Genomic DNA, 72089 nt, shown 5'->3' with positions numbered 1-72089 from the left:
ACAGAAATTTGAAGTAGAATTTAAGATGAATTTATGTACTCGTGATAATCTCTTCGTTTGATCCAGTCCGGAACTGTCCCGTTGAGCAAGTTGCTTGTCAGAAACCTGTTCAAATAGCAAGATAATCTTACGTACTCTGGTTAATTAAAGACAACCAATCGATTGGCATTGAAACCTAACACTAAACTTTCAGGCCAGTTACCAATAGTTCAATTTACCTTTGAAAATTTCATTATGATCAATTCAGGCTCAGACCAACAAACATTATCGAGATTAACAATGGAAGATAATTCAGAGGGAAAATACATTTTGAAATAAGCACAAAATGGGATACACAAACAGGGTGGAATACTTATAATATGGGTACAACAACCAAAATAATTCCCTAATATGTATATTCCTACATACGTACGGTTTCTACAGAATCACAACTACAGGAATTAAAGGCCTCTATGCCTCATGCTCCCATGAATTAATATACATGATTTTATATTTCTTTCAACTGCATCCTAGAACAGATAGATGGAAGCTAGGCTATAGTTATAGATAGATAAGGATCTGTTTGGTTATAGTGAAATCTCAGCTTGCATCTTCTCTGACAAGGCATGGAACGAAAAAGCCAAATCATGTCACCTATCTTTGTCCCTTTGTATGTTTAATTTGACCTAGTAGTACTTGTTCATTATTTATTAAAACTTCTCCGAAATATAGCTAGATTTTGAATCAACACATACAGGTGCTGCAACTTTGCTCTATCATCAAACTCTGGAACATTTCCTTCCAATCTATTGAAGCTCAGATCTCTGCAGGGATATAATGATAAAGTTGTCAGTGTACAAAAGAACAGTAAAATTGCGTAGAGATTAATGTGGTTTAAAGATAGAATCACGAAGACAATATATATACAGGAAAATGTTTTTCTCTCGATCAGAACATGTTCTATAAGTAAGCTAATGGACATTTCTTTCCAATGAAAACATTATAATTTATTGCTGAGACGACAGCTTAACAAAAACTACACGTTGTTCATAGAAATTGACAACTGCAGATAGGAGCCTAGCAAAAAACAAATACAACCCTAAATAACTGCTTTCTAAAAGGAACAGAATATTAAAAAAATAGGATAAATATTAATGATCCGGAAGAAAGAAATAAGGACACTATCCTGGTAGGGAGAGAATATAACTTAAAGTACAGCTAAAGAATGAGGGAAGGAAAAGAGATCGAGAAGTTCCTGGAATTAATACAAAGTAAAGCCTCAAATTCGTCTACTGTCGTGCTGCTATTTTCAGAAGTACATGACCTCATTATAACGTGAGATCTCAAATCCAGTAAAGAATGAGAAAAATCTTTATTCAAGAGTATGGAACATCCTTAATAAGAAGGAAATTTTTAAAAAAAAATGTAGAACCATAAAAAATCTAATTAGTACGAACATATATTAGTACTTATGCTACCCAAAACAGAAAAAAAAAAAAAAAAAAAACAACGTTCTCAATGAAGATAATTAATTAGCAGTGTCTCCTAGTATCTGGAGTTTCGAGTTATGTGTTGGATTGTTGGCTGTCAATCCAGCAGAACGAAATTGGTACTCGTGAAAAAAAAATTGATATTAGGGAAGACAAATTCAGAATTTGATAGAACTCAACTTCGCACCACGCAATTACAGACAGCAGTTGTAGACACACCCCAAAACTAATCTATGAAATTATAATGATTGAACCATACTGAGTTTGTCTGTCAACCCAAAACTAACTGGCGGAAGGGTAGAGACACTAAAGTCTTTTATGACATTGATCATTGCATGTTGCTGGCTTGTTTTTAGGGCGATCGCAGAGAGTGGTATAATGCACACAACCCACTTTGGTTTTTCTTTCATTAGAAATAGAAATGAGACAAACAAAAAGGTACAGAAGAACTACAAAGTTTGGAGATTTGGCATTTCTTTTGATATGTATCCCGGAATTTGTCCCGAGAGATTGCAGCTCCTTAACATCCTGCAACGTTGAAGAACATCATCTAAGCAAAAATGCTATGACTTTGTATTGCTGCAGTTCTTAAAATTTTGTGGTAGAAGATGACTTACAATCTATTCATGTTTTTCATGCTAGTTAAGTTCGGAAATATTGAACCCTCACCAATTAAGTCACTAATTCTTCTGCACAAAATTGCATCATCCATGACTGTTATTGTCTTAAGCAATAAATCTTATTAATTTGAGTACAAAAGGAAGAAATCATATAGATTTTACAGCTAAAGAACCCTTAGACAATAGAACTTACAGCTCAGTTAAATTACTCAAGACAGAAATGCTTTGAGGAATGGGCCCCGTGAGACCGCTAGCTTGGATCTCTCTATTAAGAGCATAATTCTCTTATGTTAGATTTCATTAGAATATTCTACAAGAAGACATTTAAATGATATATTTAGAAAAAGAAAATACATACAATTTCTGAAGCTTTTTCCAACTATTGAAAAAATCAGGTATTCTTCCAGTGAAGTTGTTACTGCTAATCCTACTGCATTTGGTCAAGGCAGAAACAAGATTGGGTAACATCCAAACATGTGTTTTCCCAAGAAAACATGTAAAATTAGTATCAGAATACAAATGGCTTACAATCACTCACAGTTCAGTTAAGTTTGTGAGATAAGTGAGATCGACTGGCAACTCTCCAGTGAGGAAGTTAGCGTTGAGGATACTGCAGCCACCAAATGGGAAATTCAGACTATTGAAGATAATGCCACAGATCAGAAAGACTCAACGGCTACACTCTATGGAAACTCAGACTCAAATAACCCCAACGGCTACAATTTCGTCTATGGAAACTAAGACCCATTTCACCCTAACGGCTCCAGCTCCCCCCTATGGAAACCGAGACCCACATCCACAACATAATTGCTGCTAATCCCTCTATGGAAACCGAGACTCAAGCCAACCAGATTCACGTCAATAACACAAAAGCTACACATGCTTTATATGGAAAAATTCAACACAAATCTTTTGTAAAAGGCTAGTTAATTAGTTTCCTTTTATTTTCTTTCACTTCATTGTACATACGATATATATATATTGGAAGGCTCTCATGCATGGACTCACGGTTTGTGATACTTTTTTACAAACAGCTTGAATTCATTTGTCTTTACAGACCAGTTGAAGTTAGTGTTATTTGAATACATAAATCATTGAACAAGAGGATAGGTGAAAATACTAACAGTTTCTCCAAGTTCACCAACTTCCCAATCTCAGGGGGAACAGTTCCAGAAAACCAATTGTTCTCTATGCTCCTGTAAATACAAATAATAGTCTTCGTCAAATTGAAAACCGGGAAAACAAAAATCAATCTATTGTGCGGTTTTTCCAAATAAAAGAGCATACAAATGTTTAAGAGTGGTAATTTTTCCCAGGTAGCTTGGAATTCTTCCCGATAACTTGTTTACAGAAGTGGACCTGTAGCCAATTATTTTAATTCAACAAGAATGAGCATTAATTGAAAAGTTATGAGTGATTAATGTATTATAATGTGTTATATTAAAGGATCCCAATAAAATACTTACAGAATTTCCAACTTTAGAGAAGTCCATTCGGATGGAATTGTACCAGTCAGATAGTTTCGAGTCAAATCACTGAAACCAAGAGGAAAGCGTGCAATTAGATTTGAACTATAAATATTTTTATTCTTTCAGATATTAATTAATTAGTTGGTTACTTTACTTACATCATCGTTGTGTGAGGCAGCTTCACAAGGGATGTTGGAAGCACACCAGAAAGATCCTGCCCTTCTAGATGTCTGCATGACAAGGATATATAGTTCAAGGCATATTAAAGGATTAATGACAAGATGTCAGATCCATGGTGCAGGTTCTATTTCCGACTTTGAAATTCATTTAGCTTAGAAAAAATTCAAACAGCACAGATCCCGAATAGATATAATATGAACTTCCGACGTCATAATACTATCAAAATCATCGCAATCTATCTCATTTTATCTCATCTCATTATTACAATTTTTATAAATTATTATATAATATATAATAAAAAATTTAATTTTTTTCAAATTTTAAAATAATAATAATATTAAAAAAATATTATAACAATATTTTATTCAATTTTTAATTTTTATTTAAAATCATCTGATCTATCTCACTATCCAAATTCCACCTAATTTGTTTCCAAGAACATTAGCAATTTTGTGAGTCCAAAAGACTATTAGAGACGTTTTAAGTATAATATATGCAATTTTACTAATTTTGTATTAAGACAAATTAATTTATCCAAAAAAAATTCACCAACAAGATACAAGGGAATTAAAGATAGGCTTCGTACAGGCCAACCACGTGACATACTGATACACCACCAGGGTATGCACAATTGCATTTTATATAATTGTGGTAAGTTGTTGGCCGCCCCAACGTCAGTGTAATTGTGCCGTTGCTGCTGCAATATGGGCCTTCATGGAAAGTCCAGTCCTTCATCCTCAGCTCTGTGGCTATTTCTTTAAGGGCTTCAACTGCAAAACGCACCAAATTCATTATGGACGAGTGACAGAGACTCTTATTATTGTATCCCGTACTGGTAAAGACTGGTGGTTCGGTTGAGCTCTAAACTTCTAAGTTCACCTTTGGATGTTAAGATGGGATGTAATGAGAAATATATGAATAGTTATGAAATAGTTTGTAAAAATTAATAAAATGAGTTAAGATATCTTATTGAGATTTAGAAAAAAATAAAGAAAAAAATTGAATAAAAGTACTATAAAGTTAAAAAATGGTTAGAATTTAATTTTTTAATATTTTTTATTTTATTTTGAGATTTGAAAAGTTGATTTGTTTTTTAGTTTTATATGAAATTTTAAAAAAATTATAATGATTAGATAAAAAAATTGAATATTTGATATAGTGCATTGCGGCCACAACGGAGGTGATTGTAAGAGACAGGAAACATTCATCCTTTTAGGACTCAAACATCACTTAAATACAAAATATTATTAATTTTAAATTTTTAACACTTTCACCTAATCATTACTTAATAATTATCAAAACATAAAAATCAATAAAAAATTTACAAATTTTAAAACATACAAAAAAACTAATATAAAATTTTCAATCTTCAAAATAAAAATAATATTCAAAATTTTTTTATTTAAATAATACTTTTTTTTACTTTTTTTTAAAGAAATCAATAAAACATCTTTATTAAAATTATTTTAGAGAAATACTATTGACAAAATTATAATCCATTATCCAAACATGTGTGAAATCTTTTTCTTTCCAAACACGTTCTAATTATTTCGTTTGGTTATACAGATGAAATTATAATGAGATAAAAGTTAAAAATTGAATAAAAATTATTAGGATATAATTTTTTAATATTATTTTTATTTTAAAATTTCAAAAATTGAATTGTTACTTATATTTTATGTGTGAGTTTAGAAAAATTACAATGATTACATGAAATGAAATCATTAACCAAACCAAACCAGACAAATCTACAGAAGATTTGTCCCAATAATAGGTCTCTATAGTTTTTTTTTTTTTTGTTACTTATATTAGGAAAGTGCTTTTTAATGATTCTGTAAATTTTTTAAATATTTAAAAATATAACAATATATATCAAAAAGAGAGTCAAAGGAAAATTTATCGGCTTACACCCGCAGGACTCTTCTAATTAAGGGTGGTGATGTTATATATAGTTATAAAGTGAATAAATATCATATAGTCGTTTTGAAAAATAATAAAATTTTTTATTAATTTTTTTTTTTTTTTTCACATAAATCCGTATATATTCACATCCACGGAGAAAAAGTAGGAATAAAATAAATTTGTGGGCCACTCATCATGTGCACTTGTGCAGTACCGTTGAAGTTTAAATAGTGGGAAATTTGTAATTTTTCGATGTGAACACCTTTTCCTTTTCTATCATCCTAAATATATATATATAAATATATATAATTATTCTCTTTTTTATTTCTTTTGTTGTTAGGGCCCTGGGGGCCATGGGGGAATTAATTGTTATAAAATCTATCTCAGAGAAAGATTTTAAAAACTTGAGTTTTAGGGATTTTAGCCGAACACGGTAGTTCTGCCACACTGATGATAATGGGATATATAGGTCGAAAAACTTGAGTTAGCCCTACTGATAAATGGAAGGCCGGTCTCAAAATATAGCTAGGGATGACTTTTAGAATATAGAAAAGCCCTAAAGTGGTGGTGAAGCAAGCAAGGATCGTCTTGAGGAGTATCAGCTGACTCATAGTAGTTCAATGGTAGAAAAAATTGAGGGAGGCGCAACAAATAGGGTTGTAAGGTGGCAGCCACCAGTGGGTAGTGGAGTTAAGATAAACTGTGATGCTGCTTTCAACTCAAAGACAGAGAGAATGAGAGCTGAGATTATAATGAGGGATGCTAAAAGAGAGGTCCTGATGTCTTTGTGCATGAGAAGAGAGGTGCATGTTGCTCACCCAGTGATAGCAGAAATCTTGGCTCTGTCTAGTGCTATGGAGCTATGTGTGCTAAATTGAATGTCCCTTTGGTTGTTTTTGAAGGAGATGCTTTAAAAGTTATTAAGATAGTTAATAAGGTGGAGGACTACCGGAGCCGGTATGGTCAACTGGTTGAGGATGTAAAGAAGGCTATGCAGTGCAGACAAGGCTGGTTGATTCAATTTATAAATAGAAAGGGGAATAATGTAGCTCATTCTTTGGCAAAACTAGGTCTGTCTAGTGAGGAAGAACAAGTGTGGATGGAAGAAGGGCCAATGGAAGTGTATAACACAGTTATACATGATATATTTTGTATAGATAAATTTTGATATTGAATGAAATTACAGATACTTTAAAAAAAAAAAAATCTTAAATTAAGCTGTTAATAACTTCATCAAACAGCTCAGAAATTAATCGATAATTTTCAAAACAAAATAATCAGTTATATAGTATTATTATCCAAGAAGTGTTTACCTTCATCATCAGGAAGACGTCTTTGTGCCTTGACATTCATGGTTACGGTTACTCCCATGCAAAGAAGCAATATCATGAGAGGTTTAAGATTGAAGCTGATCTTTGGTCTGTGAGCTTGTATAACCATTTTTGCCTCTACCTTATGCCTCCAGGGCTATGTTCAGGTCTGCGTCCAAACGTACCATCACCTTAGACTGACTGAATATATATATATGTCTTCTGGATTTGTTCTATTAATTATGAGGTTGGCCCCTCCCAAAAGTAATATTAAATTTCAAAGATATAGAGACATACATGGTCTAATTCCATCCTACCATAGCCTCCATACTCACTATAAGAAAAATAAGTTTTTGTGGCTATTTAATTGCGGCGAAAAGATTATTTGTGTTCAAAACAGACTCATTTTAACTGTAAATAGTCATTTCGCTAGAATTAAATGGTCACAAATAAACAGTTTTCTTTTAATGACTTATGGATACATAACTCGAGTCTCACGTTATGATTTGTGTGAATTCGTTAGATCATCAAAACATGAAGATAATGATAAGAAAAACAAAAATAAAAAAAGTCTTCGGACTTCCGATTCCTTGTCTTTTTTTACAGTCATTTATGCAATGATTTTAAACAATTTTTTTTTTTTTTTTTTAGAAAATTCATAATTTTCAGTTATTCATACTACACTATAATTTATACAAAATTTTAACTAAAAATTTTATTTAATACGTATTAATATATTTATATATATTAAAAATAATAAATATTTATATAAAAAAAAAAAAAACTTTGGGTGCGGTGTGGGGGACGGGACTGGCCCCGCTGGGCCATACCGCCCCCGCCAGTATCTTTTCCTGCACGGCGGGCCGAACGTGCTCACCCCTACAGTACCAACTTTCACATGACCAATGGGCCATGTTTTCTTCATTGACTTTGCTTTTCATACAGTACTTGGTCTTTTTCACACCGTGATTTATGCAATGATTTTAAACATTTTTCCTTCGTTCTCTAGAAAATCCATACCCGGTTTTTCTTTTTTCTTTCTTTGTCTCTTTCTTCAACTTACTGCCAGCTTTCACATGGCCCATGGGCTATGTATTCATTCTTGACTCTTTTTTTTTCTAACTTTATTTCTCTTTTTCTTTCAATTCCTCTTATTTATAATTTATTTTTTGATTTTAAAAATTAATATTAAGACATTTTATTTTACTGTGCAGGTTAACAGTTTTATATACAAGCTGTGAAGGTCATAATTAACTCAGGTTCTATTCTTCTATGTTAATATTTATTTTATTCTAAAATATTAATAGGCATAGCAAGATTTTAGATAATAGATATTAAATACTGTTATTTTCTACTAAAAAATATGCATGATCTGGATATGAGATACTTAAAAAAGAGACACTATAAGAAAACTGCTTATTTGCGACTAGTTAATTCCAACGAAATGGCTATTTATAACTAAACTTGGTTGTAAAAAATCTTTTGATCATAATAAATTGATCACAAAAATTCATTTTTCTTGTAGTCAGAAGAATAGAAAAACTGATTGAATCCAAAAAGAATATTTAAATAAATTTGTTACTAATAGTAAATAAAATATAACAGAAAATTTAGGTGAAATATTTATAGATGATCAAGAAATACATCGAAAATGATCAAAAGATAACCAAACAAATCAAAAAGAGTAATGTTAAATACAATAATCTGTTGTGTAAGTATCGCGTATTCATTTTTTTTTTAAAATAAAGTTTATTATTAAAATATTAATTTTTTTATATAAATTTTATATTTATTTTTTTAAAAAAATTTATACAATATTTACACACTTTATAACTAAAATATCACTCCTCATTTTCTTTTCCGAATTGATGAATTGGTATTTGGTAATAGTCATAATTGCATCGGACAATATTTATTGCCGACAGCTAGTCTTGGGAAAATTATGGCCATAAAGATGCTACCGTCTTCATCAATGCGTTGGGACACTGGCCAGGAGGCAGGAATCTTCCTTGCTATAATGCATGCATGTTTACTGATCCATGGAAGACCTTGACTTTACAATGGTTCTTGAAGACCAGTTTCATTTTGTAAAAATTCATTTATATTTCATGCCATTGTGTCGACTACTCTAGCAAAAGCGCACCAATTTAGAGCCTGGACGAATAGGAGAGCGTAGACATCAATTTCAATCCTCTCTCTTAACAAATAGGTGAAAGATGCAATTTGCTCAGCTGGGTAGTCTGATATCGGTGACCAAGTCCACGGCTAGGAAACCGGCCCAAAACCTTAGTCTAGGATTGAGAAGGCAATGAACGAAATGTAAGAGAATTTGGGAGAATATCTAATAATAAAATAATAATAAGAATACTAATCTCTGATCTTCGTTGATCTAGTATTTGCTAGAATCAATTATTTCTAGATTGTGAACTCTCACAATTTCTATATGGAGAGTATTAGGTAGGGGTTTTCAGCCTATCTTTCTTTATGATCACAAATTGTTATGACTGATGGAAAATCACATGCCTTTATCCAGTGTTTTCTAAGTGTTGCTTCCTTCTACCAAGGAATGTAATTCTTGGTTTTAAATGAGTATTATCTTTATTTTTAATTACCCAAAATTTTTAATATAAATATAAAACTAATAAAATAAATAAATATATATAATATATTTAAAAGGGTGTGGTACGTAAGCCACCTTTAAGTCTCTCACAAGGAGACGTGTGCTTTCACGAAAAGCTCATAACCATGACCACGTGGCAGATAATTTCCAAGAAATTGGAGAGCTAATCCACAGTTAGATGCAATCATCCTAGAGAAGATAACTCCTACAAAATCGGAGATATCCTCCCCATTTAATGTGTGATTATGAAAGATATGCACACAGGATGATGATTAGACATACATTTATTCTCATACTGTGTTATTAAATTAAATATCAGAATCTCCCCAGAGCAACTAGTGTCGTCTCTTTGTTATCGCAAGTCATCAGTAAGGTAGGTAGTGTGAAACACGCCCTTTATACTACTGTTAGTAACATAATCCCTGGGTCTTCAAAACCCATTAATCATCATATATAATTCATATAAATCTCATTGAAGCGAGTAGGTCGGGGGCCATTGAGATTCCCGAGAGAGCTTGTTTGGGAGGAGAGAATGTAATCATTTGAAAAAAGGAGAGTTCTTTGGTATATTCACTTCATTATCTTGTTCTGTAGTTTTAAGTATTCGCTTGCTCCAAAGTTTATATAAGAGAAAATGGAATGGGTAGATGGGAATATCTATTCTCTCCCTTTCGGATACAATCTCATTTTTTTTTTAATGAAGAAGTACGGAAAGGGTTTTGAATGAAAATAATCAAACTTGATCCATAGTAGCTTTAATTGTTTGTGTTAATGTAAAAAATAATACAACAGGTTGGAAGGGAATAAAAAATCATTCCTGGGTCATTGTGATGATTTAGGCCTTGATAGGTGTGGTTTAGAGCCCTCGGTGGTGGTTTGGAGTGGCTATTCAACGTCCGTACGTACATTCATAGCAGTGAATAGAAATTAAATGCAGAGAAAGTAAAAGGGAGGGAAACACACAGATTAATATGCTTCGACGGTGAGCCTACGTCCACGGATCGTTTGGAGGATAAATTCACTATAATATGATTATTTTATAGTCTCTCATGGTCTCTTGTCCTCGCTATACAGTAGAAGTCAAAGATCTATTTTCTGAAAAATATCTTCTCTCCAGAGCTCTTGTCGCTAGGTTAAAGAGGCCGAAGAAGTGGTCGAAGTCCGAAATCATCTAGAAGTCCTCCCTTTTGTATGCCCCTCCTTACTTTACATCAAATCCAGCCTTTGTCTCCTCATTTCCTCCTCTCACACTTCCTTCTTGATGAGATTCCCACCCTTGGGCTGGGCTTAGAAGACCATTCTGGGCTTTGGGATATTTTATTCTCTTCAATTTAAATGCAAAATGGTTGTTTATTTACATAATTATCAAGAGAAAATATATTTGAAAGTCCATCTTAAAAATTATCAAGTGAAAATGATACGTGAAAGTTCATCTAGTCAAGAAAGAATTTGTACAAATAAGATGTAAATGCAAGGTAGATGTAAATGTTAGATTACCATTTATCCAAAAAGTTTAAATTGATGGGATAAGTAGTGATTTAATATGGTATTAGAGTACGCGAGACTTGAGTTCTAGTTCCTATTCTATACTTCACTCCATTAGTTAAATATTTCTCGTGAGAGAGCGTATTAACGAGATGAAAGAGTGTATTGAGTAGGAGTTTGGCCTACATGTGAGAAAGCGTATTAATGATAAGATATAATGTAACAACCCGGCCCAATAATTCTAAGGTCGGAATATTGATATCTTTTATTAGGGCTAAATTATATTTAATGAGCCATATTGGATAAACCCACGAGCGATAAATTATTAAGATTGATTAGGAGTTTTAATTAGACTTAATAACTAGGTTAAATCCCATTTATTATTTATTGAATGAGTTAGAATCTTTTAGAATTTAAAGATTGATCATTAGAAATTTATTTCAATTTAAAATTATTACTGATTGATGTCCATTACGTAGTCTCGATCATTGCTAATCCTACATTGAATGAACTATTAGATCAAGTTTTTAAATTTGAACTCTCTTATTTAATGATTGTGACCAAGTTTAACTTGAACTCGTCGGTAATCTATTCCTACAAGAATACAACTCTACAAGTCATCTTCACATTAAAACTCTTTAACCGAATGCCTTCTCAAACTTAGCCATGGATGTCTCCACCTTCCACTAGGATTCATGCCCCAATAGAACCTTCTTACAATTTTATAAATCATTTTCACATTAAAACTCTTAAATCGACTCCTTATATATACGCTTAGCCCTATGCACTTTACATATATCTTATTTCTCTTCAAGACCTAGTATAGTTTATGCTTACCCAAAATCCTGTAAAACACCTATAGTCCACCAACATCCCGAACGTTTTCTCTCTCCTTCTAGTTTATGTGATTGATTTCATGCCGAAAAATATTAGATTAACGCTGCAAGATAAGTAGTTTGATTATAAATTAAGATTAACATACAGTAGCTAGTTATATATATTATTATTATTAAAGTCAGTTCTTTGGAAGACAGTGTTTACGTACCATGCATCTCATAATATTTGCAAGCACACCATTCATCATGTTTTATTCTACATATTATAGTTATGTATGTATTATGCATCTCACGTTGCATAAGGCACATAAACTATCTTAAGTTCAAGTGCAAGATAATATCAGATTAGTTAATCAGATGACCATTTAGATACAATGTACCAATACACTTTCATGGTGGGCGTGCAAGCCACGGACTCAAGCGTGGTCCATTGTAGTACTCTAGAGTAATGCACAATTAGCTTCCTTTACTGCAACAGGGGAAGTTAGTGCACAACCTTGCACACGAGGTTAAGTATGTTGGCCATCCACATAAGTCAGCTCAATTAGTTAAATCATATCAATCAGTTAATTTAGATAAATCAAGACACATGATGCATAACATAAGCATCACTATGATCAATCATGATTTTAAGTTCTTAGTATAAAATATTTTATGAAAAACCTTATGTTAAGTATGTTTATGTCATGATGAGTTTCTTATTGAGTCATCGACCCATTTTTATTTGTTTATATGTTTTTAAACAACCCCAGATTAGAATATTTATGAAAGTAGAGTTGTAGGATGAAACTTAGTCTAAGGAGGCATGACAGTGACTTAGATCATGTATATAGATTTTAAGTTATGATTTTTATGACATAGATTTTGAGAAATTTTAATAAATATTTTTGCGTACTCTTATTGGTGATTTCAGTATTTTAATACAAAACAACTATATTTATTATAATGAATCTTTGTACTTGGCGCTTCCAAATAAAATAAAAATATTTTTAAGTCAGGTTTATTAATAACACTCCGGTTTCTCTGAAAATTTCTAAAAGTGATTTTCTTTTTAAACCTTAGGAGTGGAGTGTTACATTTAAATAATTAAATCTAATTCAACTTATAAGTAGTTTATCTTCTCGGCAAGAGATAATTTAATAGTTATTAAAGTGAGCCCACAGTCAATATCTTCATGCCATCGATGCTCTTGTTATTATCACACCTGAAGAATACAAGCTAGGCCGTGGTTTAGGTATTAAACAAAGAGAGTAATGGCCACAATAAGCCTGGTTTGAATAATGAAATTAGATGAAATAATCTGTTAATAGTAATTAAATAATTTATAAATAATAATAAAATAGTTTGAGTTAAAATATTTTATAAAATTTTAAAAAATGAAAAAAAAGGATGAATAACAATTTTATAAAATTAAAATATTATTGAAATGAGATTAGATAAGATTAAATGAGATAAGATGGAGGCTTCACTATCCAAACCAGGTTCAAACAAATTCATTTATCCAATTAATTAGGGCCATCAGCATGCCTTAATATCATCTGTTTCTTCCGGTTTTTTTTTTCTTATTAATTTCTTGATTAATAAATTTAGCAATCTTATCGAGAAGAAAAATCGAAAGAGAAAGAGAGAGAGAGGTGTGGTCATTTTCTTCTACTCACGTGGCTTAGACTGCTGACTTAATAACGAAACAAAAACAAGAATGTTAGTCACTTTTGCATATTATTTAATGAAATGTAATTGATTAAAATAATTATTATATATTAAAAAAGGGATGCATCTAATCATATTAATAAAATATATAAAAATACGTAAAAATGACTAAACATAAAACTTTTGTAAGCGAAATATCATACCAAAAAACTCTTAAGAATATTTAGAGATTTTGACACTCGGTAAAACAATATTATATAACATCTATAGTTGAATTCTCTCGAAAAACTATTAAAAACGCTATTGTTTAACTAACCAAGATCATTTTCTTCATTTAATAATTATGCGACACAGGTAAGAGTTTTTTCAAGATTAATTTGTAGAAAAAGAACTATTATTAGAACCCAATTTAGTATGATGACAGTTCACTACTTTTATTCCTGCCCTACATTATATTGTGGGTTCAAACTTCAATGTCATGATGATTAATGAATTCGGGCAGGGGACAACCATGGAATAATTGAGACCGAAAAGGTCATCAAATCATTCCCTGATCAATGTTTCATTATTGCCTAAAAAATGATTGGGTCACGAGGCCCATCAATTGAATCACATGAAAAAAGCCTTGAAGCGAGGAAGCCTAGCGCCACTGAGGTTATTATTTAATTTTCCATTTCTTTTCTTTTATTTTCTTTGCGGTAATCGAGATCATCTCAAAACTTTTCATATTTTTTTTATTTTCAAATATCATTTAATCATAAAATATTTTTAAATTTTTAAATTTTTAAATTTTCATCTAATTATTACTTAATCATTATCTAAAAATAATAACCAATACAACTTTTCTCTACATTCAAACACAATACAAAAGTCAATACCTCTTTTTCAAATTTTAAAATAAAAATAATATTAAATTATATTCAAACAACTTTTTAACTTTATAATATTTTTATTCAATTTTTTTTCTCTTTTCCCAAACTCTCATAAAACATCAATTCAAACTATTTCACAATTATTCACAAATTATTTCCGTACTATTCACAAATCATTTCAATTTATAAATTATATCACTATCATTCACAAAATTCTCAAATACTATCTAAATGAGCCATATAACATCTAAATAAGAAGATTGAATTCGTTTCCATTAATTGTCCTTATTCCATTAACTTCCTGATTTCTATTATTTCATCTTCCATTTTTCCTATTTCAATCTATTAGAAAAAATATATAAATGCAATGTGGATGTGATTGTTAGATCACTAATTACCACAAAAAGTTTCAATAGATGTGACAAGTGATGTTTTAACATGATATTAGTGTGAGGCCTAATCCAAAAACAAGGCCCATGCAAAAATCATAACTTAAAATCTCAATAAATAATCTAGGTCACTGTCACAACTTCCTAGATTAAGTTTCGTCATGTAGCTCTATCTTCATAAATATTTTGACTTTGGGTGGTTTAAAAATATAAAAAGAAACTAACTTAAGTCGTTGACTCAATAAGAAACTCATCATAGTATAAACATATTTAACATAAAACTTTTTATAAAATATTTCATGTGGAGAAATTAAAATCATGACGGTTCATATGTATGCTATGACATACATGAATTATCTTGGCTTATCTAACTTATCTTACTTATCATATTGGCTCACACGGTTAATCTTGTGTGCAAGGTTGTGCATTCTCAAGGGAAGCCGCTTGTAGATGTAAAAGTTTGGCTAGGACTAGGTAACTAAGTTGATAAATTTGGATAGGATTAGGTGACTAAAATGATAGAGTTTATCTTAGGATTTAGTTTGTAATTTTGGATGAATATAAAATTTATTGATTTTATCTATAACAATATTAAGTTTATTTATGAGATACTAGAGGTTATTTAGATAAGTCATAAGTGTGAAAATTCAGTACCAAGGAATCTGCACTTATCCAGAGAAGAAGTTGAACTGAAATCCAATACTGCAGAGAAGATTTATCGCGAGATGTCAGGAGACGTTTTCGCGACAGACTCGCCCCATCACTAGAGTCCTACTGAAACTAAAATTACTTTCAGATTATTTATTTAAGGTACCCTATTGATTAGGATCTATAGAGATTCAAATCTAAATATTTTCTAGAGCACTTTCGAATGTATATTTTGGTGAGAAAATTCCTTGGAGAATTTTCATATTGTTTCTCTCAAAAAGTGTGATCGTGCTCCATGTTGGAGAATTGATTAGTCGAGTTTTAGCTACTGAAGATCTAGGAGAAAAGTCAATGTTTGAAGATCGTCAGAGGTTCTGGCTGCTACTACGGTAGAAGACATAGGTCATTTGTCTAGTCAAGTAAGAGTGTCAATTGACAAAGGTTTTGTAATTGAACTTTACTTATAATTGATTTTCAAATAATAAAATTGATTTTTCTGGATTTGGTTGCCCCGTAGGGTTTTACCTTTAAAGAGTTTTTTAAAATGTGGTTTCCCTTCTATACCAATCTTGGTGTTATGCAATTTATTTACTTTACGTTATTGCTTATATTAAATCAATTGCATGCTTGACGACTAACTAATTTATTGAGTGAATTGGTAGATATTTCTACTGCGTTACAAGGGTATTAGGGTAATTTCACTACTAATAGTATTCTAGCATACTATGGTGGACCACGCTTAACTCCATGGCTTGCACATCTACCCATAAATCGCATTGGTACCATGTATCAGAATGACCATCTGGTTAACTATTCTTAGCTTATTTTATACTTGATCTTATGGAATTTAGGTGTCTTATGCAATGTCAGATGTATGAGATGCATAGTACATATATAACTATAATCTAGGGAATAAAACATGATGAATGATGTGCTTGCAAATATCAAGACATGCATGATACATAAACATTGGCTTCCAAAGAATTGAGTTTACTAATAATAAAACATAATTAGCTAACTTATGTTAATCATAATTTATGATTAAGTTACTTATCATCTAGTGTTGGTTCCTAAAATCGCTTATGTGTGGTAAACAAACCGCTTGATGCCCATCATGGGTGAAACTTTGAGGTATACCCAATCCTCTTCTTCGAATGACAGGTCTCTTCTTTTTGTGTCTACATAACTCTTTTGGCGACTTTGCACTACCGCCATCTTGTCTCTTATGATTCGGAGCTGATCCTTCATCTCTTGAACTAACTCTGACCCAAGAAGTTTGGTTGGAAGTTGTTGTTGTACACAAACTCTGAGCGGCAAGTGATTCTCCCAGCTACCTTTGAATTCCAAGGCACAAGCTCGTAGATGTCTTCAAGAGTCTGAATAGTGTGCTCTGACTAGCCATCTCTCCGAGGGTGATAAGCACTGCTAATCTTCAACTTAATGCCCATGGCCGCCTGTGAGCTCTTCCAAAAATGGGATGTGAATTTCGGGTCTCAATCTGAAACAATATTCTTGAGTATCCCATGCTACCGGACTATCTCTTTCACATACAAGCGTGTCAGCTTCCCCAATGTGTTGGTATTAGTGACAGGTAGGAAATGAGCACTCTTAGTCAATCGGTCGATAATCACCAAATCGAATTCTTCCCGCTTGGAATTCTTGGCAAATCCACAACAAAGTGCATAGCAATATCGTCCCATTTCATTCTAGAATCGAGAGGGGTTAGAGGTTACTGGCAGGTCTTTGGTACTCTGTTTTGACTTGTCAGCAAGTGGTACATCTTTCAATGAACATAGCAATGTCCATTTTCATTCGTTCCCACAAAAAATTCCTCTTTAAGTCCCAGTACATCTTCGTACTTCTAGGGTGAATTGAATAAGGAGTCACATGAGCCTCTGCTAAAATTCTCTCCTTAAAGCCTGAATTAGGGGGAATCATCCTATGATTTCGGAATAAAACAATAGCATTCCTATCCAAACAGAAGTGTGCTTTTGATTTTCTGACTCTCTTCCGGATATCCAGTAGCTTTAGGTCCTTCCTTTGAAGAGTTTTCAATTCTTCAAAATTAACAACCCGGACTTCATGCATAAAGGCTAATACTTCCTCTTGCTGTGAACTCTCTACAAGAAGCCTTCTCATCCTATAAAGGAGACAGTCTAACCCTGACGGCTCAACTTCATCTACCAAATGGGACTTCGACTTAAGGCATCAGCAACCCAGTTCGCCTTCCTAAGATGGTGCTTAATCTTGCACTTGTAGTTGCTGATTAACTCTAAGCACCTTCTTTGCCTCATGCTGAGATTTTTCTATGTGAAGAGATGCTTTAGGCTCTTATGATCGATGTAGACCTCACATGCCTCACCATAAATATAGTGCCGCCAAATTTTAACAGCAAAAACCACTACTGCAGGCTCCAAGTCATGAGTGTGATAGTTCCTTTCATGATCATTCACTTGACGAGATGCATAAGCTACGACTCGGCCCTCTTGCATGAGAACACATTCGAGCCAAATTCGGAAGCATCACTGAAAACCACAAACGGCTTACGCAGCTCTAGAAGTGCTAACACAGGTGCCGAAATCAATCTTTTCTTCAATTCTTGGAAGCTTCTCTCAAACTTCTCAGTCCAGACAAACTCAACATTCTTCTTAGTCAGGGTAGTGAGTGGTCCAAACAATCTAGAAAACCCCTCCATAAATCTCCTAAGTACACTACGAGTCCCAAGAAGTTTCGAATCTTGTAAACTGATGTGGGAAGCGGCCAGGCCAAAACAGCTTTCACCTTACTGGGATCTACAACCACACCCTCTTGAGAAATGGCATGCCCCCTGACTTCATCCAACCTGAACTCGCATTTGCTGAGCTTTGCATACAACTGATGTTCCCTTAACTTACTCAGAACCAACCGCAGGTGACTAGCATGCTCCTCCAAATCTTGAGAATAAACCAAGATATCATCAATAAAGACCACAACGAAAGAATCCAGATAGGGACAAAACACCCGATTCATCATATCCATAAAAGCCGCAGGGGCATTAGCTAGCCCAAAAGACATCACTTTGAACTCATAATGTTCGTACCCCGATCTAAACACAGTCTTGGGTACATTCTTGTCTCTTATTCTTAGCTGATAGTACCTAACCTTAAGTCAATCTTTGAAAAAGTAGCCGTGCCTTGAAGCTGATCAAACAAATTATCGATTCGAGATAGTGGATATTTATTCGTTATGGTTACCTTGTTAAGCTCCTGATAATCAATGCACATCCCGAGTGTGCCATTTTGCTTCTTAAAAAATGACATGGGCACTCCCAAAGGTGAGGAACTGGGCTAAATAAATCACTTGTCCACCAATTCATGCAACTGGGCCTTCAACTCTTTTAGTTCAGCTGATGCCATTTTATAAGGAGCCTTGTGTACCGTTGTCACTTTAGGTTCCAAGTCAATAGTAAACTTGACATTGCGAATTGGAGGTAATCTAGGGAGGTCAACTAGTACAAAGACATCAAAGAACTCTTCAACAATTGGGATTCCTGCTACAGACTTCCTCTCTGATGGATTAGCCAACACTTGCACCAGATAGGCATCTGCCCCACTAGCCAGTCCTTCTTCGCTTGGATCTCAGATATAACCGTGGATCTCGACATTAGCTTGCTACCCACAAATTCCATATAATCCCCTCTAGGGAGATGAAAACTGGCCACACAGCTCCGACAATTGATACTTGCAAAGTGCCGAAACAACCAATTCATACCAAGAATGATATCCAACCCAAACAACTTGAACATTATCAGGTCGATATCAAGTATCCTCTATCCAAAATCCAAAGGATAGCCTAAGGCCACCTTTGAACACCAAACCGTCTCTCTATTTGGCAATGCCACAACCACGGACTGAGGCAATGCTTTTGTGACTATGTTGCACATTTGTGCAAAAGTGGCAGACACAAAGGACTGTAATGCCCTCGAATCAAACAAAGTACAAGCATAGTATTCATACAGCCGAACTCTACCTAATAAGATCAAACACTCCCAATGAAGTTATAAAAATTAACCACACAATGAATCAACTTAAAAAGACTGGATCAAGTTCATCCCTATGATGACCCCCGCATCGTGAGTCTTCAATGCCTCATCATCGACATCAAAGGAGTCAAAACGTACGCTCTTGCCTGCACTATCTGCCTCTGATTTGCCCTTCCACCGCGCTGTCCTGGTTGATTTCCTTGAGCAACATTAGGACACTTGCGAGCCAAATGCCCTGTCTGACTACACTTGAAGCATTGGGTCCCACCCTGATAACAATCACCTTCATGGGATAGGTTGCACCTTCCATAAACTGGGGCTTGGTCCCCCATGCGCACACCAGTTGAGGCCTGTGTTTTGGCCCCCGTCCTCAGAATAAATTTCTGAGGCGACCCCGAGCTACTTCCCTCTCCTACAAAGCTCATCCTCTTTTGGCCTCCTGGAAGCACTCTGTCTGCATATCTTTAGTGGCAATGAGATGCGTTGCAAACCTTTTGAGCTCCATAAATTTTCGGGCATATTGTTCCACTGTCATATCTCCTTGCACTAGGCTGTTGAACTCCCTTGCCTTCTGACACCTCACTGTGTTAGGGAAGAAGTGATCATCAAACTCCATCTCAATGATCTTCTACTTATTCTCCTACTAGGCGGCGACTTCACCTTGCAATATGTAGCTTGCATACAACACCTTTTGGGACTCAGTGTATCCACATATCTCGAGTGTCCTCTCAAGATCCTTAATCCACCTCCCAGCCATTAGCGAGTTTTCCTCACCATAAAACCGGCAGCCCTTTGGGCCAGGAAATACTCATAGGAGCACCCTCTTTGTTCCAGCCGTTGTTGGGGCTAGAAATTCTGTTTAAGGAATTCTATCATAAGATTCATCGCCCTAGCCATGGTGTAGTTCCCATCCCCTTGCGGTAGCTCATTCTTGGGGGTTTGGCCAAAAGGTTCGCCATGCGGCATCCTTGGTCGCACAATCTTCCTACCAAAATGCAACCCTTAACCCCGTTCTTAAGCTCAACAAAAGACAACTCCAAGATTAAAGCCTACATGTATGGTACTGCACCTAGGTGGCGTGTTGTTTTACCTAGAGCCGAACCGCTCTGATACCACCTATGGCGCTCTCAAATCCCACGTGTGATTTGGTAGAAGTCGTGATACTTGGAGGATGACCGCACGAATCATACACCCGATCGCCTTGTCCAAGTGTGTGCAAACATGCAAAAAGTATACAAAAAAAAAAAATCGTAGCGAAAAAATAGAAGGCAGTCAAACTAAGTACCAAAAAGTTTTAAACAACAGTACAACCCGAAATAAGGTCCTCTAGGAGGTTAATACAGTCATGTGGCTAAAAACAAAGGAATGAAAAGCAAAGGTCCAGTAAACAATAATGCGAAAAGTCCATCATCACTCATCAAGTGAGACTAGTCCCTTTTGCTTATACTCCTCATCTGCATCAAAATCTACGATCACACGAAACGAAACCGTAGGTAGGAATTCCATAATGAGATTTCACAATCTCATAAAATAACTAAATAGAACACACCCAAGAGATTCAAGCATAAAATTATATAAGCAAACAAGTTCAACAGTTGTGAAAGTAATAAGCCCAAAATTCATTTAAATACAGCCACTCACGCCAAAAATTTCTTGGTACCCAAACACAATCATTTAATTACTATGTACACCATGGTCTCCCTTTGTCACACCACGGGTAACGACCGTCCATGTGACTTCGTTATGAGAGATGCCCAGCTCCGCCCCTACTGTGTAATGTGACCAAGAATCCTCGACCCCCACTAGTGGAGGGGCTCCGAAGTTGTACCAAGAGTGTTACTGTCTTGGTCGAGCCTGTTGTCACTCGGAGACAGCGTAGGGGACATCACTCAGTTTTACACGCTCCCGAGTGACCAGAGGAGCTTCATTGAGATAATACACCATCTCGACTTGGAGTCGTGACACGCACTCACGCACACCAAAATATATTTTCCAAAAAATCCAGTTTTCAAACTACCCAGCACAACATAGAACTTAACACATTTGAATAAATCATGCCAGTTAATGAAAGCAGTAATATGCAAATGCATGACATGAAGTTTATTGGATGGCATGACATAGCATGCAAAAATCACACACAACAACACAACAGTTACAAATCCACAGTTTCACAAACCCCAACTACACGCGTTTCCCATCCTCCATCCGGCCCTTGGCCCAATTTTTGACAACAACTACGTCAAATAATCCCAACACTTCTCCGGACCCAAAGCCCTTCTCAACACAACCAGACTGCAACAAGTTAACGATAATTTTCATGTTAAAATATCAAGGGTTAAGCTGAAGAGTTACGACGTAGAAGGTAAAATTTCTTGGATGATCGCGTGTGATGGTTTATGGTATCTCGATATTGAATGAGTGCGCGTGTTGCTACGCAGACAGACAATGGCAAATGAGTTAAAATGGAATACTGTTTGATGATTAAAAAAAGACTAAACAAAGGGAAGATAGCTTACTGTCGTGGCATGTAGAGGGGAGGAGCACGGTGGAGTAGTGGCGGCAGGCGGCAGGCGGCAGGCGGCAATAGTGACGTAAATGGGAGGAATAGGGGCTCAAATGGGTTCTTTTAAAAGTAATAGATCTGAGGGAGGAAAGAGGGTTGTCAAACGACGGGGTGTGGTGATGGCGCACGACGGAGCAGATCCTAAAGGGGGGATTTTGGCATGTTTCGTGTAACAATTTATCTGGAAAGATTCTCAAGTCTTTAGATGCACTTTTACATCTCAAGTAACTAAATGTCTCTTTCAACAAATTACGAGGAGAACTGCCTACAGGAGGGTCATTTGTACACTTCTTAGCCATTTCAATTGAGTCAAATGATGCACTATGTGGTGTTCCTCGACTAGAACTTCCCCTTGTGAAAAATGTGCTAAAGTATATATTACCTATAATTGGGTTAGCAATACTTAAAATCACCATTGTGTTGGCTTGGAAAATATGCAAAAAGGGATACTAAATTTCCATTTCAAGTTTATTTGTATCCTCTTGCTATATGGAAAAGAACTACATACCGAGCACTTATTAAAGCAATAGAACGATTCATTTTACAAACATTGTTTGGTGAAGGAAGCTTTGGGTCAGTTTATAAAGGAACACTTTCAGATGGTTTGAATATTGCAATAAAAGTGTTTAACATGCAAGTAAAAAGGGCATTTAAGGATTTTGATGTAGTGTGCAAGGTATTGCAGAACATTTATCATTGAAATCTTGTCAAAATCATAAGCATTTGAGGTAACATATATCGACTTCAAAGCCCTTGTATTGTGCAACATTCCAAATAGGAACTTAGAGAAGTGGTTATACTCTCAAGATCATTGCTTGAGTATCTTACAAAGGCTAAATGTAATGATTGATGTGGCATCAACATTGGAATATATTCATTATGGTTATTCAAGAGCTATTGTTAAATGTGACTTGAAGCCTATAAATGTTTTATTAGACGGAAGATATGATTGCACGTGTTATTGATTTTGTCATGGTGAAGCTCTTAAGTGATGGAGATATATTCCATAATAAGAACCATGACTCTTTCTACTTTTGGGCATATGGCACCAGGTACTTTTATAGATGTAATACTCTTAACTTTGTATATTCATCATTCTACTATTTGTACACAACTAAGTATATTGATATTGCATTTTTGTCATTTTCTATTTCAAATTTTTGGTTCACTATTAGGAAGTATGAAAGCAAGTGCTCACAATAAGTTGTAACATGACACCTTGAGTATGGATCAGAAGGAATTATTTGTACAAGAAGCGATGTTTATAGTTATGGCATTCTACTAATGAAGACTTTCACAATAAAGAAACCAACAAATGACATTTTTACTGGAGAAATGAGCTTAAAGCATTGGGTAGAGTGATTACCCACTTCGACAATGGACATCATTGATGCCAGTTTATTAGAAAACAAAAGATCAGATTATTCTGCCATGGAGGAGTTGATGTCTTCAGTTGTGAGATTGGCTTTGGAATATTGTGCGGAATTAACTGAACAAAGAGTAAATATGAAAGATGTGTCGGCCATACTCAACAAGATCAAGTTAACGTCATTACGAGACATAGAAGGATGCTAACGTGATTGGTGAGTGTCAAGTTTGTTTACATGCATCTCTTTCATGATTGTCCATTTCTTAATGATAAAACAACTGAAAAGGAGACATGTATTAAGCCGTAGCTTTGTTATTATACCAACCCTCTTTTGTTCTAAATATTCTTCACCATGTCTCAATTATTTCAATAACTATATAGATAGATATATAATATATTAGCCACGTCATACTCTCTAGAAAAGTAAAAGAAGTAATCATTGGCCATTGGCAGTAAAGTACTTACAACTTCTAGGCTTCTCTTAATAACAAAATTATATATTATTTTCTTGATTCCACATAGCAAGCTAGCTGCACATATGTTTATCTTTATATTTTCAGTTATAATGAAATTAGCAGATGTTCCTTAGCACTGTGGATTGCTGAAGCAAATAGTCACTAATTTATTACAACAAAAATTTTGCATGAGGGAGAAAATATTTTGTGACCATTACTGAGTATCAAGATAATATGGATCATAAAGATACTGGGCAGACGTAGAAGAAGTTCCCATCCATGTTGCACATAACGAACGATTATGGCTCTCAGCTCCAATTGAGTCCATCGATTCATGCTGGATCTGATCGAACTGCTTTCTTAAAGCTTTAAACTTGAAATCATCTCCATATACGCTTGGATCCATAATAGCTTCATTAACAGCTGTTTGGCCTTCGAGCATGCTTACTACTGCAGACATTGTGGGTCTAAGAGTTGGAGATGGATTTGTACATAGTAAAGCTACTTTGTTCATTCTAATTGCCTCCTCCTTGTTGAACTCGAAGTCTAACTTTGGATCCACTAGCTCCAATAGATTACCCTTTTGTTTCAGAACAAGAGCCTGAAATATGCACACATGAAATGATGGAAATTATATCTTAGCAAATCAATAGACGAGAATTATGACGTAGCCAATCATACACAACATATTGTTTCAATCTTGTTTAGTTGGTTTTGAACCAATAGATCATCATCAAGATGACCAGTTTTGGTGCAAGACATGACAACTGATAAATCTTACCCAATCAAGAAGACAAACATAACTTTCATTTGGTCGAAATTTCATGTTGCTCTTCCCTGCAACAATTTCCAACGAAACAACTCCAAAACTATAGATATCTGCTTTATATGTTAAATAACCCCATAATGCATATTCTGGTGCCATGTATCCTCTGCGTGAAAAGAGATTGCATTATTATGATTAAGATTTCAAAGGTAGTTACGAAATCACATGGTTTTTTTTTTCTATTTAAAATGCAATTATGCAAACAGTAAGACAGTGAGAATAGAGTGGAATATTCATTATATGAGAGAGGCAACTTTGTTTTTGGTGGAATGCTAATAACTATCAGGCAAGTGGTCGGGGGCTGTGGCCCCGAGGGGAGGGGAGATTGGTAGAGGGATACCATGGATTTTGTTAGATTTCTAGAATTTCTTGTCCCCTTAAACTATAATAACACAACATAGGAAATCAGATATGATAATAGAACATTTGAACACGAGCTTTTATTATTCAGTCATTCAAGTATACTGAGTCAACGTTTTAGGGTAGGATTCATGTTAATGGTTAAATAGACAACTCTCTCTCTCTCTCAAAAGAACCATAGAAGATAGCTTGAACATGTTTTATGTCAAGACTTCTCGCAATCAATCATGAACACGGATTGATAATTCCTATAGCTATAAATTTCTCTGCAAGCAAGCTTGTGTTGCAAATATAGACAACTAACACATTAAAGTCTCAACCAAATATAAAGTCCTAGATTTTCTATGGCACTTTTCATATATAATAAGAACATCTCTAATATGCAGAACCTTTAAATGTATGGAGATCGGCATTTGTTCCTGATTCTCTCCTAGTTAATCACTTGGGTGGTAAAAATAGGAATGCCATAATAGAACAAAAATATGGTGCAAATTGAAGGATAGAAGAAAAGATATAGCTTACATGGTTCCAGCAACTCGAGTGCTGATATGGGTGTTTTCCTCTTCATCGAGCTTGGCCAAACCAAAGTCAGAAATCTTTGGGTTAAGTTTCGAATCCAATAGCACATTTGAAATTTTAATGTCTCTGTAAACAATTCTCAGTGTTGATTCCTCATGCAAGAAAGCTAGGCCTCTTGCAATGCCAACGCATATTTTTTGCCTTGTAGGCTAGTCCAATTTTAATTGGTATTGCTCTGGACCTGCATTTTTTTTTTTTTTGTAGAAAGTTGAATGGGGGAGTTCATGATCAACTTGGTTCTTAACATAAAGCCATCTGCAGTGTTAGGTTCCTATCCTTATTTGACAGAAAATACTAAATAAAAACATTAAGCATACCAAACAAAGGACGAGCCAGACTATTGTTTTCCATGTATTCATATACCAAGAACAGTTGATTTCCTTCAACACAAGCTCCATACAATCTAACAACATTCGGGTGTTGTAAACTAGATATCATGCCTATCTCATTCTCAAATTCTAGATTTCCTTGACTTGATTTTGAAGAAAGTTTCTTAACTGCAATTATGGTACCATCTAATAATATACCCTGCATTTCAGAAGAAAAAAATATGCATATTTAAGTATGCACTTGAGAATATAATGAGATATGTCTTTAGCTATGTATCATGGATGGGTAAGGAATTTTTATAAGAAATTTTTTATAAAAAACCTAAATGCATAAAGAATTACGTTTTCGAATACCTTGTATACAAATCCAAAACCACCTTCCCCAATCATGTTTGAAGCATTAAAGTTGTTAGTGGCAGTTTTGATTTGCCTGTAAGTGAAAAAGCCTGTTTGCAGATCAAATCCTCTCAAGTCTGCAAAATGAATGAAAAAGGTGAGGCTAGTGATAAAATTGTATCTCATAAATGAGCAAATACATTGAAAGTGTGTTTAAATTCTACAACCTGTTCAATACAAAGTGACAGTTCCAGACTTTCAAGATCATGTCATCATCTACCATGAACCATTGAAACAGTGACATTGTTGATAGAGCAAACTTTTTGATTGGGGTAAGAGAACTCATTTTCTGAGGTAATCTGATTTACAGTGAATCCTGGCTGCCTTGGGTAAGGTAGATCAACAATCTCACTTTTTAACATAGAAATAACAATAGATACGGTTGGTCTATCTTTAGCGAATTCTTGTACACACAACAGCCCAACTTGTATGCACCTAAAGATTTCATTTTCAAAGCCAGATCTTGGTATTTTGGGGTCTACTAATGCTGCCAAGTTGTTCATGTTCCACATTTTCCATACCTGGAAAGATGAAAATTTGATTGGAGAAGATTCATTGTCTTGTATAAATCTTTACTTTGAATGCTTGATTAGTATCGATTTCAAGTTGGGAAAGAGGCAATTGAGCATCTAAAAAATGAGGCAATGAGATAAGGGAGACTTACAAGTCCTACAAGGCTCACGGTCCCTTCGTCATGATAAAAATGAGTGTTTTTCCTTCCGCTTACTATCTCTAGCAATAACACTCCAAAGCTGAAGACATCCGATTTTTCTGAAAATCGCCCCTCCATTGCATATTCAGGAGACATGTAGCCACTTCAACATTTGAATACATCCAAACATTATTATCCATAATATTAGCATTAGTATCTGATTGAATTCAACAAATAAAAGGTACTTACTATGTTCCGACAATTCTTTTAGTATTGGCTTGGTCTTCATTGCCCCCGAAAATCTTGGCCATTCCAAAGTCTGATATTTTTGGATTTAGCTCTTCATCCAACAATATGTTACTTGCTTTTAGATCCCTATGAATAATTTTTAATCTTGAATCCCTATGAAGGTAGAGTAGACCACGACCAACTCCTTCAATAATGTTGAAACGTTTTTTCCAATCTAGCAATTCTTGCTTGATTGGATCTGATGAATTTAGTTCAAACAGATCAGAAAAACAAAATGAAGTTGAATTTCATAATAGTAATGAAGGTAATATTTGTAAAGATAGTCATAATAAAGTATGTGTATAGAAGCTAAAATTTCACAACCGTACGTAGAGATCATTATTCGTCTTATGATGTAGATAATTGTAGATTATGATATATATTTGAAGATGCTAATGTAGGGCATTAGAATGAACTAACCAAAAAGAAATGCGTCCAAACTTTTGTTTGGCATGTATTCATAGACTAGCAACTTTTCTTCTCCTTCAACACACCCACCAAGGAGTCTAACAAGATTTCGGTGTTGGAGTTTAGAAATCACTACGACTTCATTCATAAATTCTTCTAGCCCTTGCCTTGAAGATCTTGCAAGTCGTTTTACGGCAATTTCTTGTCCATCTAGCAATTTTCCCTATAAACAAACAACAACTCATTGACTACATATTCAAATTATTAGGCAATCATCCTCTACAAGCACAAGATTACCTTGTATACGGGACCAAATCCACCTTGTCCAAGTTTGTTAGATTGGTGGAAGTTGTTCGTTGCACTTGCTAGTTCCTTAAGACTGAATATTGGTAGCTCTTGGAGTTTATCTTGGTTCATGTTGTCTACAAGATTTTCTTCACATTGAAATCCTTGGTGCGTTTCCCCTATATAGAACAATAACCTTTGCTTAGTTTTTTCCCTTACTAGTACTTTAGCCATGCAGTCATAGTGATAGAATCGAATTTAGAATATTAATTGATATGCAAAAGAGAAGAATGTGAACGATGGAGAGACAATCTAATTCTAGAGGATTGGGTTGATCATGCGCCTCGTAAAGTTGGTGAAGAGAATGTGGTGATAATATGACATTGGCCACCTTAGAAAAACAAAATCCAAAATGATTGAGATTGAAAAAAGAAAAGGAGATCGAATGAGGGAGAGAGAAACTTTAAAGACTATTATATTGTCAATGAATTACATATAAAGTATATGCCCCTATTTATAGAGAAATACAAAGAGATTAGATAAAATAAATATATAATTATGAAAATAAAATATTTTTTTTAAGATAATAATCAAATAAATATATGGTAATTGTGCATTTTACCTCTATGTGATGATATTTCATTTCTAAATATTTTGTGCCACCTGACTAGTTAGATGACATAATTAGAGTGAATGAGACCAAACACATGCAGTGCAATGCATGGCACATGGCACCGTACGTACGTACTCTACATGATCAGCTTTTGAAACCCCATGTTGTTTCATAATATTTATTATATCCTGCTCAACAATCACAATTATGCACAACTTCAAAAGCCAGAATGTAAAAGGAATTGAGATTCTTTGAATTCTCAGCCTGAATTTGAATAGTTATAGAAAATGTATAACGTGTGAGTTCAACATTCATTCGTCCTCATTGATCGGGCGGACAAATGTGTCACTTTCCACATATCCGCCCAGCATCAATATCAAAACCCGAAAAGTTTAAATGTCTCCAAAATTCAAACAAGAAATCAACAGTACCCAGAAACTCACGGTCTCTGATTGCTTGAAACAGAGACCTTTCTTTGTTTTCCTATTCAAGATTAGTTCGGTTCTAATCAAATCAAGGCAAAAAAAAAATCTATAAAAACCAACATAATGCATAGATTAGCTCCAAAAAAATAGATAAATGGCATACAAAAGATAGAAGATTAGAGCTTTGTAAAATGGAGACCGACATATAAGAAAGTAGAAGGGAATGAACTTACAAAAGAAAGAAGATTAGAGCATTGTAAAATGGAGACTGAGATATAAGGAGGAGGAAGAAGAAGAAGAAGAAGAAGAAGAAGAGACGAGAAAAAGAAAGAAAGTTACGCCAATTAGTTGAAAGAGAACAAAGAAGAAGAGGAAAAGAAGGAAGAGGAAAGGAGAAAAGAGAAAGTGGGATTAAGGAAAATTCTATATACTATACTACTATCTCATTTTTATCTTATTTATCATCATTAAATGATCATTTATTATATTTTTTTATCATTTAATGGTGATGAATATATCACATATTATTTAATATAATCAAAATAATATTAGAATGTGGTGTATAATATTAAATATATAAATATAAATATGTAGGAAATTATGGTTTTAACATGGATGGGCGGGTGTTGCATGGGTAGTTTTTTAACCAATCCGCCACTCGCCCATTTTAATTTTTTTTTTTTGAAATAAACCTCAAAAACTTCATTAATCAAACTTTAAGTAATACAACGTTTATCTTTTTCCAAGCAATTTACAATAACACTTGGAACTTCTTCAATCCAAATCTTAGCTTCTTCAAACTTCAAAGCTTCTTTTGCTAATGTATGTGCCACTATATTTCTTTCTCTATGAGCAAAATGTAAAGACCAATTTGGTCTGTTTCTGAACACTGAACGTATATCATCAACTATAAAACCAACACAGGACAGATCCTCCTCCTCACTGTTAACAGCTGAAACAATGTTCTTGGCATCTCCTTCCAACATTACCTTTTGAAAGTTCAGTTCATTACATAGCTCCAGAGCCTTCCAAAGTGCATGACATTCTGCCACTAATGGATCCTGTACGTGCTTCTTCTGATCACAGGCTGCTACCAGTGCCTCTCCCTTCTCGTCTCTAATCACAATACCCATCCCCATTCTCTTCCTCTTTAAATCTAATGATGCATTCCAGTTAACCTTCACATAATCAGCCTTTGGTACCTGCCATATGTGTCTATTCTCTTCTGCACTTACTGAGTGAACTTCCTGCCTTTGTACCCCTTTAGAATTCCTGTACCCTTCAAGCCCTTCCATAGCTGAGGTGAAGACTTTCCTAGGACAAGATAGCTTCTCTTCGAAAACATATTCATTCCTCCTGAGCCACACTCTTCTGAAAAGGATAGCCATCTCTTCTAGCTGTGTCATGTTCAATCTTGCCATCAGTTTCTCCCATAGCTTCATAAAGTCAGTCTCCTTACAACTCCATTTCTGTACTAGGCTTCTCTTATCAGTCCATATATCATTTGCTGCTTTACACTCCCAAAGGGCATGGATAACTGACTCTTCTTCTCCTTGACAGATTGGACAACTTGGCTCCTGCACTATCTTCCTTTTGAATAGGTTCTGCTTTGTGGGCAGCAAGTTACTTGCTGCTTTCCATAGAAATAACTTGACCACACCTGGAACTTCTAAATCCCATATATTCCTCCATCTTTTATCTACCATTTCTGCATCTGAACTTGAGCCTCTGCTGTTTCTCAGTCTTTCAAGCTGCAGATAATATGCACTACTGACAGTAAAAGCCCCTTTCTTCGAAGGTCCCCATATAATTTTATCCTGTGCCATACCTCTGCCCAAAGGAATATTAAGAATTATCTCTGCCTCTTCACTTGCATCTTCCCCTTGAAGGCTTAAAGGTATGGCCCACCTTTCCATTGATCAAAACCGAGAATGATACTGAACAGACACATTTCATGATAAGCTTCACCCATCTCTCATAGAAACCAAGCCTAACCATTACTGCCTCAATAAACTTCCATTCCACTCGGTCATAGGCCTTGGACATGTCCAACTTCATGGCCATACTTCCCACCCTCCCCTTCTTTCTTGTTTTCATTGAATGAAGTAATTCATAGGCTATCATAATGTTGTCACTAATCATTCTCCCAGGCAAAAAGGCACTTTGGGAGGGGGAGATGATTGTAGATAACACTCTCTTAAATCTGTTAGTGATAGCTTTTGACACAATTTTGTAAATGACATTGCAAAGGCTAATTGGTCTAAAGTCACTAACCAACAAAGGATCTTTAACTTTAGGAATCAAAGCAATATAAGTGTAATTAAGGGCAGAGTCCATAGAGTTACCATTTAAAATAGATAATGCTGCCTGGCACACTTCTTCAGCTACAATCTTCCAATGGTTTTGGAAAAAACAAGCTCCAAAACCATCTGGACCCGGGGATTTTAACGGTCCCATTTGTTTAACTGCCTCTTCCACCTCCTCTCTTGAGAAGCTCCTCGAGATCCAGTCATTCATGTCTGGAGTAACCTTTGCTTCAATACCTCCAATGCAGTCTTCTATCACCTCTTCACTGGGATTGCTAGTCTGAAAAAGGTCCATAAAATACCTCCTGAAAGTTTGCTCAATTTCTTCATGACCAATAACTCTTCTGTTGTTTTCATTCATCACCTCTCTAATTAGATTCCTTTTTTTCCTTTGATTGGCACAAGCATGGAAATACTTAGTATTTCTATCTCCAAGCATGTACCAATTAGCCTTTGCCCTCTGTCGCCACCTCAGATCCTCTTTTTCCAGCAGCAGGTTCATCTCCTCCTTCACTCTCCTTATCACTAATGCATTATCACTATTTTCATCCTCTTGAAGTCTCTGTAATAGCCTTGTCTTTTCCTCAATATCCTTTTGTCCTCCTATACTTAGCTTCCTGCTCCACTTCTGAAAAACTTCTTTACTATTTTCCAGTAGCTTAATCACTTTGTTTGAGGGATTCCTCCCCACTTCTTCCTTCCTCCATGCTGTCTTTAACACTTGTTCACAGTCATCTTCTAAGGCCCAGCTTGCCTCGTACTTGAATGCTCTCCTCTTAACCCCTTTTTCTGCATTATGCTTCATTAAGTGAGCTAGCAAAGGTTTATGATCAGAAGAACTAGCCACCAGAACTTCAACCCGTGACTCCTTATACACCTCTCTCCACTCAGTGTTTGCCACAACCCTATCTAGCCTTTCCTTGGTAAATGATTCATCACCATGCAAATTACTCCAAGTAAATCTGTCTCCCTTCCAACCCAAGTCATAAAGGTTTCCATCAATTAGAGCCTCCCTAAACAATGCCATCTGTCCCTCAGGTCTCACTCTTCCCCCTTCCTTTTCACCATTAACAAGTATTTCATTGAAATCTCCCAACACACACCAGCCCACCTGCATTTGTGGTTTAAAAGATTTTAACAATTCCCATGATTCCTTGCTTTTTGCCGTTTCAGGTTGACCATTGTAACAAGTTAGCAGCCAACGTTTCTCAACACCTTCATCCCAGATCCAGGCATTAATGTGCCTTTGGGAATAATTCAATATCTCTAAGTCCACATTTGCCTTCCAAAACAAAGCCAAACCCCCCCCCTTTTCCCACTAGATCCACCATAATACATCCCTCACAATCTAACCTCTTTTTTAGAAACTCAATCCTTTTTCTTCTAATCTTAGTTTCCATAATGAAAACCAAGTTGGGTTTATTTTTCTCTGCCATCATGCAGAGCTCTCGAACTGTCCGAGGATTCCCCAATCCTCGACAGTTCCAGCTTAATATCTTCATAATGCTTGGCGGGGCTGAAACTCAGCCTCCGCCACTTCCACCATACTGTCTTTACCCTCCCCACCACTGCTCCATCTCCCTTTTTTCCTATTTATCCCTCTTTCCTTTTCTTCTATCACACATTCCTCATTTCTTTTTTTATTAACAATGGTTGTTCCACCACTGTCCTTCTTCCCTTTTTTCCTAGCTCTCCTTTTCCATGTTCCTTTTTGTATGCCCTGCTCACTTTCCTTCCAACCTTTAGTCTGAACTGCCTCCTCCACAGGCCTTGGCTCTCTCGCCCCAATTTCAATACTCATGTCCCCCACTTGAAAACCTACCTCATCTCTCAGCTCCACCTCATACAATTCTATCAAGCCCCTCTCTCCAATGTTTTGTCCTGACCTATCCTTCATATACAACTCCTCAGAAGTAGTAGTATAAACACCCTCCTCTTCTCCCCCCTTATTAAAACTTCCTGAAAAAACCTCATTACTCTCTTCCTCTCTGATCAGTTTTCTTTCCTCACCTCTCTCTCCCTCACTACCCCCGTTTTCATCATTATATTCTCTCTTATCCTCACCAGAAGACTGCTTAGGATCTTCCTTTCTCCACTTCTTAAACCCCTCTTCCTTACTAAAAGTATTACTCGCATTACTAACCTTTTTGAACTGTGAAGCCCTCATCCACACACCATATTGCTCCTCCTTACTTTCTGACTCCTCCGGTACACTGCAGCTTCCATTTGTCCCGTGAGCTATGCATCCGCAGGAAAAACAGATGCGAGGCATTTTCTCATAGCTGAACGGAACCCAGACACTCTCTCCCTTTATCTTCAGAGTACGACCTCTTGCCAAAGGCTGTGACAAATCCACAAATATACGAACCCTCAAATAGCTTCCCCAACCACAACCATCATCTTGAACATCAACTTTCTCGACCTTACCAACTGTACTCCCAATCTGTGTTCCTCTTTCTTTGGTCATGCATGATAAAGGCAAGTTGTGCATTCTAATCCAGAAGCTTTCATAATCAAAGTTTATGCGATGAAGTGGAATGTGACCCTCAAACTCCCTCAATACTAACAGATTGTTATCGAAGAGCCAAGGCCTTCCTGCCCAGACTCTTTGTTTATCCTCTTGGTTTTCGAAGACCAAGACGAACGTATTCAAACTAACCTCCATGAACTTAGCTGCCTTACTGATTCTCCATATCTTCGCCATTGTTGCTTCCAGTGCCTCCCTGCTTATGGTTCTAGACGAAACCATTTTACCCACTAGACTTCTTTGCTCCTTGTATGTCAAGACCTCGGGAACATTGTCTTCTATAACAATATCAGCAACTTCTTCTTCTCGTAGCCTCAGTTTCTTCCATTTCTCTTCCAAAACCTCCATTGCTCGCCTCCTTCCTTCTCAGAGACCACCTTCCGAGCACCTGAGGTTCCTCCCTACGACTTCCTTCTTCACAGATACCCTCGCCGTCACCTACACCACCGTACCAACACACCTTCAGCCCCCGTACGTATCTTCTGTACCACCTCACTCCACCCTGTTCCACTACTTCTGTTATAACCATTTCCACGTCCCACTCACTTCGCTCCACCCTTTTCCTGAGAGAGAAAAGGAGGAGAATTTCCACTCCCCTGTAGAATAATTTCTTTATTCTGTTCCACCCAATCGTCTGCCTTCCTTCGCCCATTTTAATGAATATGATGAATATATCCACTCGGAGTAACAGGCAGATTTTTTGCACATTACCCTTACGGGCAGGTGGATTTGGCCCGGCAGGCTGGGGAATGGAGCCCCAGTACCCGTCCCTAGTGATGAGACAAAATATTCTAGTGGGCAAGATTGTAATACAGTGGCTTGGTAAAGTTTGACATTAGGTCGATCGGTGATATGTGATAGAGGTATTGGGAAGAATTCTAATTATAACTTCGAATGTCTTTTTGTAGTATAAAGGCATACGTGGATAGCACTTAGGTCATAACATACTCTACCTCTCGGAGGTATTTAAAAATTGTTTTCATCCCATCTCATCTCATCTTATCCCAAACATAATTCAAAAGAAACACTTTCAAATTAATTATTACAACTTTTTCAAATTAATCATTATAACTTTATTAAAATTTCAAACAGAAAGCAAAAAAATAATTCAATATTTTCAAATTCCAAAAAAAAAATATATATATATATATTAAAATATTAATTTTTTCTCTCTCATCTCCCAAAACTTAATAAATACTTAATTCAAATAATCTCACTATTACTCACAAATCATCTTAATACTATTCACAAAATTCTTATTTCATCACGTTCTCCAATCATCCTCTTAGCTGTCCTGTGCCTTATTTATTTTCACAACTCTTCCCAACTCATCTCGTCTTATCTCATCTAATCACTACAATTTTCTCAATTAAATTCACACATAAAATAAAATAAACAATTCAATTTTTTCAAATCCAAAACAAAAATAATGTTAAAAAAATATATTTTACTACTATTTTATTTGACTTTTAACTTTAATTTCAACTCATCTCATCTACGAAATCAAACGAGGCGTTAACTATTATAAATTAATGGTGGTAGCTGACTCCAATTCATGAGAACTATTATTCATTATATCCTTTACTTATTGTCAAATTATATGATATCATAGGAGGATGAGAGGATGATAATTATTAGAATTGTGAATAATATTTTATACTCAAATTTATGAAGAAAACTACATACATACATATATATATATATATATATATATAATATTCTAGCTGCTCAACCTAGCAATCGTATAGCTGCTTTGCATGGTGTGTACTACGAATTGATGAGCACTTTTCATGTGAGGAAAAATGCTCCATAACAAAACCTAGGAATTGCAAAATCGCTGTACAAGTACGTCTCAAGTCAATTCATGCATATTTACGTTATTAGTTGAAGAAGAAAACTAATTAAGAAAAAACCTATCTAATTTCTATCTAACACGCACGTATTGACTATTGATTACCTTTTTCCCTTGATATCCTGCTTCCTATGCAGCCTTTCCACCAAAGAATGCCTAAAATGAGTAATAGCGCCAACACTAAAGCTCCAGTCACAATGAATATTGTGGTTTTGACATTATCAGGGGGATTATCTGCAGAATTGAACAAATAGGCCAGCTGATGATCCACTCTATCAACTGTGAATTTATTTATTAATCTTTAGTTTTGTCATCAATCTAATTATAAGAAGTGTACGAGGAGCAAGTTGGACAGTAAAATTAAGATTGTCGTCATGAGATATATATATATATATATATATATATATATATATTACACCCTTGGGAATTATTACCATTAATTTCTATAGAGATAGCCGATATGAGAAGGCCATATGTTCCTCTTGTTGGGGCAGCTGTTGTCCCTTTGCCAGCCCAATGAAAGCGGATATGTAAGATTTTGTTACTCACGACTGCTTCAACTTTCTGAACTAAAGGTTTGTCAACCCCTCCTGCAGTATTTTCGATATCAAAATCCTTTAACTCCAGTTTTCCCTGTAAAAATTATTTCAACTTGATAAATCTGGGACGTTATATACATGTATGTATGTGTGTGTATTGATTTAAATTTCTTACCTGGATATAAACATCAAATAACCGTCTTCCAAGACTGGAAAAAGATCTGTTTCCTGTTATTATTATCTCTGCAAAGTGTAGCGTGACGGTATATTTTCCATTTGCCAAGCAACGTGCATAATACGTGAGAGAAAGAGGAGAGAGGCGTGCACTTGTGTACAATTCAGGGCTGTTCATTCGGAGTTCTGACGCATTATTTGCTATGTATGCATTCGAGCTGCTGTTATCATCCCAGAAATTTCCAGTGGAACTGAATCCCCAATTCTCTCTGGTGCGATGAAAGTTTGCCGCACCTGATGCATCAAGATCTGCTTCGTATGTAATGTTTCCAATACTGACTTCGTTTCCACCGCAATTTATATGCACTGAATTCCAGTCTACACATAAACAACATCCTTTTAATTTAGGAATTAGGGATATATAGAACCAAACATCATAGATTCACCGTTAAATATATACACGGTCTTAGAGGGTGTACAAGCTGCATGCAAATCTCACTTATTTTGTGGTCTCACTGTAAATTGATTTGCACCAAACTTGCACAGGACAGACTGGGAATCAAAAAATGATTTGTGCAAGTTCATGCAAATCTTGTACAACTTTTTTAATAAAAAGAGGAATTAGATTCTACTCTTTTTTTGTGGGACTCGCTAACTTTTTATAATGGTGCTTATATCCACCATTAGGCTTGCACATCTTTAGACCTGGCATTACTCTAAAAAGGAAAGCTTGGCGATTAATGGATTATTAAAATCTGATTTAAGGTATGGTTACCTTTCGAACAAGGAAGGTTCTTCGGGCACTCGCCAACTGATCTATATTTGGGTTAAACAGTACAAGAAAGGAGCGTGCATGAGCTCATGAAATAGTATCAATGGAAACGGTAAAAAGTTGGCAAAATCAAAGTAAAAGGAAATCAAGATGGTTATTAATGTAATTAAGTTCACAAGTTTAGAAGCTTACGAGTCCTGTCCAGAGAAGCTTTCAAATAAATTTCTGATGAAACAAGAAACTAGTCAGCTTAATTAGAAAACCTAGAAATCTTTAAAGATAAGTACAGAGTATGCAGTACTAGTCACTTAGGCTGAAATTTAGATTAAAAATGGCGAAGTTTTTCTCACAGTGTGTCTCGACAAGATGGTGGCATAGAACTCTCTAAGAAGTTATTGTAAGAAAGATCTAGATCACTGCAAATGGATGTACGTAGTTATTAATGTTAATAACTCTTCATACATTCAAAAATTAAGGAAGAAAGGAAAAAAATTAATAAAGTTACAGAAATTTGAAGTAGAATTTAAGATGAATTTTATGTACTGGTCAGGATTTCTTCGTTTGATCCAGTCCGGAACTGTCCCGTTGAGTAAGTTGCTTGTCAGAAACCTGTTCACATAGCAAGATAATCTTACGTACTCTGGTTAATTAAAGACAACCAATCAATCAGCATCGAAACCTAACACTAAACTTTCAGGCCAGTTACCAATAATTCAATTTTCCTTTGAAAATTTCATTATGATCAATTCAGGCTCGGACCAACAAACATTATCGAGATTTATAATCACCAACAACGGAAGAAAATTCAGAGGGAAAATACTTTTTGATGAAAATAAACATAAAATGGGATACACAAACAGGGTGGAATACTTATAATATGGGTACAACAACCAAAATAATTCCCTAATATGTATAGTCCTACATAGGTTTCTACAGACTCACAGCTACAGGAATTAAAAGCCTCTATGCCTCCTGCTCCCATGAATTAATATACATGATTTTATATTTCTTTCAACTGCATCCTCGAACAGATAGATGGAAGCTATGCTATAGTTATAGATAGATAAGGTTCTGTTTGGTTATAGTGAAATCTCGTCTTGCATCTTTTCTGACGAGGCATGGAACAAAAAAGCCAAATCATGTCACCTATCTTTGTCCCTTTGTATGTTTAATTCGACCTAGTAGTACTTGTTCATTATTTATTAAAACTTCTCCGAAAGCTAGATTTAGGGTTTTGAATCAGCACATACAGGCGCTGCAACTTTGCACTATCATCAAACTCTGGAACATTTCCTTCCAATCTATTGAAGCTCAGATCTCTGCAGGGATATAATGATAAAGTTGTCATTGTACAAAAGATCAGTAAAATTTCGTAGAGATTAATGCGGTTTAAAGATAGAATCATGGACAAAATATATATATATATATATATATATATATATACAGGAAAATGTTTTTCACTCGATTAGAATTATGTACTGGAAAAGAACGAAAGACTAGATATGTGAAAAATGTCAATGTAGCAGTGGAGATTTATACGGACCAAAACATGTTCTATAAATAATTAGTTAATGGATTTTTCTTTCCAATCATGAAGACAATATTGCCTTAAAAAATGCAAGTTGTTCATAGATATCTCCTGGCAGATGCATGCGGCAATGGGCCTCAGGAGGGGTAGATCATGGCTGCTGTGCATACAATGACAATGGGAAGAGATTGACAACTACAGATAGGAGCTGAGCAAAAAACAAATACATGAGTAACAAATACATAGCTGCAGCTTTCTAAAAGATCAAACTATTAAAAAACAAAAGATAAATACTAATGATCCGAATAAAGACACTATCCAGGTAGGGAGAAAATATAACTTCAAGTACAGTTAACGAGGAAAGGAAAAAAGATGGAGAAGTACTATTTCTGGAATTAATATAAAGCTAGAAAGGCATGCACAAGTGGGTTGCCGATCAAATCGTAAGAGTGAATTAAAAAGTAAAGCCTCGAATTTGTCTACTGTCCTCGTGCTATTTTCAGATCGATGTACATGACCTCGTTATAACGTTTCAGAGATCTCAAATCCAGTAAAGAACGAGAAAAATCTTTAATATTGATCCTAATAAGAAGAAGAAAAAAATGTACAACCATAAAAAGTCTAATTAGTACATGAGTAACACTCATACGGTCATGGGTTATGCGAGCCGCACTCATTTTGAAAATGATTAGAGTCTATTATTAAAAAATTAATTTTTTAATATAAATTTCATATTTACTCACTTTTTAAAAATGAGTATCTGATATTTGCGCACTCTATACCTACAAATATCATTTTTCTTATATATATTACCTACAAATGAGTGCGTACTTATGCACACATTCCACTTTGGTTTTTCATTCATTAGAAATAGAAATGAGACAAAAAAAATAAAGACGGAAGAGCTACAGAGTTTGGAGTTGTGGCATTAATTCTGATATGTATGTTGGAATTTGTCCCGAGAGATTGCAGCTCCTTAACATCCTGCAACGTTGAAGAACATCATCTACGCATAAATGCTATAACTTTGTATTGCTACAGTTCTTAAAATTTTATGGTATAAGATGACTTACAATCTATTCATGTTTGTCATGCTTGTTAAGTTCGGAAATATAGAACCCTCACCAACTAAGTCACTAATTCTTCTGCACAAAATTGCATCATTCACGACTGTTATTGTCTTAACCAATAAATCTTATTGATATCATGCATATAGATTTTACAGCTGAAGAATTCTTAGACTATAGAACTTACAGCTCAGTTAAATTACTCAAGACAGAAATGCTTGGAGGAATAGGCCCCGCGAGACCACTAGCTTGGATCTCTCTATAATTTATAAGAGCATAATTCCCTTTTGTTAGATTTCATTAAAATATTCTTCTAAAATACATGATTTAAATGATATGATTTGGAAAAAGAAAATACATACAATTTCTGAAGCTTTTTCCAACTATTGAAAAAATCAGGTATTCTTCCCGTGAAGTTGTTATTGCTAATCCTACTGCATTTGGTCAAGGCAGAAACAAGATTAATGGGTAACATAGAAACATGAAAAATTAGTATCAATATACAAATGGCTGCACTCACAGTTGAGTTAAGTTTGTGAGACAAGTTAGATTGACTGGCAACTCTCCAGTGAGGAAGTTAGAATTGAGAATACTGCAGCCACCAAATGGGAAGTTCAAACCAGCTCAAGTTAGTGTTATTTGAAATTTTTTAATACATAAATCATCGAACAAGAGGGTAGGTGAAATTACTGACAGAGTCTCCAAGTTAACCAACTTTCCAATCTCAGGGGGAACAGTTCCAGAAAACCGATTGTTCTCTATGCTCCTGAAAATATATATAGTGATCTTCGTCAAATTGAAAGCCGGGAAAAAAAAAAAAAGAAAAAGAAAAAGGAAATCAGTCAATTGTGCCATTTTCCCAAATAAAAGAGCATACAAAAATCTAAGAGTGGTAATTTTTCCCAGGTAGCTCGGAATTCTTCCCGATAACTGGTTTACAGAAGTGGACCTGTAGCCAATTATTTTAATTCAACAAGAATGAGCATTAATTTAGTGGCTAACTACAGTAGTACTATACATATTGTGTGAATTGAGAAGTGAGTGATTAATGTAATATAATGTGTTATATTAAAACCCCAATAAAATACAGTACGTACAGACGTTCCAACTTTAGAGAAGTCCATTCGGATGGAATTGTACCAGTCAGATAGTTTCGAGACAACTCACTGAAACCAAGAGGAAAGCTTGCAATTAGATTTGAACTATAAATATTTTTATTCTTTCAGATAGTAACAAGTACTAGTACTAATGATTAATTAATTAGTTGGTTACTTTGCTTACATCATCGTTATGTGAGGCAGATTCACAAGGGATGTTGGAAGCACACCAGAAAGATCCTGCCCTTTAAGAAATCTGAATGACGTACAAGGATAGTTAAAGGCAAAGTATTAATGTAATCTGTTTACTCATAATTTTTTCAGGATGTTTCGGATAATATTCTCCTAGAATATAAGGAAAAACCTTGAGGCATGCTGCATTAATGTTCAACAACATTGTTTTTTATAAGCGTACGGACTCAACAAAATAGCTAGCTAGGCAATTGCAAGATGCCAAGATGAAAGAAGAAACAGTTCTATTGTGCTCTAACTTATAACTAATAGCATTTGCATGCAGCTCATGATCTGTAGACTCTATAGAATCATAGATAACAAATTGAATACCAGGTGCCACAACGGAAATATCAATGATCAATTAAGGAACTATTCTGATCAAATTAAGAAACTTTATGAGATCATATATCAGATATTCCAGGGTGCAGGTTCTTTATTGGACTTTGAAAGTCATTTTTCAATAACTCACAATCTTTGAAAAGATCGATTCAGACGGCACAGGTCATTTCGAATAGTTGTAATGAACCTGCGACATCATAATCCATTGTTTAATCCATTGTATGAATTGTATATTAAGGGAGGTGATGCCATTTGTTTCGAAGATCATTAGCAATTTTTTTATTCCAAAATTTAGAGACGTTTTAAGTATAATACAAGCAATTTCTACTTCTGTATTAAGAAAATTTAATTTCACTATCAAGATACAAGGGATCATCAATGAAAGATAGGTTTCGTACATTCCAACAACGTGACATACAGCACCAGGGTATGCACAATTGCATTCTACAGAATTATTGTACGATGATCTTGGGTCCAACTTCATATCAGGTGGTGTTTCCCAACTTGTGTCATTACCGCATGGGTCTACATAGAAATTCCAGCCCATCTTCCCTAGCTCTTTGGCTATTTTTTTAAGGGCTTCAACTGCAAAAATACACCAAATTCGTTATGGAAGAATGACAGAGACACATCTCTTTTATAAATTTATCTAAATTTGCTGTCAAAATATTTTTCCTTCTCATTTTGACTTTATTTTGAATGTTTTGATTACGAAAGGATTTTTCAAAAATTTCCATAAAATTTCATCCTATATTCGACATTACATCGAATCATTTGGTAAAATATCTCCAGCAGGATTGGTTTGTTTCTATTGTATTCCTCCATGATATTATGCTATTGTTGAAGAAGAATTCTTTCCGTGCTCTTATATATTATTGTAGCCAGTGCATGGTAAATACTGGTAGAGCTCTAAACTTAAAAAAGGGTCTCTCGTTGAACGTTTCCTGTCTCTTACAATCACCTCTGTCGTGGTCGCAACAAACTGCAGATCGATCGGAGAGAAAGAATATGTTTGGATGAGAGAAGCTAGGTTTAAGCATGTATGTGTTGATATATACATACATACATACATATATATATATATATATATATATGTATAACACTAGACTCTTCCCCGCCTTAGCACGAACATTGGGCATGTCAAGAAGCCCAGCAGTACCAGCACAAAATTATCTGAGTAGAGCTAGCTAGCTGATGTACCAGCCTTATACACTAACAATGGCATTAGCAAGCTTACCCATGCAGGACCTCCCCAATGATGATCATGGAGTCCCAACTACATGCATGAGATTACCTTCTTGCAAACACCTTCCGAGTAATTGGTTGTGTTTATGTTTTGCTTCCGAGAGCATGGACGGAGGTTCATGTTTCTTGGTTACCGTTTTGGCATCAAAGGATATTATAAGATCATGTTTGGACTAGATGCCCAAGTGTTTCTTTTTGGCGTGAATTGTTAGAATACGGCTCCTCCCATTAGTATTTAAAAGCCTTGACCCACTAATAAGTAAGGCTGATTTACGGTGGCTGATTTTTTAATGAGGTATATCGCTCCACTTAATGGAATGAACGACAAAGAGGTAATAAGAATGCAATTTGACATGATATTAGAGCCCCAGGCCGATTCTGGGACTCCTACGATCCTGCACTTCTAGTCTTCGTTTTTTATCCGTCCCCTCTGAATATGGCAGACGCTGCCGGCGTTATCACCAACTACAACGAAACCCCACCAAACACATATTCCACCACCTTCACCAAAACAATGACTAAGGCTTTATCCAAAGCCCAGATCTCGGCCCCGACCACCAAACACTCTACCGCCCCTATCGGTATCAAGTTGGATGGCTCCAACTATGCCCTTTGGTCCTAGGTTGTCGAGATGTACATCTCCGGCAAAGACAAACTGGGCTACATCAGTGGCGATTTCCCTCCACCTACTCTGACGAAACCAACCTTTCGAAAATGGCGCACAGACAATGCCATCGTCAAAGGATGGTTGATCAATTCTATGGAATTGACCCTCATTGGCAATTTCATCTGATTCCCCACTGAAAAATCAGTTTGGGATGCCATTGCTACAACATATTTTGATAGCAGCGACACCTCTCAAGTCTACCAACTTCGACGACGTGTCCTGCCTGCCTGCAGTAGGTCAAGAGTCCTCTTGAGAAATTTTACACCGAACTACAAGGCCTTTGGCCTGAAATTGACTTCCACCGATTGAATCCAATGACGTGCGCCACCAATATCCACCACTACAATAATCTTGTCCAAGAGGATTGCGTGTACACCTTCTTGGACGGGCTTGGTGATCACCTCAACAATTTCCGCGGTGACGTGCTCTAGATGTAACCCTACGCTCATGTTCATAGGGAGGCACTTAGACAAGCGGTCATGGCCACCAGCAACCCAGGCCATGTCTCCGGGTAGTTCTGGCCACCAAAAGTCTGAACTGGTTCTAGTCGCGTCCTCCTCTATTGGGTCCTCTCTACATCCTGGAAACCCTGCTGCTATCTCTAAGTCTTGAGCGGTCTGATGGGTCGGCGTGCTCTCATTGCATGTCTTCAAAACACATACGTGAGAATTGCTTCAAACTGCATGGGTACCCCGACTGGTGGCACAATCTTCAGGCCCAAAAAAATGTGATGTTGCCAGCACCGATGGAAGCACAGGTAAGGCAGCTATGGTGGCTGCCAAACCATAGCTGACCTTGATACTACTAGCTGTGTCTTCCCACGCCCTCCCTCCGATTTACGTAACTTTGGTTCCGCACTTGTTACCTCTTCCCTGGACAGTGATCGTGGTTCCTGGCTACTCAACTCCAGGGCTACAAATCACATAACATTTGATGCCATCGATTTTACCCAGACTTCTCCACCACGAAGATCCAGCGTTGCAAACGCTAATGGGTCCTCTCTCCGATCACAGGCGTGGGCTCTGTGACTCTCTTTCCTTCCCTCACATTATCTCATACATTACTTGTGCCGTCACTTTCACATAAATTACTTTCTGTCAATCAATTTACTACAAATTAAATTGTGTTTTGCTTATTTATCCTTCATTTTGTCTTCTTCAGGATATTCTCACTAAGGAGAGAATTGGGCATGATACTAAGAGGGGGGGATTATACTACATAGAAGATTTTAGGGTGGAGCCTGCTCATCACGTACAGGGAGATAACAGGGAATGATAGCTTTGGTTCTGGCATCACCGTTTGGGGCATCCTTCCTTGGGTTACTTGAAACACTTATTTCGTGATCTTTGTTCCCATGTAGTACGTTTTGACTTTAAATATGATACGTGCATTTTAGCCAAAAGTCACCGTACTTCTTACTCGTTGAGCATGAATAAAAGTACTATTCCATTTGCTTTAGTTCATTTTGATGTGTGGGGTCCTTCCTCTATTTCTACTAGCTCTAGTGTTCGTTGGTTTGTTATCTTTGTTGATGACTGTACTCGCATGACTTGGCTTTACCAAATAAAAAATAAAGACGAAATGTTAGAGGTGTTCCACTCGTTCCATGCTATAAACAGACTCAATTTTCAGCCAAGCTACGGGTTCTCCATGCCAATAATGATGGTGAATATGTCAATCAGCACTTCTGTGCCTATTTTGAACAACATGGCCTTATTCATGAGACCACATGCCCACAGACCCCTCAGCAAAATGGCGTAGCTGAGCAAAAGATTATATTCTTGAAACTTCATGTGCTTTACTCCATGGTGCCTACATTCCTAACCAGTACTGGCATGATGCAGTTGCTACCGCAGTGCATTTACTCAACCGGATGCCCTCTAAAGTCTTGAATTTTAAGACTCCATTCCAGGTTCTAGCATCTCATGTTTCTCTACCCACAGTCCTAATATTTCCCATTTGGCTTTGTAGTTTATGTGCAACTCCATAAGAACCAACACATTAAGCTTGATCCTTGTGCCCTCATATGTCTTTTCTTAGGCAATGCCATACACCAAAAAGGATATAGTTGCTATGATTTCTCTACCCAACATACCTATGTGAGTATGGATGTCACCTTTCTAGAAGGTGAACCTGGTCCCCCCCCCAATTTCGATATCTGTAGACACATCTCCTGAGAATATTCCTGAGGTAAGCATTTCTGACACACCTTCAAATATAAATGACATGGATCCTCCTGGTGGATACACATTATCTTTCAGGCACAATCGTGGCAAGCCACCAAATAAGTACTCTCCGGATATCAAGAAGCGGAGATCGAAATATCTAATTGCCAACTTTGTGTCTACTAGACGACTATCCAGACCTCTCAAGGATTTTTACATGTACTTTCCTCAAGTCCTATCCCAATTGGTGTTCAGGAAGCTCTATCTGATTCACAATGGACTCAAGCGATGGAGGAAAAAATGGAGGCATTACTGAAGAATGACACATGAACTCTAGTTCCATTACTTAAAGGTAAGAAGCTAGTAGGTTGTAGATGGGTGTTCTCCATCAAACATAAAGCAGATGAGTCAACTGAGCGGTACAAAGAGAGTCTGGTGGCAAAAGGCTATACTCAGACATATGGGGTGGGCTATCAAGAAACTTTTTCACCTATTGCTAAACTAAATAATGTTAGAATACTAGTATGATCTCTTGCTACTAACCTCAACTGGACGTTACATCAATTTGACTTAAAGAATGTCTTCCTTCACGGCAATGTTGAAGAGGAAGTCTACATGGACATTCCTCCAGGTTACACAACATCCTCAAACACGAAGGTTGTATGCAAGTTGCAGCGAGCTTTATATGGACTAAAACAATCACCCCGAACGTGGTTTGGGCGATTCAATTTGGCAATGAAGAGGTACGGCTTCCGGTAAAGCCACTTAGACCATACCCTATTCTTGAAGCATAAACTGGGCAAGGGAACTGCTTTGATAGTCTATGTAGATGACATGATTATCACAGGAGATGATAAGGAATAAATATCCAAACTTCAGACACAGCTAGCAAGTGAGTTCGAGATGAAGGATTTAGGTGGACTCAAATATTTTCTCAGAATTGAAGTTGCCAGGTCAAGACAAGGTATTTTTCTTTCCAAAAAAAAATACCATGTGTTGGACTTGTTGACTGAGGTGGAAATATTGGAGTGTAAACCGGTAGACACCCCAATTATTCAAAACCACAAGCTTGGAGAGTATCCAGACCAAGTGCCAACAGATAAAGGAAGGTACAAAGGTTAGTTGGAAAACTTATCTATCTTTCTCATATTCACCCAGATATTGCATATGTTGTGAGCGTTATTAGTCAGTTCTTGCACAATCCTAGTGAAGACCATATGGACACAGTGACCTGAACACTTCGATACTTGAAGTCCTCACCTGGAAAATGACTTATGTTCTTCATGCACACCCATCTAAAAGTAGATGTGTGTACAACTGTGGAGGTGAAGAGTAACAAGGTACAAGTAACTGGCTATACAGATGCAGATTGGGTAGGGAGAATTTCAGACAGAAAATCCACTTCTGGCTACTTCATGTTTGTCGGTAGGAATCTTATTACATGGAGAAGCAAGAAACAAAAAGTAGTGGCACTATCAAGTGTAGAGGCTAAATTCCGAGGAATTGCAAAGGGACTCTGCGAACTTCTCTAGATCAAAAAACTACTCATCGAAATTGGCTTTGCTCCTACCTCCGAGATTGATCTCTTTTGTGACAACAAAGCCGCAATTGTCATCTCTCACGACCTAGTCCAACACGATCGTACCAAATGTGTAGAAGTAGATCGACATTTCATCAAAGAGAATCTAGGAGCAAAAATAATTCAATTTCCATTTGTGAAGTCTGAAGACCAACTAGCAGACATACTCGCAAAGGCCGTATCAAGCAAAGATTTTCACAACTCACTTAACAAGTTGTGCATCAGAGACTTGTATGCATCAACTTGGGGGGGAGTGTTGGCGTGAATTGTTAGAATACAGCTCCTCCCATTAGTCAATATTTGCTAGCTATGTAATTAGTCTTAGTTGTTGGCTCCTCCTATTAGTCAATATTAGCTAGCTATGTAATTAGTCTTAGTCAATATTTAATAGCCTTGACCCACGAATTAGTAAGGCTGATTTTATAATGAGCTATATTGCTCTATATAATTGAATGAAACCCCATAAAGGGGTAATAAGAATGCAATTTGAAATTTCTCATTTCTCGAGATGACGTACTGTTTCATCAACACAGATATATAGCAATATCTAAACTTTTCCAGTAACACAGAGAAGCAGGATTCACCTAATTTGTCAGTAAAAAAATTGATCTAAACTTGCTTGAAACTTAAAGAGGATTTTCATCTCTCAAAAACATTTTCATCCTATCATTGAATGGAATCCGTAGAATTAATTGTTCATCATGTGTTAATTAACAGCTGAAATTATTACTTTTTTTTTTTCTGCACATTAGATCATCAAAACATGAAGAGAATGAAAAGAAAAACAAAGAAAAGTTTTGTGGTTAGAAATGTCTAGCTAGATAGTGAAAATTATAATAATTTAGGTTTGCAGAGTTTTACTCCATTTTCAATCTAATTAAACGAGTTCGAAACCTTGAAGATAATGTTTCTACTCCAAAGTCCAAACACATTTCTATTTAATGGCCACTCCACCACTTTCGGATCCACCGACAAAAGGTAGGAATAAATTAATAAAATAAATTTGTAGCCCAGTCATAATATTCGCAGCACTGTTCATGAACTGCAGCGCTAAGACCTTCAGAACCTCAGTATTGACAATTGAATATATTAATGGGTGATCATGCTTAATCGAGAGGTCCTCCACGCATCGGTTCTCGTCGGTTTCTTATTTTCGGTATAATTGTAGTTTCATCAAATAGTACTGCATGGGGTTTATAATTAATTAGAGTCCAATAATTCGTAATCATGTGTTATGAACCCTTATATATATATATATATATATATATATATATATTGATTAAGGGCATGCATGCAGAGGCGGAGCTAAAAAATCTAAATTGGGATGCAAACTTATAAAGTTATGCCCCGATAATCCTTCTGATCTCTCATATATATAGAAAGCCCTCAATTTATAAGCTGTCAATAACTTTATCAAACAGCTCAGAAAATCGATAATTTTCAAAGCAAAATAATCAGTTATAATCCAGGCATGAAGTGTTACCTTCATCATCAGGAAGCTTTTGTGCCTTGACATTGATTACTCCCAAGCAAAGAAGCCATATGAGCGTTTTAAGAGTGAAGATGATCGTCGGCACTCTCTGAGTTTGTAGAACCATTTTTTTCCCTCTACCCACTTCTTGTTCATGTGCCTCGACGTGGTCTATATTACATTATATATATCTTGTCACACAAACGTATATATCACCTTAGAATGATTAAGCTGGTAGGCCCCTCCAAGTCTAAGAGTAATATTAATTAGGTAATTTCAAAATATAGATAAATGGTATATATTTTATATATATATAGAAAATCCTCAAACATGCTAGCTACTTGGATGCATCATGTGGTAGAGGTACTTGGGGAGACGATGTGGTACTTCGTAGACTATTTCTCTCTTTATCTTAAATCAAGCAAAAATTTAAATGTAGATTTTTCCCTATAAACTCAAATTAACAGTACTATAAGAAAAACGAGCATATATAACATATTATTTGCGATGAGAAAGACTATTTGCGACAAAAAATTACTACTTTTAATAAGAAATAATCATTTTTACAGAAAATAATTGATCATAAATAAACAGTTTTCTTGTAATGAAATATACAAACAACCCATGCATATATATTTCAAATCCAAATTTAGTACTTCAACGCACAATATCCCAAAATTAATATTCAATCTACATCTACCGCTAAGATTTAAATATAGTTCATGGTCCCATATGCATATCCTTTTTCCAAACAAAAAATCTTCACAACTTCCTAACACTCCACACCTCCACATTATTTTTAATTATTATTATTTTTTTCTTTTATTAAATATTTATTATATGAATAATGAATAAAAAATTTGAAATAATTTAAAAAGAATAAACTCAAAAAAAAAATATAAAAAAATATAGTGTGGAGTATGGTGGAGGCTGTGTAGCAAAGCTCTTTTCCAAACTGAATTGTGATTGAGCTAAGTTATTGCATATTTTAAACATTTAGAACCAATATATTTTATTTATTTCATTACATTATTATTGATTTTAGATGGAAAAATAGTTAAAATACATAAATCCGAGTTGTGATTTAAATTAATTTATAGTATAATTTATGCTTAATTTTATAACTTACGATTTAGTCGGATAATATTTCTTCACATACACAACATATTTTTTATATTCTATTCTTTTATTTTATTTTATTTTATTTATTTATTTATTTATTCTTCCCAAGCTAAGAAATTCAAAAGTATGCAAAAAGCAAAAGCATTTTCTCTTGGTGTTTGGTCGGAAGCAATTTTGGATTCATTCTCAAAACGCAGCTGGGCAGCACACGGAAAAGAAAAAAAATGAAAAGGAACACAAGCTAAAAAAGCACGCACGCGGAAAGGGCCAAAAGAGAATCAAGTGGAAAATTCAAACTTTGGCATGTGGGATCCAGCAAAAGTGTCTTTTTTTCTTTTTCACTTTTGCTTTTAAGACAGAGGAGGCACGAATTTTTATTGGGACTTTTTCATACGGATGCAACATGTAAAGAGTAATATGGAGGCGGCTTGAAGAACCTCGTGGGGTCCAAATTGTACCTTCTCCAGCCTCCTTCACTACTTTCTATTTTCATCTCTATCAATTTAATTTACTCTTTTCTTTCATTAATCTCTATTTAATTTTAGTCTGAATTTTATAGTATATTTTTGAGATTTTTAATTTAGAATCATTTGAGTTTGGATATTTTATTTTCAGTATGTTTAAATTTGATGTAGTTATTTTTCTTACTCTTTTAAGTTTTTGTTTAACAATGATTACAATTGTTAGGGATTGATGTTGAGAATTTGTGATTTGAATACAAGGATGAACCCTAGAATTTTGATTTTTGGGATTTTTCAATTTTCAATTCATATTTTGTCAATTACTTTCTAATCTAGTTTAATTCTTAACTTAGTTTTATTAATCTCTTAGTTCCATTGCATATTAGATTGATTGAAACTTAATTATGACTTAATTAATTTCGATTTTATTAATTAATTTTCTGATTAATTGAGATTGTTTAGCTTAGTTGATTCATTGATTGTTAATTTCAATTTGCTAGTCTCCTACATTTCATTTCGACACTAAAAAAAAAAAAAATCTAAAAATATGAATCTAATCCATGACTATTGCCCTTTTCATTCCCGTTGCACTCTTCCATTCATTGCACATACCACCATTTTTATTTTCTCTTTGTGAATAATTTACCATTTTAAACGAGTTTGATTTTAAGTAACTTTCTCTGAGGAGACGATCTAAGAATTTATTCCTAATTATTACGTAACATCCTCCTGCACTTGGGATAGCCTTTATACTGCTTATTTTTTAGTGAGTCAAGTTTTTGGCATCGTTGCAGGGGAATAGTTGCTTGACGTAAATTTAAACTCGTTATTTTTTATTTTTATCTCAAATGTTTCTTTCACTATCTTATCTCATATTACACATTTCATTTGTCACATACTATTCAATCACTTGAACCTTACTTATGCTATTTGGACTAATGTTTAATGTCATGGGCGAGAAACAATTCAAATAGGTTGGTTAGAGTTACATCGAGCACTGAGAGTAGTATACACAGCCTAGAGATATATAGCTCTTCTATTTTTTCTACAGACGAGGACATTGAAATTGAACAAACCAAGACTGCACCTAATTTTTCTATTAAGCATGGCATCATGTCAGTGATATCTCAGTTCCAAGGGATGGATTCTGAGAGTCCTTATCAGCACCTGACAGATTTTGAATTTGCCTGCACTACTTTTATCAATAGAGCTTTACTGATGAATTTACTAGACTTCGTTTATTTCCTTTCTCTTTGAGGGATAAAGCAAAGATTTAGTTTAATTCTTTGAGACCTAATTCTATCTCTAATTGGTCTGATATGCAGCGTGAGTTCTTACAAAAAAAATTTCTTTTTCAAAGAACTCAGTATTTACAAGAGCAGATCAGCCAGTTCAATCAAAAATCTGACGAGACTTTCCAAGCAAGCCAGAAAAGGTTTAAGGATTTGGTGAACATCTGTTCACACCACGGTTTTGAATCCTAGAGGTTGGTGAATTATTTTTACACTAGTCTCACTCCAGAATGCAAGCTGTTTGTTCAGTCTATGTGCAATGGAGAATTCTCTAGCTAGGAACCTGATGAAGTATTGCCATTTTTTGATTATCTTGCTGAGAGTGCACAACAATGGAACACTTGGACTAATTGAGTTTCATTGATAGCACAACCACTGAGGGCTATTTTTGGTGGGGGCAGATATGAGCTTAAGGAGGACATTGACGTTCAAGCGCGAATAGCTGCATTGACTAGAAGATTAGAGGTTATGGAGATGGAAAATGTGAAAGCTGTGAAAACAATAGAGGCATGCTCTATATGAGCTGATTCAAACCACAAGACTCGGGATTGCCTAATTATGCCAGTATTTCAGGAGAATGGGTCTAAGTAGATGCAATCAGTGAACTAGGTTAACAGAGCACAAAATCAGCCTTTCTCCAATACATATAATCTGGGATGGAGGAATCACCCAAATTTCTCATGGAGGAATGATCAGCTTGGCCGATCTCCGCCACCTTTTCAGCAGCCATTGCATTAGGCTACTTCTCAGCACCAGTATCAGCCATATCAGAGTTCTCAGAACTATCCTTTGGTAGCACCTCCAGGATTTCAGCCTGCAGCTGCACAGAGTTCTTAGCCTCAATCATCTGCGAAGAAGTCTATAGATGACAGTATGGCATATATGACCAATACACTTCAGCAATTCATGCAGATTCAGGTCACTACAAACAATCAGAACACTCAGGCCATAAATGACTTGCGGGGCACCATCAATAAGATGAGCACGACATTAAGGACTCTAGAGAGAGAAATTTCTAGCACAACCTCAGCCTAATCCTCAAATATACCAGCATTAAGCACAACAGGTACATAATGTCCAGGGGATGTTATTGAGACAACGAAGGCCGTTCTTACTTTGAGAAGTGGAAAGGAAGTTTCCCAACTAGAGATGACCATTGACAGACAAGTAGTTGCTCCTACACCTGAAGATGCAACAAAGACTGATGAAGATGAAAAAGAACCAGAGGTAGTGAGACCAGAAGAGAAGAAGCCTGTGAGTGCAAATGCTGAAACTAGTAGGGGTACCAACCTATGGTTCCCTATCCTCAGAGATTGACAGCTGACCAAAAGAAAAAATACCACACTGAGATTCAGGAGATTTTCAAGCAAGTAAAAATTAATTTTCCACTCTTGTTACAACAAGTTCTTTCATATGCAAAATTTCTGAAAGACTTGTGCATAGTAAAGAGTAAGCTGAATGTAAAGAAAAACGCTTTCCTAACGGAGCAAGTCAGTGCATTGATATTGAGTGAGACTCCTCAGAAGTTTGGAGATCCCAGCTCTCCCAACATTTCCATTATGATCTGTGAGTCACGCATTGGAGAGCTTCACTTGATTTGGAGAGTAGTGTGAACTTGCTACCATTCTCAGTGTATGAGCAATTGGGATTGTGTGAGCTGAAAAAGATCTCCATCATGCTACAGTTGCCTGACAGATCAATTAAGGAGCTAAGGGGTATTGTAGAGGATGTGCTGGTCCAGGTGGACAAATTTTACTATCTAGTGGATTTTGTAGTTCTTGATATACAACAGTCAACTTCCACTATTTACCAAGCTCCTGTCATCCTTGGAAGACCATTTCTAGCTATATCAAATGCTTTGATTAATTGTAGAAGTGGAGTTCTAAATCTTACTTTTGGGAACATGGCACTTGAGTTGAACATCTTCAATGCTTGCAAGATGCCAGCACATTTTGATGACACAAGTGATTTGAATGCTATAGAGAGTTTGATACCAACAGAACTTATTTGCTCAACTTTTCCTTTCTCTAATAGTGATTCCATTTTTCAAACACTTGGATTTTTACTTATGAAAAAACTGACCATGTTGAAGAAAATGTCCTTGAATTTTTGGACTATTTTGCAGATTATTCTTTACCACTTGAAGTACAATTTATAAGTGCAAGATGACAATCCCATTTTGAAACTCTACAACCACTAGACATACTTAAATCTTTAGAGAAAGAAGTTTTCCAATTGGAACTGAAACCACTTCCTCAAAATTTAAAGTATGTTTTTCTTGGTCTTGAAGAAAGCATTTTTCCTGTGGTGATTTCCTTGAAATGGAATCAGAAGGATGAAGCCTAGTTGATTGAAGTCTTAAGAAAGTATCGAGTCGCAATTGGTTGGACAATAGCCGACATCAAAGGTATTGATGTTGTTGTTTGTACCCACATAATCCATCTTGAAGATGATGCTAGTCCGGTTCGTGATGCGCAACGTAGGCTCAATCCTATCATGAAGGAAGTTTTCAAAGAGAAAGAGCTTAAACTACTCACAGTGGGTATCATTTACCCCATCTTAGACAGTAAGTGGGTAAGTCCAACTCAAGTGGTACCAAAAAAACTAGTTTAACTATTGTAAAAAATGATAAAAATGAGTTGATTCCAACTAGAATGGTTATTTGCTAGAGAATGTGCATTGATTATAGAAAACTTAATTCAGCCAGTAGGAAGGATCATTTTCCTTCACCATTCTTGGATCAAATTTTATAAAGAGTGGCTGGTAATACATTTTAATGCTTCTTGGATACATACTCTGGTTATTATCAAATTGTTGTAGTGCGTGAGGACCAGGTGAAAACTACTTTCACCTGTCCTTTTGGCACCTTTGCTTTTACCAAAATGTCTTTTGGTTTATGTAAGTCCCAGCCACCTTATAGAGATGCATGATGAGTATTTTTTCTGACATGATTGATGATATTTGTGAAATATTCATGGATGACTTCTCTGTTTTTGAAAAATCCTTTGATAGTTGTTTGCATAATTTGACACGTATTCTCCATAGATGTGAGGAAAAAAATATTTTACTTAATTGGGAGAAATGCCAATTTTTGGTTACTCAGGGCATTGGCTTGGGACTTATTGTTTCTTCTGAAGGTATAAAGGTCGATAATGTAAAAATTGAATTAATATCTAAACTTCCTATCCCTAGGACGGTTAAAGATATTCGTTCTTTTCTTAGACATGCTGCCTTTATAGGCGGTTTATTCAAGGAGTCAGTTCTATTGCAAAACCATTGTGCACTTTTTTACAAAATGATATTGAATTTGTTTGGACTGATGAGTGCCAAAAATCTTTTAATACCTTTAAAGAATCGCTTACCACTGCCCCCATTATGCAACCCTCGTAGTGGGACATTCCCTTTGAAAGTATGATTGATGTAAGTGATTATGCGTTGGGTGCTATTTTGGGGCAACGTGTGGATAATAGACCTTTTGTAATTTATTATTCTAGTAGAACCTTGAATGATGCCCAGAAAATTACACCACTACTGAAAAAAATTGCTTGCAGTGGTTTTTGCAATTAATAAATTTTGGGCTTACATTCTTGGTTCCCCTATTACTATTTTCAGTGATCACTCTGCTCTTAAGTATTTGTTGGCTAAGAAATATGCAAAACCATGCTTGATTTGCTGATTTTACTATTTCAAAAGTTCAACATCAGCATTAAAGACAAGAAATGAGTTGAAAATGTGGTGGCTGACCATCTCTCCAGATTGCCACCATCCTGCCCTTCAAATGTCATCCTTCCGCTTGATGATAGTTTCTCGAATGAGTAGCTATTTGTAGTTCACAAAGCTTCCTAGTTTGTTGACATAGTCAACTATTTGGTGACTGAGCAAATGCCATCTGAATGGTCCATCCAAGATAAGCATCGATTTCTTTCTGAGGTACGACACTTTTACTTTGATGATCCATACATTTTCAAATATTGTTCTGACCAATTGATTCGAAGATGCATTCCTAATGATAAGTTTTCTTCTGTGTTGAGATTTTGTCATATGGGTGCATGTGGTGGTCATTTTTCAGTAAAGAAAACAGTCGCTAAAATTTTGCAAAGTGGTTTTTAATAGCCTTCTATGTTTAAAGATACTTATAATTTTTGTAAGGCTTGTGAGTCTTGTAAAAAATTGGGATCCATTAGCAAAAGAGACATAATGCCTCTTTCCCTTATTCTTACCTTAGAAATTATTTATCGTTGGGGAATAGAGTTCATGAGACCTTTTCCGGTTTCTTTTGGAAACACATATATATTTATTGGCTGTGGATTATGTTTCAAAATGGGTGGAGACCGTAGCTTGCAAAACAAATGACCATCGTGTCTTCCTAAAATTTTGCAATCTCTGTTTGCTCATGTTGGCATGCCCAAAGTTATCATTAGTGATGGGGATTCACATTTTTGCAACAAACCATTTTCTACACTCATGATAAAATATGATATCATACACCGAGTTTCTACCCCTTATCACTCTCAAACAAATGGGCAAGTAGAATTGGCAAACAGAAAGATAAAAATAATTTTGGACAAAACTATCAATTCTAATAGGAAAGATTGATCAGTTAAGCTTTTTGATGCTTTGTGGGCTTATAGGACAGCTTTTAAAACTAATCTAGGAATGTCCCCTTATCGATTAGTTTATGGTAAAGCTTGTCATTTACCTGTTAATATTCAACATCGAACTCTTTGAGCTATAAAACATGTTAACATGTTACTTGATGAAACTTCAGGGTTGAGAAAATTGTAAATTAATGAATTTGATGAAACTTGTTGGGATGCCTATGACAATGCTCAGCTGGCGAAGGAACGCATGAAAATTCTACAAGATCAGAAAACTCATCCGAAGCATTTCACACTTGGCCAGGAAGTTCTTCTTTACAACTCTCGCTTACATTATTTTCCTGGTAAATTGAAATCTCGATGGAGTGGGCCGTACATTATAAAGAAGGTTCATCCTCAAGGTGCAGTAGACATTGTCAATCCGAAGAATGACAATACCTTCACTGTCAATGGACAAAGTCTAAAGTCGTTTATGACTGCCTTTGATCCAAATGAATAGATCTTGCTTGTGCAATATTCCAGAGAAGTGTTTTGATCTTTTTCCCCCTTACAGCTTTATTTAATTGCATTTTATCTTTTATATTTATTTGTTATTTTGCTTTGATTTTATATCACATGTTTGGTTGTCTGTGTTGCTTACTTATTCATGTGCACTTTGTTTTCTTTCATTCGATTCATTGGGGATCATGTCTCTCACTAGTTGGAGGTAGTGTGTGTGTACAGATTTAAAAAAAAAAATTGCATTAATGTGATGTGCATTGATACACATGATTGACACACACTCTACTTCTAGTATTTTGTGAAATTTGAACACCTTGACAAAACAAAACAAAACAAAACAGTTATCCAAGACTTTGGGGGTTGAGTGTTCAACCTTTAAAAATAAAGCTGGCGTGAAAATTGCTAGTCCCTTGGGCTTTGAGGTAGTTAGAATCAGCAATAATTAATCATAGGGTTGAAAAATCCTATGACAAATCATGGCTAGTAATGAGGAACACATAGTCAATTTAGCTCCACATATACATTTGAGTTCTGAGACACTTGCCTCAATTATATGTGAAAGATTGTTGAGATTATAATCTTGGTATGTATAGCCTCTGGAGGTTGAGTAGTAACGTATCACTTTTGTGAGAATTTAGAATTATGTTTGATTACTTCTGTTTGGATTTCGATCTTTATCCAATATTCATCTCAATTAATTTTAACTATTTTGCTCAAGGATTAGCAAAACGCTAGTAGGGGTGTGATAGTTAGGGGGTGTGATTGGGCTGAGTTATTACATATTTTATATGTTTAGAATAAATATATTTTATTTATTTAATTACATTATTATTGGTTTTAGATGGAAAAATTGTTAAGATGCATAAATCCGAGTTGTGATTTAAATTGATTTATAGCATAGTTTATGCTTAATTTTATAACTTGTGATTTAATTGGACAATATTTTTTTACATGCACAACACATTTTTGATATTCTATTCTTTTTTTTGTTAATTTTAATTTTATTTATTTATTTTTTCTTTCTGAGCCAAGAAATTCAAAAATATGAGAAAAGTCAAAGAACAAAAGCAAGAAAAAAAGGCACTAACTTTCTCTTGGCATTTGGACGGAAGTAATTTTGAGTTCTTTCTCAAAACACAATTGGGCAGCATATGGAAAAGAAAAAAATGAAAAGGAACACAAGCTAAAAATGCAAGCATGCAGAAAAAGGGCAAAAGAGGATCAGGTGGAAAATTCAAACTTTGGAATGTGGGATCCAACAAAAGGGTTTTTTTCTCTCTCTTTCACTTTTGCTTTTGAGACAGAGGAGGTATGAATTTTTATTGGGACTTTTTCAGACGGACACAACACGTACAGAGTAATGCGGTGGCGGCTTGAAGAACCTCGTGGGGTCCAAACTCCAGCCTCCTTTACTGCTTTTTATCTTCATCTTTATCTATTTAGCATGTTATTTTCTTTTCTTAATCTCTATTTAATTTTAATCTGAATTTTATAATGTATTTTTGAGATTTTTAATTTAGAATCATTTGAGTTTGGATATTTTATTTTCAATATGTTTAGTTTGATGTAATTATTTTTGTTACTCTTTTAAGTTTTCGTTTAATAATGATTACAATTGCTATAGATTGATTTTGAGAATTTATGATTTGAATACAAGGATGAATCCTAGAATCTTGATTTTGGGACTTTTCAGTTTTCAGTTCATATTTTATCAATTACTTTCTAATCTAGTTTAATTTTTAGCTTAGTTTTATTAATCTCTTAGTTCTATTGCATATTAGATTGATTAAAGTTTAATTAGGACTTAATTAATTTCAATTTTATTAATTAATTTTCTAATTAATTGAGATTGTTTAGTTTAGTTGATTCCTTAATTGTTAGTTTCAATTTGTTAGTCTCCTACATTTAATTTCTACACTAAAAAAATCTAAAAATATGAATTTAGTTTATGACTAGTGCCATTTTCATTCCCGTTGTACTATTCTATTCATTGCACATACCACTATTTGTATTTTCTCTTTGTGAATAATTTCACTAATTTAAACAAGTTTGATTTTAAGTAACTTTATCTGAAGAGACGATTTAGAAATTTATTTCTAATTATTACGCGACATCTTCCTACACTTGAAATAGCTTTTGTGCTGTTACTTTTGAGTGAGTCAAATTGGTAATTAACGTCATCGCATTGAACAATTATGGCCGACAGATAACCATCTTCATCAAGATGCTACAAATAACCACCTTCATAAATGCACAATTGGGACACCAGGAATTAATATTCTTGTTTGCATGCATGCATGTTTAGTGATACATAGAAGACCAGCTAGCTTGACTTTTCAAAGGTTGACGATCAACTTCATTTTGTGAAAATTTATTTATATTTCATGTCATTGTCTCGATCGAGTTCTAATCCCACAATAAATGTTCACTTCGAGATGCTGTTGATCGTTTGAATAATCTTGACAAAAATTATTTCACGGTTCACAAAAATATTGAAATTTTACAAAATTTTAGATAGCATATGGGAATAAGGAAATTATAATTTGGGAGGGGGGGATTTTCTATATACATGAAATTATGAATAAAATTTAGGAGCTATTTTGAATTTTGAAAAAATTTTGGGGGCCACTGCCATTAATTAAATAATGAACTCGTTAATAATAAAAATTGGAGAAAGTATATATAATTTCAATAATGAAATGTATTTATTCTAAAAATGAATAAATCAACTAAACAATTCATGAACAATAAATTCAAATTCGTTTAAAAAAATTAATTTATGAATATATGAAATAAAACCCAATAAAAAGCCAACTCAAGTTAACTTGAATACAGCTCAAGCTGTCTTTCTAAGGGTTTGGATTCTTCAAAAAGTCTCTCATATCATCATTATAATTTTTTAAAATTTTCACACAAAATATAATAAAAAATTTAATTTTTTCAGATTTCAATCTAATTTTTTTAAATTTTAAAATAATAATAATATTTTAACAATATTTTTTTTAATTTTCATCTTTTATTAAAAACCATCTCATCTCGTCTCTGAATCTAAATCACCCCTAAAAGCTCTTTCAGCAAATTACACCACTATCAAATTCTCATCGTTAAATGAAGAATCGAAAATGGTCGAGGGCTTTGGAATTTTCCCATAAAGATCAGTAGTTTGTGAGAAGATGTTTGGAATACGGCCAGCCTTGCATGGAAGCTGTCACCAGTGATAATGGCAGAAAATCCGATTCTTTGAGAATCCCTTCATCACTAGGAAATATCATAATTTTGAAGTTGAAAAGTCTACAATTAAATTATAAGAAATACTTTAGATATAAATAAATTATATAAAAATAATTTTATAAATTAAAGTGATTTTATATAATTCGTCAAATTATAAAATTATTTTTATTATAAAATAAATCTAACAAATTAAATAAAATTAAGTCAATTTTTAAAATTATTTTTATATAATCTCTTTATAATTATATCATTCCTGTTAAATTATAGGCTTTTTTGATTGCGTATACTACACGAAGTGGATAAACTCAAGCCAACGGCCAATAGGTTCTTTGCCCAATAGCAGGGTCACCATAGCATCGTACATGTGGAAACATGTCGTTTTCAACGTCTAACAAGACCGAGTTAATTAACTCTTCTTTAAGTTTGCCGTGCACCATTTAAGGGGTTAGAAAATGTAGATATTCCACTTAAAATCAACCACAACTTTTAATTAATGGGCATGTCTTTTGCATTGACAAGAGGTCTAAAAAGCAAGGATATTGGAGTAAGTAGTCCCCATGAATTTGACAACCTCCTTTGGCTGTATATTATTCCTGCAGGCTGTGTCACACAACCTCCATTGGCATATGATCAATAACTTTATCATTATCTAATTAAGGGGCTAGAAAATGTAGATATTTCAATAATAAATCAACCACAACTTTTAGTCTTGGTTTGAATAATGAAATGAGATGAAATTGTTTTAGATTAAAATTAAAAGTTGAATAAAATATTGTTATAATATCATTAATATTATTTTTTAATAATAATATTATTATTATTATTTTGAAATTTAAAAAAATTGAATTGTGATCATTTGAAAAAATTGAATTATTTATTATATTTTATATAAGAATTTGAGAAAATTTTAATGAAGAGATGAGATATATAAGTTGAGATGGTTTTTCAATCCAAACGGGGCCTTAATTAATGGACATATCCTCATATATGCCCATTAATAAATCAACCACAACTTTTAGTCTCGATTTGAATAGTGAGATGAGATGATTTTGGATTAAAATTAAAAATTAAATAAAATATTATTATTATTATTATTATTATTATTTTGAAATTTAAAAAAATTGAATTGTCATCATTTGAAAAATTGAATTGTTTATTGTATTTTATACAAGAATTTGAAAAAATTGTAATGATGAGATGAGATTAGTTGAGATGGTTTTTCAACCCAAACGAGACCTAATTAATGGGCATATCTTTTGCATTGACCATATGTCTAAAATTCAAGAGGAGTAAGTAGTCCTAATGAATTTGACAAAATGGATATGACAAAGGTAATGCCTTGTATATTAGTCCCACAACTTCCATTGACATGGGATCACAACCTTATCATCATCTAATTAAGGATCAGACATAATCTGTTGTGACCGGATTTTTATTTTTTTTTATAATTTTATGACATGTTTTAAAAGATTCAACTATTTTTTAAACATCTTTAAATATTTCTAAAAATAAAAAAATCATAAAATCTTTAAAAAATACTTCATTAACCATTAAGTAAAAAAATTTTAAAAATTAAGGTCATATTTGGACATCACCAGAACCAGGTTCAAACAAATTCATGTATCCAATTAATTAGGGCCATCAGCATGCCATAATATAATCTGTTTCTTCCGTGTTTTTTTTTTCTTATTAATTTCTTGATTAAGAAATTTAGCAATTTTATCAAGAAGAAAATCGAAAGAGATAAAGATAGAAGGAAGACTTTAAAATTGAGAGAGAGAGAGAGAGAGAGAGAGATAGAGAGAGAGATGTGTCTTCTACTCACATGGCTTAGACTGCTGACTGAATAACGAAACAAAAACAAGAGACTTTGTGTTAGTCTTTGCCCTGTCCTTTTCTCTTTTGTTTTAGAAAACAAGATGACCATGCATGCATCATGCTGAAACATATTGTTAATCAAATCATAATTGTGATTTAAAATTCTACAAATTTATTAGTATGTTTAATATTGAATCAATAATGGTAAGTTATCACTCCCATATTAAGTCAAAGAATTCTGCTATATACAGTTAGTCACTTTAATATATTATTTATGTACTTCACTGATGTAATTGACTAAAGTAGTTATTTTATATTAAAAAAAGTGATGCAGCTAATCATATTAGTAAAGTGCACAAAAATTACGTAAAAGTAACTGAATATAGAATTTTTGTAAGTGAAATATCATCCTCAAAATTCTAAGAATATTTAGAGATTTTGACACTCGGTAAAACAATATTATATAGTTGAATTCTCACGAAAAACTACTAAAAACGCTATTGTTTAGCTAACCAAAATAGTTTCAAGCACAATATAAAAGTCAATACTTCTTTTCCAAGATTAATTTGTAGAAAAAGAACTATTATTAGACCCCAATGTAGTATGATGACAGTTCACTACTTTTATTCCTGCCCGACATGATATTGTGGGTTCAAACTTCAATGTCATGATGATTAATGAATTCGAGCAGGGGACAACCATGGAAAAATTGAGACCGAAAAGGTCATCAAATCGTTCCCTGATCAATGTTCCATTAGAACATTATTGTCTAAAAAATGATTGGGTCACGAGGCCCATCAATTGAATCACATGAAAAAAAGCCTTGAAGCGAGGAAGTTCAGGGCCACTGAGATTATTATTTAATTTTCCATTTCTTTTCTTTTATTTTCTTTGGGATAACCAGTTGACATGATCATCTCAAAACTTCTCATATTTTTTATTTTCAAATATCATTCAATCACAAAATATTTTTAAATTTCAAAATTTTAAAATTCTAATCTAATTATTACCTAATCGTTATCTAAAAATAATAACCAATACAATCTTTCTCAACTTTCAAGCACAATATAAAAGTCAATACTTCTTTTTCAAATTTCAAAACAAAAAATAATATTAAATTACATTCAAACAGTTTTTAACTTTATAATATTTTTATTCAATTTTTTTTTTCTCTTTTCCCAAACTCCCATAAAACATCAACTCAAACAATTTCACCATTATTCACAAATTATTTCGATACTATTCACAAATCATTTCAATTCACAAACTATTTCACTACTATTTACATAATTCTAAAATACTATCCAAATGAACCATAAAACATCTAAATAAGAAGATTGAATTCATTTCCAGTGTACTTATCCCATTAACTTCATGATTTCTATTCTTTCATCTTCCATTTTTCCTATTTCAATCTACTCGAAAATATATATAAATGCAATGTGGACGTGATTGTTAGATCACTAATTACCACAAAAGTTTCAATAGATGTGACAAGTGATGATTTAACATGATATTAGTGTGAGGTCTAATCCAAAAACAAGGCCCATGCCCTCTAAATACGCCAAACCCATTTACTAATAATGACGCCATTTTGGTACCCCCACACACAAAAACCCTAATTTCCCTTCCCCATTCTCTCTCAACCCTCATCATCTTCCCCCTCTCCCCATGACCAACTTGCATTGCTCGAACCCTTGCCTGCACTGCAGCCAGGCCGTTGGTTGAGCTTTGCCGCCCTTGAGAATCGCCCACCTCCACCAACTGGGACCATGCCTATTCGACCTATGAAGGGCCTTCTACTTTGTAAATGTAAATTATGTTTGGCTAGGATTATGTGAGTCTGTATTTAAATTCGAATTATGGATGAATGTAATTTTAAATAAGATTCTAGGATTGCATCCAATAAGGATGAGTATTTGAATAGAAGTTATCCGATAAGGATAAGTGTTTGAATTGTAACTCTTATCAAATCTTGTTTATATTATAATATAAGAGTCTACAAGAGTCCTATGTATGTTTCGAGTCTAAGAATTAGTTGAAGAGATAAAGACGCAAGCTTTATTGAAGAAACTGAAACTGATTTGAACTCGATGCAATCTAGAAGAAGTGATCTAGTCCGAAATGTTCTCAAATTGTTAGCAACGTATTTGACTGAGATTCTGGATAAACCTATCAACAGAGTTCTCCAAATCAATCACAACATTGCTTATTTATAGAGGAGTCAGGTGAAAGTTTTAATTAACACTTGAACATCACATATTCACAAGAATTGAGAGCTTGAAGATTTGGGTAGAATTTCAAGAGATTGTGTAAGAGAAAATTCTTGAGAGAAGGATTTTCAAAAAGTTCAGCCCGTGGGATTGAGTGAGAGCATACCCCAAGGGGGAGTTGCCGTGTTCGAGTTCAACCACTAGAGGTTCCAGTAGGAAAGACAAAGATTGGAGAGCGTTAGAAGTTTTGGCTACCTACTATGGTAGAAGACAAGCAGGTCGCGTGTCTTGGGTAAACGTGTCTAGTTACAACAGTTTTGTAAAACTTTTTACTTGTAATACTCTCAATCAATAAAATTGGTCTTCCTGGTTTTGGTTGCCCTGTAGGGTTTTACCTTTGAGGAGTTCTTCAAAGTGTTTCCCTTCGTAATCAAATTATTGTGTTAATACTCTTAATATTTTATATTGGTTACTAATTCGTGCTAATAGCTTTTGTTCAGCATTAATGTGCATAATTAGGGGTACTTGGGTAATTTCAATTGGCATCAGAGCGTGATTCACTCAATTTGAGTGTGATCTATTCCCCTATAAGATCATGTTGATACTATCATCACCACCACATTTTGATGGTGATAACTATGCCTACTGGAAGGTAAGGATGAGAGTGTTTCTAAAGTCGCTTGATGAGAAAGTCTTGCTAACTGTTGTGTCAGGATGGACAAGGCCCACAACACCTATAAAAGAGTGGATCAAAGAACAATCAAGCAGCTGTAACTGGAACAACAAATGTTTAAATGCTATTTTTATGGTAGTTTCTCCTGATGAATTCAATAGAATTTTCATGTGTGAGAAATCCAAAGATGCTTGGGATATTTTGGAAACCACACATAAATGGACCAAAGCGGTGAAAATTTTCAAAATACAAATGTTGGCCTCAAAGTTTGAGGAGATAAAAATGCTGGATGATGAGACTTTTAATGAGTTTTATACTAAACTAAATGACATTGTTAATTCTAGGTACAATCTTGGTGAGAAGGTGGAGGAGGCACAAGTTGTGAGAAAAATCCTGAGATCTTTGCCTGAAAGGTTTCGAACAAAGGTGACAACCATAGAAGAAAGCAAGGATTTAGACTCAATTCGGATAGAAGAACTGGTAGGTTCTTTGCAAACTTACGAATCTATTCTTCCACAACAAAAGAAAGGTAAGTCATCTCACTCAAAACTGCTAAGGAAGAAAATCAGTCTGATGATGAAGATCTGTGTAATGATGACTTAGCTCTTGTGGCCAGAAAATTAAAAAAAATCATGTTTAATAAAAAGAATTATGGTAAGATGAAAAAATGTAAGAATTTCAGTAAAAAGAATGAATCTTAAAAGTGGAATAAAGACAAAACCGAGTCTAAAAATAAAGTTCAATGTCATGAATGCTCTGGTTTTGGTCACCTAAGAATGGAATGTCCAAATTTTAAAAGAAAGGCAAAAGCTTTGAATACTACTCTGAGTGATGATTCTGACTCTGAAAGTTCAGATACATCCTGTGATAATGAAACTGCCTTTATTGCTTTCTTTGCTTATGTTACTTATTGTGCTAACACGAGCAAACAATGTGCTGACGACAACATGATTGTTTGTGATACTGATTCTAATGTTGCCACATAAGTTGTTGATCATGAATTAAGTGTCCATGAAGCATATGAGAACTTATGTGAAGAGTTTGTGAAAATGCAAAAGATAAATAAAAAGCTGTACAAAAACCTAACCACCATAGAGAATAAGAAGAACAATTTGGTGGAGGCACTAAAAGTGACAAGGCTGCATGCACAGAAAGAGGTGCTGGAAAAGAAGTTGGCAGCTTGTTAGGAAATCAAAGAAAAGATTCACACTTAAAAACTCAATAAACTACTAAAAGTTCAAAATGATAGTTTCGATCGCACAGGGTTGGGATACAATACTTCCAAAGATCCACATCGTAAAGCATCCGCAGCCTCTACATCCAAAGGTGTCACCTTTGTAAAAGGAAGTAATGTAAAAAATGTCTCAAAGAAGTCTGTAAACAAAGGCAAGTCAACAATGACTTATTCAGGTAAGTCCAAAGGTATGTTTATCCCTATTTGTCATTTTTGTGGAATAATTGGACACAGTAGGACAAATTGCTTTAGACTTAGAAAAGAAAAAGAAAAAGGAAATAGAAATAAGTTTTCAAGCAAGGATACAAACCTAGAAATTAAGGTGGACAAATTGAGCAATCAAATAAACACCCTAGGTAAGACACTTGGTGAACTATCCGAATTATGTTTTCCTAAAAACATGAATAATATGAATATCAAGACCAAGTGGGTAGTGAGAGAAAAGGTCGTATATCTAGTAGCACACACAACACTCAAAGCTATGGACACTAGCATGTGGTATCTGGACAGTGCTTGTTCTAGACATATGTCAGGAGACAAAGGGTTGTTTAAGAAGATTGAGTCCACCAGTAGAGGATCTATAACTTTAGGTGATGGAAGTACAACAACAGTGGAAGGGAAGGGAAATGTAGATGTTCCTAGTTTACCTCCTCTTCATAATGTTATTTTTGTTAATGACCTCAAGGCCAATCTGTTAAGTATTAGTCAGTTTTGTGATGATCATATTTTTGTGCAGTCTCAAAGGACGAATACAAAGTCTACAATAGTGCTGAAAAATGGATTTTGAAGGGCACCAGAACTGCTGACAACTGCTATGGAGTCTCTCCTATGAACACGATGCGCTGTCACAATGTAGAGCTGGATGAAACTGAGTTGTGGCACTACCATCTAGGCCATATCAACTATAGGAACATGCAAAAGATCTCTAAAAAGGAAGTTGTATGTGGGCTGTCCAAAATTTTGAAAAACAAGAAGATGGTGTGCAGAGCCTGTTAGGAAGGAAAGCAGACCAAGGCACAACACAAGAAGATAGTTGATATTCTGACCTCAAGACCACTTGAGCTGTTACACATAGATTTTATGGGTCCTACTCAGACTGAGATTTTCGACGGAAAGAAGGATATAATGGTCATCGTGGATGACTACTCAAGATACAAATGGATCATTCTGTTGAGAGACAAAACATAAACCTTCGACCTCTTGAAGAAACTGTTCAGACGACTACGAACAGAGAAGAATTCCTCTATCTCGAATTCGTAGTGATCATGGTAGAGAATATGAAAATACTAATTTCTCTTCTTTTTGTGATGAATAGGGGATACATCAAGAGTTCTCAGCCTTAATCACTCCACAACAAAATGAAATTGTGGAGAGGAAAAATAAGGCAATACAAGAGATGGCTCGCACCATGCTGAGTAGCAAAAAGTAGGTGTCTGGGGAGAAGCTGTCAACACTGCTGAACACATCTTGTACCATTTAGTCTTTCATCTAGGCACTAAACTCACTCCCTATGAGTTATGGAATGGAAAGAAACCCACAATAAAGTACTTTAAGGTGTTTGGGAGTACTTGCTACATTTTGAGAGACAGAGAGAATGCTCACAAATTCGATAGCAAGAGTAGTAAATGAATATTTATTGGATATTCATCAAATAGCAAAACTTACAGAGTTTACAATCTACGGACTAAGACAATGATGGAGTCAGTCAACGTAGTTGTGGATGATTGCTCTAAGGAGATGACCAAGAAGGAACTTGGCAACCTTATTAGGAAGGCTGAAGAAAACTCAACCGATCAAGAGGACACGGATCCAGTGGAACTTGCTACACCAAGCTCAGTTTCACACCATGAAAAAGAGCCTTATACAAGGATCAACCATGATCATCCAAAGGAGAACAACCTTGGAGAATTGGATGAAGATATGAGATTAAGAAAACGTGTTTTAAATCATGTCTCATGCGTTTGCTATTTGTCTTAAGTTGAACCTAAAAGGGTGGAAGAAGCCTTACAAGATGAAAACCGGGTCAATGCCATGCATGAGGAATTGCACAAGTTCAATCGAAATCAAGTATGGGAGCTAGTTCCAAGACCTGAGGATCATAACATCATTGGAACAAAGTGGATCTTCAAAAAAAAAGTCAAACGAACATGGAACCATTGTTTGAAACAAGGCCAGACTGGTAGCACAAGGATACACCCAAGTTGAAGGAATTGACTTTGACGAGACCTTTGCACCAATAGCTCGTTTGGAATCTGTTCGCATACTGCTAGCAATTGCAAGCCATTTAAATTCTAAGTTTTATCAAATGGATGTTAAAAGTGCTTTTTTAAATAGCATACTCAATGAAAAAGTATATGTGGAACAACCAAGGGGATTTTCTAATCACTTGTTTCCCGACCATGTTTTCAGGTTGAAGAAAACTCTTTATGGATTGAATCAAGCACCTCAAGCATGGTATGAGAGACTAATGAAATACTTGCTTGAAAAATTTGGTAAACATCTACTTATGTTCGGATTTATGTAGATGACATTGTGTTTGGTTCCACTCTTGACAAACTCTTACATGACTTTTCCAAATAAATGAAAAATGTGTTTGAAATGAGTATGATTGGGGAATTAAATTTCTTCATTGTGATTCAAATTAAACAAACTGAATGAGGGATTTTTATTTCGCAGTCTAAATATGCTAACGATCTTGTTAAGAGATTTGGCACGAAAGGGAAGACACATGCTCGCACTCCGATGAGCACCTCGATTAAAATATGTTCGGATTCTAGAGGTAAGAGCATTGATCCTACTCTGTATAGAAGCATGATAGGAAGTCTTTTTTACATTACTGCTAACAGACTTGACATTGCTTTTAGTTTTGGTGTTTGTGCACGATTTCAGGCTAATCCTAAAGAATCATAGCTCACATCAGTAAAAAGAATCTTGAAATACCTGAGTGCTACTATTGTCTATGGTATATGGTATTCAAAAGATTCAAATATGAGTCTGGTTGGCTATTTTGATGCTGATAGGGCTAGTAATGCTAACGACAGAAAAAGCACCACAGGTGGTTGTTTTTATGTCGGTAGCAAGAAGTAAAATTCCGTCTCCCTGTCCACTGTTGAAGCCGAATACATTGTGGCTGGCAGTTGTTGCACTTAGCTTCTTTGTATGAAAAAAATGTTTGAGGACTATGGGTTCTCTCAAGATACTATGACTATCTACGGTGACAATTCAAGTACAATTAGTATCTCGAAGAACCCTGTGCAACACTCAAGAACCAATCACATAGATATAAGACATCACTTCATAAGAGACTTGGTTGAAACAAAGGTAGTGTCTCTGGAACATGTTGATACCGAACACCAACTGGCGGATTTGTTCACTAAACCCTTAGATGGTCTAAGGTTTGAATTTCTAAGGAAGACCATTGGTGTATGTGACATGTCCTAATTTTTTTTTATAATAATAATAATAATAAAGGTATTTTTTTTGCTTGTTTCTTCAAAAACTTCATGTTGCTATCATTCTGCAAGGTACAAGCTTTATGAGTATATCGGGTCTTTAAGCTTTGTGACTCCACCAATTCATTTTGCTGGGATCGAGGTAGATCTCGTCTAGTATGTGTTTTTACTTTTGATGTACAAGTCTTAAGGAAGACCACACAAGGATTCTATTCTCTGGACTGTGAGGAGCTTAAATCTAACCTCCTAACAATTTGGTGACAACATGCATATACTCATACAATGATGCACAAAGAAAATGGGAGTCTATGCCTTGAATTGACTCAAACTAGTTGAACCTAGTACCAAATCGAAAAAGGTCTCCTCTTGCCATGCATTAAGGTCAATCCTTATAGAAAAAGTCGGGTGTTCAAAATTCATTACGAAAAAAGACGAACACCCATGCATGGATCTAAGCTCTAAAAGTTCTTATAGAAAAAATCATTGTCTCAATCATTGTGGAAAAAGATGAGCAATACAAAATGAACATATAGAGTGAATATGGCTTTGTGCTGGGAGGGAGTTGCTTTTTCAGGTATCTAGGCCCTAGCATAAAGTTTGATTTTCAAGGAAAGTTCACCTTTATTGGAGCAAACCTGAAAAAATTATAAAAGAAAAGGGAAGTACAGAAAAGAAAGAACAATAATAAAAATATTTTGGAAAGATTTTTTTCCTCACTCACACACACATAAGGAATACTTCTCCTAAATAAGTAGAAAAGTGTTGAGTGTAACAAAACTTGGACAAGGAAATTACTCAAAAAGGCCCAAGCTTTGTGAATGAAAAATACATGATATTTTTGCTTTTGCTTTTCTGGTTCGTTAAAATTGTTTTCTTTTTCAAAAATTTGAAAACAAAGAAAAAGGGCATGAGTAACTGGAATTGGAGTGGGGTGTTACCTCTAAGGCATGCTCTACGTGTTAGACAAAGGGGGGCCTGCATGCATGGCGCGTTCCAGGCTTTGGGTGGGAAGTGAAAAACCTACTCTGTAGCAGTAACTACACGTCAATCACCCTTAATCACCATTAAGCCTAGATTCTCTCTTTCATTCACTCTGTTTGTCTTCTCCGATACACTCTTAGAGAGAAACGCTTCATATTCAGTCCGTGCATCTCAAGAAATTTGTGTTTATCTTCTGCACAAAATCAAGGTAAGTCTTCTTTTTGGAATGTATTTCTTAAGTTTTTTTTGCTTTAGGACTCTTTTTAGGGTTTTCTCAGTCTTCGATTCCTTAAAGATCTCTAAAATATTTGAAGTTACGGAAACCTAGTTGGCTTAGGACTTGAAAATCTTTTTGAAGGGGTTAAATAATGCTTTGAAAAGCATTCGCGGTGCTTTCTTGTTGTAGAAGGTAATGAACAAAGACTGCATGTGAGTCTGTTTGGTTATTTTCTTAATGTCGTCGTCTTCCACCCTGTGCTACATTGGTCCTATGCTTAAGTCTAGATATTTTCCTCGTCTGGTAAAAGTCGCTGAACACGTATGTGCTTTCTGGATAATTTCCTAGAAACACGTGTGTGATTGGATTAATTTTTTGAGGAATTATCTTCACGTTCTTGGCCTTATTACGTCGATATTTTGGGAGAGAAATGAATTTGGTTACTTTGTTACATTGTGTAGTTATCATGCTTAGAAAAGATTTTTTTTTTTTTTTTTTGCAGATGAAATACAAGTCGATTAGAAAAGAAGCGAAGTTTGATAGCAAAGCACCTCCAGTAAATTCCTCCAGTAAGGGAGAATCTGACTCTCATGTGAGAACTCCAAAGAACTCTCCTAAAAAATCCAAGGCGGCAGATAAAGCATCTATCCCTTCTAAAGGAGTGGGGAGTACATTAAAGCCTCCTACTAAAGGATCAAAACCACCAAAGTTTGTTAGTGAGGAAGCAAAGACAACCTACAAGACTGTGTTCTCCAAGAGGAATGTTCTTGGAGAATGAGAGGCAACTCTAAGTGATGTGAATAACCCTACTTTTTAATTCATTACTCACGTATTTGCTGACAAAGGATGAGAGAAAATTACTGAGGGAGCCCCTGCCCCCTATATTGAAATTTTGAGGGAATTTTATGCCAACTCTTTATTGAGTGTGGACAATAATTTTATTACATCCATTGTTAGGGGTGTTGACATGATCATAACTCCTGAAATTATTAGAGAGTTCTATGAACACCCTAGTATGGAAAATCCAAGTTTTCCATACAAGGGTATGGGGACCCCATCAAAAGCCCAAATGAAAGATTTGTCTGCTGGGTCCAACGCACTAGCATGGCCCCCAAAGACTCATAGATTCTCTATGAAGTCAATGCTCCCTGATTATAGGTTCTTTGCCAAAGTTGTATTGACAAATCTTTGGCCCATCACTAGGCATACCAAGTTGACAATTGAAAAAGTCCAATTTATGTATGCTCTAGTTAAAGATGTACCTATAGATCTCCCCTCTCATATTATTGATGTTATCTCCAAGGCTAGGGCTGACATAACAGACAAGGAAAATCTACCACTTGGAGGTCTCATCACGAAGTTGGCCAGAATTGCTAAAGTTCATTTACGGAGCACAGAGGCCACAATAAAGATGTATGAGAAGATCTCCTCTCAAACGGTAACCAAGTCAGAAGCTGTGGTTAATGGAAAGAAAAAAAGCCACGTTGAGTCTTTTTTTGCTAGCATTTGGTTAGCAGACCACCAGGACGAGTCAGAGAAGGTGAATGATAGGCTATAGCAAATTGTTCTGGATGTGCATAAGATTCTAAAGACAGTAAATCCACCTGAAGAAGAAGAAAAATCAGATTTTGACTGATGCTGACAACACATAGGGGGAGATGAGATGAATTTGTCAGCAGAGGGAGCAGCAGGGTAGTGCAGACAGAATGCGGAGA

The 72089-nt window shown here is 35.1% G+C and overlaps 2 protein-coding genes and 1 pseudogene across 2 annotated transcripts in view; all 3 read right to left on the bottom strand.

The window, feature by feature from the left end:
* Window positions 1-7117, bottom strand: part of LOC109001459 (probable LRR receptor-like serine/threonine-protein kinase At1g07650) — a 13663-nt gene extending 6546 nt beyond the window's left edge. The window contains exons 1-13 of the mRNA XM_018978742.2: window positions 6954-7117; window positions 4325-4508; window positions 3717-3788; window positions 3556-3624; window positions 3377-3448; window positions 3214-3285; window positions 2628-2699; window positions 2448-2519; window positions 2283-2354; window positions 2087-2158; window positions 1923-1997; window positions 735-803; window positions 40-105 (exon numbers count right to left, since the gene is read on the bottom strand). Of these exons, the coding sequence (XP_018834287.2) occupies window positions 40-105; window positions 735-803; window positions 1923-1997; window positions 2087-2158; window positions 2283-2354; window positions 2448-2519; window positions 2628-2699; window positions 3214-3285; window positions 3377-3448; window positions 3556-3624; window positions 3717-3788; window positions 4325-4508; window positions 6954-7080 (1094 nt within the window). The 5' untranslated portion in view covers window positions 7081-7117. The remainder of the gene's footprint in view (window positions 1-39; window positions 106-734; window positions 804-1922; window positions 1998-2086; window positions 2159-2282; window positions 2355-2447; window positions 2520-2627; window positions 2700-3213; window positions 3286-3376; window positions 3449-3555; window positions 3625-3716; window positions 3789-4324; window positions 4509-6953) is intronic.
* Window positions 7118-23855: 16738 nt separating this feature from the next.
* On the bottom strand, window positions 23856-26474 carry LOC109001462 (annotated as a pseudogene).
* A 70-nt stretch (window positions 26475-26544) lies between these two features.
* LOC109001461 (probable leucine-rich repeat receptor-like serine/threonine-protein kinase At3g14840) lies at window positions 26545-48717 on the bottom strand. Its single transcript, XM_035689741.1, has 24 exons — window positions 48594-48717; window positions 41853-42039; window positions 41066-41137; window positions 40882-40950; window positions 40662-40733; window positions 40479-40550; window positions 40305-40376; window positions 40147-40218; window positions 39972-40043; window positions 39791-39862; window positions 39627-39701; window positions 38440-38508; window positions 37733-37798; window positions 37540-37605; window positions 37382-37414; window positions 37193-37233; window positions 36419-36795; window positions 36139-36337; window positions 35810-35938; window positions 27994-28160; window positions 27709-27919; window positions 27250-27487; window positions 27013-27163; window positions 26545-26869 (listed from the first exon to the last, which is right to left on the bottom strand). Exons 1-24 carry the CDS (start codon window positions 48706-48708, stop codon window positions 26561-26563), a joined length of 3006 nt encoding a protein of 1001 aa, XP_035545634.1. The 5' UTR covers window positions 48709-48717; the 3' UTR covers window positions 26545-26560.
* Between the last annotated feature and the right edge of the window lie 23372 nt (window positions 48718-72089).

This window comes from Juglans regia, chromosome 4, assembly GCF_001411555.2.
Source record: "Juglans regia cultivar Chandler chromosome 4, Walnut 2.0, whole genome shotgun sequence".
Classification (NCBI taxonomy): Eukaryota; Viridiplantae; Streptophyta; class Magnoliopsida; order Fagales; family Juglandaceae; genus Juglans; species Juglans regia.
The sequence above is the reverse complement of the archived record's forward strand: the minus strand, read 5'-3'. Positions and strand labels throughout refer to the sequence as shown.

What these genes read in the sequence shown, in the direction of transcription:
- LOC109001461 (XM_035689741.1), bottom strand. Translation starts at nt 48,708, where the DNA reads ATGGTTCTACAAACTCAGAGAGTGCCGACGATCATCTTCACTCTTAAA. An exon ending in AAAGCTTCCTGATGATGAAG is followed by an intron (nt 42,040 to 48,593) that starts GTAACACTTCAT and finishes GTATTTTTGCAG; the next exon opens with TTGAAGCCCTTAAAAAAATA. An exon ending in TTGGTTAACTTGGAGACTCT is followed by an intron (nt 40,377 to 40,478) that starts GTCAGTAATTTC and finishes TGGTGGCTGCAG; the next exon opens with TATTCTCAATTCTAACTTCC.